The 72089-nt window shown below is 44.7% G+C and overlaps 2 protein-coding genes across 3 annotated transcripts; one reads left to right on the top strand and one right to left on the bottom strand.

Annotated features, from left to right (window-relative positions):
• The first annotated feature begins 14051 nt into the window (after positions 1–14051).
• PARP11 (poly(ADP-ribose) polymerase family member 11) lies at positions 14052–62759 on the top strand. The gene is made up of 9 exons (XM_040345176.1): positions 14052–14509; positions 17917–18028; positions 23263–23400; positions 30430–30550; positions 33354–33429; positions 41143–41215; positions 44201–44331; positions 52586–52737; positions 62418–62759. The coding sequence occupies exons 2-9, from the start codon at positions 18017–18019 to the stop codon at positions 62729–62731; spliced, it is 1017 nt and encodes a 338-aa protein (XP_040201110.1). The 5' UTR covers positions 14052–14509; positions 17917–18016; the 3' UTR covers positions 62732–62759.
• Positions 58195–61809, bottom strand: LOC120932642 (protein ALP1-like). Of its 2 annotated transcripts, XM_040345175.1 has the most exons (3): positions 61774–61809; positions 60749–60850; positions 58195–59173 (listed from the first exon to the last, which is right to left on the bottom strand). In XM_040345175.1, the coding sequence occupies exons 1-3, from the start codon at positions 61785–61787 to the stop codon at positions 58294–58296; spliced, it is 996 nt and encodes a 331-aa protein (XP_040201109.1). In that variant the 5' UTR covers positions 61788–61809; the 3' UTR covers positions 58195–58293. The 2 variants fall into 2 exon arrangements, with proteins under 2 accessions (XP_040201109.1, XP_040201108.1); XM_040345174.1 differs by lacking the exon at positions 61774–61809 and having other exon boundaries at positions 60749–61427.
• Positions 62760–72089: the final 9330 nt, after the last annotated feature.

Here is a 72089-nt window from a genome sequence, read left to right as displayed (position 1 = left end):
TGTGCACTTCAAAGCTCAAACACATGGTACCGATCACTTATTGGTTCATTCACAAACGGAAGGTAAATTTATATATATATAAAGGCCCCTTCCCTCACTCCTTTTAAAACTTCCGCAGCAGCAGCCTTTGGCACCTGGCACACCCTGTGCGCACGCCTATGCCCCCCTCTGTCAGATTCTGGAAAAGCCTAGTGAATGCCAGTTTTCCCCTATATAAAGTCACTTATTCGGGCCGGAGATGTCCACATAAATTTGAGAAGGTATGGACTAAACCTCATCCCCCATTTGGGGTTATAGTATAAGTCATGTTCTTTATGTTATATGTTGTGCCCTGTTGCGGTATGTTGCCGCAACAGAGGAACTGCCACTGAATTGGCAAATGTTTGGCCCCTGCGTGGGCTAGCTTTGTATGCTCATGAAAACTTCAATAAAAAAGATTTAGCAAAAGATAAAATAAAAAATACAGTGTCAAATTAACAAGGGACACCAACACCAACCAACCTCCTTGAGGTTAAGAAATAAAAGATAATAATGTGGTAACTTGACACACCAAAAAAAAAAAAAAAAAAATATGGAGATCACTAGAAAATAATAAAAAAAAATCCAAAAAATAGGAGATCTTGATTAAAAAAAAATAAAAAAAATAATAAAACACTACAAAAAATAATTCTAAACATTATTATGGAGATCTGGCTTTAAAAACCAAAAAGACTATTCATGAGATCCCGAGAAATAATAAAGAAACAAGTTTGTCAGAACTCTGTGTGAATATCAGCAGCAAAACAACTTCATTATTGTTGCATTTTAACCACTTCCCGACCTCCTCATGTACATTTACGTCGGCAGAATGGCACGGACAGGCACAATCACGTACCTGTACGTCCTCTGCTAGACGTGGGTGTGGGGTCCGATCGGGACCCCCCCCGGTACATGCGGAGGTCGGGTCCGCTCGGGGAGCGATCCGGGACGACGGCGCGGCTATTTGTTTATAGCCGCTCCGTCGCGATCGCTCCGTAGCTGAAGAAGGGGGAGAGCCGTGTGTAAACACGGCTTCCCCGTGCTTCACTGTGTCGGCGCATCGATCGCGTCATTCCCTTTATAGGGAAGACACGATCAATGACGTCATTCCTACAGCCACACCCCCCTACACTAGTAAACACACACAAAGTAAACTCCTACAGCGCCCCCTGTGGTTAACTCCCAAACTGCAACTGTCATTTTCACAATAAAGAATGCAATTTAAATGCATTTTTTGCTGTGAAAATGACAATTGTCCCAAAAATGTGTCAAAATTGTCCGAAGTGTCCGCCATAATGTCGCAGTTACGAAAAAAATCGCTGATCGCCGCCATTAGTAGTAAAAAAAATAAAAAAAATAAAAATGCAAAAAAACTATCCCCTATTTTGTAAACGCTATAAATTTTGCGCAAACCAACCGATAAACGATTATTGCGATTTTTTTTACCAAAAATAGGTAGAAGAATACGTATCGGCCTAAACTGAGGAAAAAAAAAAAAATTATATATGTTTTTGGGGGATATTTATTACAGCAAAAAGTTAAAAATATTGCATTTTTTTCAAAATTGTTGCTCTATTTTTGTTTATAGCGCAAAAAATAAAAACCGCAGAGGTGATCAAATACCACCAAAAGAAAGCTCTATTTGTGGGGAAAAAAGGACGCCAATTTTTTTGGGGAGCCACGTCGCACGACCGCGCAATTGTCTGTTAAAGCGACGCAGTCCCGAACTGTAAAAACCCCTTGGGTCTTTAGGCAGCAATATGGTCCGGGGCTTAAGTGGATAAAGAATAAAAGAATGATCATTAAATCATTAAATGATGCAATAATTTGCAGCGTGACAAATGTGCTATCTCCATTACCAACGCTAGTTTTACCAGAACGAGCACTCCCGTCTCATACTTGATTCTGAGCATGCGTGTTTTTTTGCGCGTTGAAATTGCATACAGACAAACGTTTTTTTCCGCTAGGAATTTTTCCCGTCAGTTTTTCTGTTGGAAAAAGTCAGATGGAGCATACACACGGTCGGGATTCCCGACAAAAAGCTCTCATCTGACTTTTTCCGACGAGAAAATTGCTTGTGTGTACAGGGCATTACAGGTTTTTTTCTAAGACTGCCCTGTATTTGGCTCCATCCATCTTCCTATCAACTCTGACCAGCTTTCCTGTCCCTGCTAAAGAAAAGCATCCCCCCAACATGATGCTTCCACCACCAGGTGTGTTCAGGGTGATGTGCAGTTTTAGCTTTCCACCAGACCTTTAGGCTAAAAAGTTAATTTGTGGTCTCATCTGACCAGAGCACATTTTCCTTGTTTCCTGTGTCCCCCACATGGCTTCTCGCAAACTGCAAACAGGAATTCTTATAGCTTTCTTTCAACAATGGCTTTCTTATTACCACTCTTCCATAAAGTGCTCCATGAGATGTTCAAAGATTGGGATATTTTTTTAGAACCTAACCCTGCTGTTTATTTACTAAGGTTCTCTAACAAACCTCTGAGGGCTTCACAGAACAGCTGTATTTATACTGAGATGAAATTACACACAGGTGGGCTCTATTTACTGATTATGTGACTTCTGACGGCAATTGGTTCCAGTAGATTTTAGTTAGGGGTATCAGAGTAAAAGGGGCTGAATACAAATGCACGCCACACTTCTCAGATATTTATGTTATTTGCCTCTTTGTGTTGGTCTATCACACACAATTTCAATAAAACACATTTATATTTTTGGTTGTAACATGACAAGATGTGCAAAATTTCTAAGGGTATGAATACTTTTTGAAAGCACTGTAGATTGTCTTTTAGGATTTATTATAATTGCAGGCACTTATATAGCACCATCAGTTTATGCAGTGCTTTAGATATACCGGTATATATACATTATGCATTCACATCAACCTTAACTCACATTTGTATATACTAGGGCCAATTTAGACAGGAGCCAATTAACTTACCAGCATGTCTCTGGAGTTTGGGAGGAAACTTGGGTACACAGAGGAAACCCATGCGGGCACAGGTAGAACATGCAAACTCCATGGAGGTAGTACTGTGGTTGGTAATTGAACTGACAGCCCTAGTCCTGCTAGGCAGAATTGCTAACCACTGAGCTACCTGCCTATTTCTTTCACACTATTTTATATTTCCTGTGCTACCCATCCTTTTTTTTTTATTTTTATGTTTTTTTCTCCCTCTTTTCTTTTGTAATGAATCTTCTTCAGGCGCCTGCTGTCACTACTGGAAAATAACGTGGCCACCCCAGGCTACGTCATTCTTACACAGTGTTTTGTGAATGGGAAACTACAAGTACCGATAGTCTTTGCAGCTGTATGCTTGTAGTTTGAATTGACTACCTGGTGCTGTTGAGTGCTCTGGTAGTTCATTTATTTGTTCTGTCAGTGTTTATCTGCTTGCCTGTATGAGGTACGAGCAGACAGACACACTGACATTTCTGCAGGAGTCCTGCATGGCACCCGCAATGTTTTACAGGCTCCATGTTTTCCTGCAAAAAGATGTGCATTTTTTTTATTTTTATAGAAGGTAAACTTGTTCTTAAAGTCTAAGGGGCCTATGTATAAAATGTTTGCTAATCGCATGTGAAAATCATCTACACAGCTCCAACTAAACTTGCAGTATTCTGTGTAATGCAATTATCTCCTATGATCGCAATTTTTTTCCTACCACTAAATGGTGTTTATGATCATAGGAGATAATTGTATTACACAGAATACTGCATACTTCGTTGGAGCTGTGTAAGGCCAGGTTCACACCTAAGCGAATTGAGTGCGGCTTAAACTGCATCTAATTCGCAGGACATTTCAAAATACATTGTTTTCAATGAGGCTGGTTCACATATGTGCGATGCATCCGCACTGCGCATTGCCTCCAAACCGTGTGCGGTTTTTATGTCTTGCGGTGCGGCTCAGGTGCGAATTCAGTCCCATTATCTTCTATGGGTACACATCTAATTCGCAGATGTGTTCTGTTCTCTTCAGGAATTTCTCTCATTCAGCTCAATACACTTCTCCCCCACTCTCCTCTCACCTGTAACTTCTCCCAGGTCTCCAAATTCGCATCTAAAACATTGCTAATCTGCAGAACACTTCTCTTATCTCTCTGCAGAGATAAGAGAGCTGAAATTCGCACCGCACTAGTGTGATTCAGGCCTTAATGTTTATCACATTTGTTCAGCAAACGTTTTATTCTTTGTTTCCTTAAAGCGGGAGTTCACCCGAAAAACAATTTTTAACATTAGATTGAGGCTCATTTTGTCAAGGGGAATCGGGTGTTTTTTTTTAAATCGAAGCAGTACTTACCGTTTTAGAGATAGATCTTCTCTGCCGCTTCCGGGTATGGTCTTCGGGACTGGGCATTCCTATTTGATTGACAGGCTTCCGACAGGCTTATGACGGTCGCATACATCGCGTCATGAGTAGCCGAAAGAAGCCAAACGTCGGTGCGACTCTATACGGCGCCTGCGCACCGCCCATTTGAATTGGCCCGCCTTGCGCCGGAGGCTGCCAGCGTAGTTTTCATCGCAAGTGCTTTGTGAATCAGGCACTTGCGATGAAAACTTGCGGCGGTGTAACCTATCTACGATACGTTACGCCGCCGCAGTTCTATGTGAATCTAGCCCCCAAATACTTATTTTACTCACTGAACTGCAACTTAATTTATAGCATTTCTTTTATGTATTTTTGGTTGATATCCTGTCTCTATCATTTAAAATACACATATGATAAGAATTATAGACCCTTCACTTCTTTGTATGTGGGCAAAATTACAAAAATTACAAAATCTGCAAGGTATCACATAACTATTTTCCCCACTGTACAGTATACGCAATTTTTTTGCCTTGCATTTCTATTTTGAACTGAATGGGTTGTTTTTAGGGTAAGGTTTCACATATACTTTACGGTAAATCCAGCCCTGCGTCAGCCCCTGTTCCCAGAAGAATTCATAATCTACTGTTCTTATCTTAGTCTTACACAAAGTAGGATCCATTTACCTACCGCTACGGTTTTGGGTTACAGGTAAAAACTGGAGCACTAAGAGGAAAAGCAAACTAGCATAGGAAAGCCATAGTCCATGCTGAAACTTGAATGCAGGACCGAGAGAAAAGAGTGGCGTTTTCTGCCTCGCCACTTACCCATTGTGCTGTGTGAGTGTAGTGTTGCATGATTAACAGCACTTATCATACGTAACGTAGAAGGTAAGACGGGGTGATTGTCAGCAGGGCAAGGTTTAATAACAAGTGATTCCACTATGGACTGCAGGAGATTAGTGTTTACACTGTAACATGATTAAAAAAGAAGGAAAGCTCAGCTGGAACAATTCATCTATTAAGGGCTCTTTCACACGTCAGTTCAGTTTTTTTTTCATCAGTTGATCCGTTTTTCCAACAGTTTTTCGTCCGTTTTTTGTCAGTTTTTCATCAGTTTTTCCATCAGTTTTTCCATCCGTTTTTTCATCCGTTTTTTTTTTGGGGGGGCTTTTTGCATACAGTGCCTGCCGCCGAGAATGTGTTTTTAGCACGACGGCATCGCGCTGATTCTCGGCGACAGGGTGCCGACATCTCGCACTCGCTGGAATAGTAAAAGCACATTCCAGCAAGCACGTCATAGAAGCGACGGGAGATCCGACTTGGATTCCCACCAATTCTACACATGTAAAAGAAGAAAAAAACAGTGCAGCGCTAGTGAATGATATTGTGCTCATATAAATTAATAATAAACAAAAAAAGTCATTCTGGAATAAACTGAAAATTTAGCCAGAATAGGAAAAAACATAAAAATGCAGATGGATATATGAAGAAAAAGTCTTAAAAAGCCACGAAACAAAGTTCATATGACTCTATCCAGTAATTTTCCTTGTGAAAGAGAAGTGGATTGTGCAGACAATGTGAAAGACTCTTGATTGATGTGAGGTAAGCTGTCACCAATACACCCGTGAGGAAGGATAAGATTGCCTGCTTACCAGATGAAAAGACTGTTTTGCATCAGTCTAATAGGGCCTGTGGGAAGTCTGGTCTCCCAATACCTTAGCCGTCAAGATAACCACGGTATAGCTCAGCATACAATCCGAAGAGTCATAAACCAAAAAAAAAGAGAAGAAGGACCTCTCATAGCGTATAACGTTTAAAAATAGAAGAGGGTTTAATAAAAATTGCACTTACAATTAGGCAATATAAATACAGCATGGATAGCAAAACGTCTCCGATCTCTTGTTCCGATGCTTCTCGCTACTCGGTCAGGAAAACACAGCCGGCGTTCAGGACGGAACGCGATGACGTCACGGCACCCGGGTGCCGTGACGTCATCGCGTTCCGTCCTGAACGCCGGCTGTGTTTTCCTGACCGAGTAGCGAGAAGCATCGGAACAAGAGATCGGAGACGTTTTGCTATCCATGCTGTATTTATATTGCCTAATTGTAAGTGCAATTTTTATTAAACCCTCTTCTATTTTTAAACGTTATACGCTATGAGAGGTCCTTCTTCTCTTTTTTTTTGGTTTATGACTCTTCGGATTGTATGCTGAGCTATACCGTGGTTATCTTGACGGCTAAGGTATTGGGAGACCAGACTTCCCACAGGCCCTATTAGACTGATGCAAAACAGTCTTTTCATCTGGTAAGCAGGCAATCTTATCCTTCCTCACGGGTGTATTGGTGACAGCTTACCTCACATCAATCAAGAGTCTTTCACATTGTCTGCACAATCCACTTCTCTTTCACAAGGAAAATTACTGGATAGAGTCATATGAACTTTGTTTCGTGGCTTTTTAAGACTTTTTCTTCATATATCCATCTGCATTTTTATGTTTTTTCCTATTCTGGCTAAATTTTCAGTTTATTCCAGAATGACTTTTTTTGTTTATTATTAATTTATATGAGCACAATATCATTCACTAGCGCTGCACTGTTTTTTTCTTCTTTTTTATGTTACCAAGTTGTTGTACACAATTTAGTGCTAGCAGCTATTTACATTTATAATTCAATATTTAATTTAGCGCAGCGTCAACCTTTTGGTTTTTGTTTAATTCTACACATGTGCCCAACGAGTGTTTGAGTTTGGGGACAAAAACGGGAGACTTCTGGCGTGGCTTGCCAGGGGGCAGAACCCCACTACGCACATAGGAAGGGTGAGGGATGAGGACGGATGTTTACTGACCACCCCAGAGGACATTAACTCTAGGTTTCTCCGATTTTATCAGGATCTCTATTCCTCTAAGGCAGGGATATGCAATTAGCGGACCTCCAGCTGTTTCAAAACTACAAGTCCCATCATGCCTCTGCCTCTGGGTGCCTTGCTTGTGGCTGTCAGAGTCTTGCTATGCCTCATGGGAATTGTAGTTCTGCAACAGCTGGAGGTCCGCTAATTGCATATCCCTGCTCTAAGGTATCCTATGCCCCAGATGAGCTTTCTGACTATCTTGATAGGATCCCTTTCCCCACGCTTGACATAGATAAGAGTAGTGACCTGGATAAAGATATCACTTTGGAGGAGGTACAGACGGCCATGGGCTGCATGCAGGCGGGTAAGGCACCGGGATTGGATGGGTTGCCCACGGAATTGTACTCAGAGCATCAGGAGTTATTGGCCCCTAGGCTGACTTCACTCTTTGCACAGTTCTTAACTCAAGGGGCCCTACCGAGCTCCATGTCTGAAGCGGTGGTGGTTCTGGTACCTAAACCGGGTAAAGACCCGGAGGAATGTGGATCTTATAGACCCATCTCTCTGATTAAGGCGGACGCTAAAATCTTGGCAAAGATTTTGGCCCTGCGACTGGTCACGGTGCTGGAAGACCTGGTACATCAGGATCAAACAGGGTTCATGCCGGGGAAAGGCACAGATATCAATATCAGGAGACTGTTCCTCAACTTGGACACTCCCCATGACAATAGTGGTGAGCGGGTCATAGCCTCCCTAGATGCCGAGAAGGCTTTTGACTCGGTGGAGTGGGGTTATCTCTGGGAGGTACTGAGGCGCTTCGGGTTTGGGCCCAAGTTCTTGAAATGGCTGTCTATGCTATATGCATCCCCCAAAGCTAGAATACGCACGAATAGCGCATTGTCGGAGCTCTTTCCCCTACAGAGGGGCACCAGACAGGGCTGCCCCTTGTCGCCCAGCTTGTTTGCTCTGGCATTGGAGCCCCTGGCGATCCTAATTAGGGAGTTGGAGGAGGTCTGTGGTCTTCGGATTGGCCCCTTGGAAGAGAGGATCTCTCTCTACGCAGACGATGCCCTACTTTACCTACAGGATGCGAATTACTCCCCCTTCTGCCCACTTTGGGGAAATCCTTCTCTTCCTCACTTCAGGACTATCCCAGACCCTCAGCTGTGGGCGGGATACGGGATTAAGACTCTGCAAGACGTGATACGCTCAGGTTCACTGATGTCATTCCAGGAGTTAACTGTCAAGTATGGACTTCCGGGGCAAATGCTGTTTAGGGTCTATCAGCTGAGGCACGCTGCTAGGGCGCAGTTCCCACAGACTATCACTCTTAAGGCTGACCCCATTGAGGAGCTACTAGCTCAGGAATCTCTTAAAAAGATGATGTCCACGCTCTATATGGCCCTGTTGGAGGTGGACTCTCCCAAGATGAGTGCCCTCTGGGACAGGTGGCACGCTGATATCCCTGATCTTGACAAAGAGGATTGGGAGGAGTGCTTTGAGGACGGGGCTAGGATACTGATCTCGTCTAGGGACAGGCTGGTCCATACCAAATTTATGCATCGTATCCACTACACGCCTCAGAGGCTGCATCGAATATACCCTGACAGGTTCCCGGGCTGTCCGGGCTGTCCTCGCTGTCGGTCCCCGGAGGGCTCATTTCTTCATATGTTCTGGACCTGTCCGCTGCTGGTGACCTTCTGGAGGGGGGTGTTTGAATGTGTCAATATCCGTCTCTCTCTAACCATCCCGGTGTCACCTGAGCTGGCCCTACTAGGGATTCATGACGATGACCAGCGTCCTCGCAACACTAAGATACTTGTCTCCATGCTTATGTTTTATGCTAAAAAAGAGATTCTTAAGAAGTGGTCCTCTCCCCAGCCTCCCACGGTGGAGGCTTGGGACTCTTCTGTGAATGCGCTGATACCAATGTATAAGCTGACTTATATCAATAGGGGCTGTCCCCAAATATTCGATAGAGTCTGGCTCCCATGGACACAACAGTTCTAGTGTATATTTTATATGATATGGGTGCCTCTCGGCAGATGTGGGACATGTATGTTGGGGGGGGTGGATTGCTGCTACCGCCTGCTACTAGACTGTGGTAAATACTAAATGCCTACTTACTTTAGTGACAATGTATGTACTATTCTATCTGAGCTATGTACACATATTATTTGTATTCTGATGTCTTCTCAATAAAGACCAACCTGTTTGTTAAAAAGTGTGAAAGTGGTCTAAAAAAACAAAAAGCCCCCCCAAAAAAAGAAAAGAAAAGAAAACAAGCATCTGGAAACGCATCAAAAACACACATGCACTTAGAACTACTGACACGCAGCGACTCCTTGTCTAAACCGGTCTCCAGTCTGTACAAGGACCTATTTTCTGGCATGGTCGTGTTGATGGGGGCTTGCAGGCTGACCCCTGGTTTGGATAGAGACGATTGGGATGATATCTGGGGGGCACCATTTCAATGTCTAATTTCTACCAGAGATCGTCTGATCTTATATACATTTTTACATAGAATTTATCTTACTCCAGCTAGGATGTTCAGGAGCCACCACTCTATCTGTTGGAGGTGTTCGGCACCCCTTGCAAACTTCATGCACATTTTTGGGCATTGTCCTCATATTAAGCCCTATAGCAAAATGTATTCGGTCAGTCACATCCCTTTTAGTCCCCCATACGGTTGAGGTGTGCCTGTTGAGCTTGGTTGAACCCTTGGCTACCACTATGGCTATACAAACTCTCCTCACCCTCCTGCTGTTTTACGCCCAACAAAATGATTATCTTGTAATGGAAGAGGCCTACTGCCCCAACACTGGCTTCTTGGAAGTCCTTGATCAACAAGGCAATTTCTTTTTACAGGGCAACTTATTTGAGTAGGAGGGTTGAGGTCAAATTTTACAAGGTGTGGGGAGGTGGGATGCAGTGCTGGTGCAAGGATTTTTGACACCCTAGGCAAAACCTAATTTTGCCGCACCCCCCATTGGCTCCACCCCTTTGTCCTGCCCATGTATACCCCACATTTTAAATAAAGCGCCCATGAAATGCAGCCTCACCAGCGCTCATCAATGCAGCCTCACCAGCCCCCATCAATGCAGCCTCACCAGTGGTCATCAAATTCAGCCTACCAGCGCCCATCAATGCAGCCTCAACAGCGCCCATCAATGCAGCCTCAACAGCGCCCATCAATGCAGCCTCAACAGCGCCCATCAATGCAGCCTCAACAGCGCCCATCAATGAATGTTTGCTTGCTTCCATACATTCAGGAGTTGGGACACAGACACAGTCCTCCGCCGCCACGGCGCCTCTGACACTATGTACAAATGGAGCGACGGCTGCCTGCTGATGCAGAGACTTAGTTGCTTGTTGCAAAGTGAAGAGCGTAGGAACACCAGTGGCCGGGCGTCCTTAGGCAGCAGTGCGCCCTAGGCGGCTGCCTAGTTTGCCTAGTGGTAGCACCAGCCCTGGTTGGATGGCATCCACAGACACGGTTTCTGATTAGAACCATAGGCAACTTGGCGGGTGGTCCTCGTTAAAGCTACATGAAAATGAGGATTGAGTTCCTAAAGGTGGTAGGTGATTTTGAAATAAATACATTATAAAGCTGTAATCTACTAAAGGGTTAAGGGTCCCTATTTCTCCAGATGAGGAGGAGGGTGGGGGGTTTGGAAATTTAATATATGCATCATCTCCTCTGGTGGGCGGGGGCACCATTGCCCCAGCGGAGCATGTATCTGTCTCCTTAGGGGGCTCAAAATCCGTGCATACCTTTATTTTCTTCCTTCATTTTTTTTTTTTGTATGGGCAAAGGTTGACTGAGTTGGGGGTTTGATTTTTGGGAATTGGTTACAACCTAATGTGACCTGATTGTTAGTGTTGCTGTGTTGTGCGGCTTAATGTTGTATGCCTGTATTATAATCTTCAATAAAAAAAAATGTACAACAAAAAAAATACATACACATGCAGAAATTCATCCGGAAAAGATATGGAGTGTTTTTGTTGTGTGAACTAACCCTAAAAAAAATTCTAAGGGCCCTTTCACACGGGGCAGATCAGTAATGATCCACCTCCGTGTGTCCGTCAGCTCAGCAGGGATTGCTCCGTATATCCCCGCTGAGCCGGCGACTGACAGGGCGGTCCCTGCACACTGTGCAGGGACCGCCCTGTCTTTTCTCCGCGCACCCCAATGGGGGATCGGATGAACACGGACCGTATGTCCGTGTTCATCCGATCCGCAGACGGAAGAAAAAATTGGATTTTCTTCCGTGCGCAAAATCGGATCATTGCGGAGGCGGGTGATTACGGGTGTCAGTGGATGTTTATCCGCTGACACCCGCAATCACATAGGGACCAATGTATGTCCCTTTTTCATCCACAAACGGATGGATGAAAAAGCGGACATACGGTCCGCACAGGGCCAGTTCATTCCAGATTATTTTCTGCATGTGTGTTTTTTGGTGTGTTCCACATGCAGTCCAGTGCATCCCCCCCCCCCTTTTTTTTTCTTAACCTTAAAGGAGTTGTAAATAAAAAAAAAATGTATACTGAAATGACTGTTTATAGGGTATAGAGACATCGGGCCAGATTCACAGAAGAGATACGACGGCGTATCTCCTGATACGCCGTCGTATCTCTGTGATCCGCCAGTCCTAACTATGCGGCTGATTCATAGAATCAGTTACGCATAGATAGCCAAAAGATCCGACAGGTGTAATTGACTTACACTGTCGGATCTTAAGGCCGGCCGCTAGGTGGCGAGGCCATTGCGGTCGGCGTAGAATATGCAAATGACTAGTTACGGCGATTCCCGAACGTCCGCGCTGCCCGTCAATCTAACTTTACGTCGTTTCCGTCGAGTTACGCTACGCAAAATTAGGGATGAGCCCTAGGTGTTCTAAGCCATGTTAAGTATGGCCGTCGTTCCCGCGTCGACATTTAAAAAATCACGTCGTTTGCGTAAGTCGTCCGTGAATGGCGCTGGACGCCATTTACGTTAACGTCTAAACAAATGACGTCCATGCGACGTCATTTAGCGCAATGCACGTCGGGTAATTTTCCCGACAGAGCATGCGCAGTACGTTCGGCGTGGGAACGCGCCTAATTTAAATGGTGCCCGCCCCATTTGAATTAGGCGGGCTTGCGCCGATCGGATTTACGTTATACCGCCGCAAGTTTACAGGTAAGAGTTTTGAGAATCAGGCACTTACGCTGTAAACCTGCGGCGGTGTAACGTAAATGGGATACGTTACGCCGCCATGGAGTAACGTAATTCTATGTGAATCTGGCCCAGAATAGTTAACTGATTCCTTTTAAAAACGATTAAAAATAGATAAAAATCAATCATATAATGTACCTGTAGTTTCTAGTTTCGTTTTTGCATGTTGTTTCCTGCCTCTCTGCTGTACAGAGCATACAGAGCCAATACAGGGCAGTGATGGTTTGGAAAACTAAACTGATTTGTGCTGAGGGGTTTTAGACACACAGTAATCACACCTCCTTGATTAGTGACCACAGAAAGAAAGCTCCCAGCACTGTGGTTATCAGGAAACAGACAACCAGGAAGTGTGGAGATCAGAGAAGAATTACAGCAACTTGAGAGCAAAAACGAACAATGAGGACATGAAAACAGCACTGCATTAAGGTAAAGGAAGCTATTAAGATAAAAAAAAATTCCTTTACAAACCCTTTAAGCCTGATGCTACGGTATGCGGGAACCAGCGTGATTACAACAATGGTTTCCCTATCGCTCCTCTCCCACAGGCAGTTTACACTGCCTTGTGCGAACCGCTGCGGATGGCATTAACAAGTGACACCCCCAGTTTTGTTCACAGATCGCAGTGCAAACTGTGAACCCGCACAGGAATCGGACCCCATAGGTAAGAACATCCAATTCTAGTGTGGGGGAAAACAAGTCCCTGCACTATTTTCTGTGCGAGTCTACAACTGTATGGCTGAACTCGCATTGCTCAGAGATCGCATGTGATCGGCACCTGCAGTGCGGGTCCGAATTACAGCAATGTGAACCGAGGCTAAGGACCAGTTCACACCAGATTCAGTTCCGTGTGCTTTTTTCAACACTAAAAATGCATGCACTGTGTTTTCCATGTATTCCAATAGCTCTATTGCAGGTTGCAGATCGCATATTCCTGGTGCATTTTGCAATATATGCTTTTCATCAAAAACAAGAAAAAGCCGTGCCACTTTTTCTTGTTTTTATTGCCATTTTGTGTATCGCACGCCAGCTGCTGCCTGTAGTGCATGGTTTGGGAGGGCTATTAGCGCGGTTTTCTGTTTTTCTATATGCTTTTCATCCATTGAATTCTATGGAACCAAAAACCAAAAAAAAGTCCCTGGCCCTTTCCATAAAGCGCACAGATGTGAACCACATCCATAGGAACCCATGTTACATGGACTGTAGTGTGTTTCTGCAAAACTGAAACCGCACTAGGAAATGCATAGGTGTGACCCAGGCCTATGAGATTACTACAAATCCACTCTTTACACGTGTCTACATACCACAGCCCCTCAGTAGAGAAACTGAAAGTCCCAAGAGGCATTGCAAGTCTCTGCACAGCCACAGGCATGACTCTCAGAGGCAGAGGCATGTTGGGACGTGTAGTAACAGCTGTCAAGCCATCGTCTGCAGGAAACATAACATGGGCTACAAGAAAATGGCCGCCACGCTCCAGTACTGAAGACAAGAAAACCAACGATAGTATTACGTTTGTTTATTAACGATTCAGGCCTAGAAAAAGGCTTGTTTGATCCAGTAAAATCCGAAATAAATAGTTAGAAGCAGATAGACCTTCCTTTTTTTTCTTTCTGTACCTACTTATACCGTCTAGCGGCTGTGCCAGGCCGAGGCGTAACTAGGCAACCCGGAGGAAGCCTGCCAGCCAGCCGTGGAACGCATACAGAGATCAGCTGATGTGGATGGGCGGGACTTCAGTAGAGAAAGCCCCTGTGATTCCGGGAGACGGGCTGTGTATTCGGGGTGAAGAGAGGGGACCCCCAGCATTTCCGGGAGAGCTGACACAGCTATGTGAGAGATATGACTGAGACGTGCCTTATGTGTGTGTTCCTGTATGGCAGGTCCTGGGCTCCTGAGTAGCCAGCGGTACATCAGCTGACCTCTGCCAGGGACATCCGGAGGAATGACAAGTTGGTGATCAGAAGATCCTTCTATCTCTGACCAGAATACAATATACATAAAGGACACAATGGCTCCACGGTACGAGACTCGCCACTATTGTGGCCAGCGCTAGCCACAGTATCCGGTGACAACAGAACCAGGCTGAGAATTTGGTGCACCTGACAAGAGGTAATTCCCCTCCCCCACCCTTTTGGCTCTTAGGGGGCCAGTAAAACAGGCAGCTGAGCCACAGTTTACCACCCCACGATCGCCCACCTAAAGTGTAGGAGGCCGCTCACCTGTGGTACCACCCGACGATCGCTCACCTAAAGTGTAGGAGGCCGCTCACCTGTGGTACCACCCCACGATCGCTCACCTAAAGTGTAGGAGGCCGCTCACCTGTGGTACCACCCCACGATCGCCCACCTAAAGTGTAGGAGGCCGCTCACCTGTGGTACCACCCCACGATCGCTCACCTAAAGTGTAGGAGGCCGCTCACCTGTGGTACCACCCCACGATCGCCCACCTAAAGTGTAGGAGGCCGCTCACCTGTGGTACCACCCCACGATCGCCCACCTAAAGTGTAGGAGGCCGCTCACCTGTGGTACCACCCCACGATCGCCCACCTAAAGTGTAGGAGGCCGCTCACCTGTGGTACCACCCCACGATCGCTCACCTAAAGTGTAGGAGGCCGCTCACCTGTGGTACCACCCCACGATCGCTCACCTAAAGTGTAGGAGGCCGCTCACTTGTGGTACCACCCCACAATCGCCCACCTAAAGTGTAGGAGGCCGCTCACCTGTGGTACCACCCCACGATCGCTCACCTAAAGTGTAGGAGGCCGCTCACTTGTGATGCTTTGTGTCGCAGCCACAGCAAAGGTGGCATATTAAGTTGGGAGCGGCCAGCTCAGGCTCTCAGTGGCTCACTGAGAGGCTGAACCAGGTGCCGATCCAGAGTTCTGGGCGGATCCCAACCTTATTGTCCCTATTTTTTCATAGCCTGGACTGGATCTGTGATGTTAGCTAACGGTTCAGCCCGCTGTCTGCTGAAAACGGGTCACGAGCGCAGAATGAACTGCACACATGTGATCCACAGACGTGCAGCCAAATGAGTTTTGTTTGTACTTCTTTAAGCGCTGGGGCTACTTCTGAACGTTTTCAAAGCCGCCGATCAGTGCAATTTGGATCTCCGATTTTATTGCCTTTTGTTTAACCGAAGTCAATTCAAGTCGCAATGAAATTGCAGCAAAGTAGCGCAGGAACCTTTTTCAAGTCGCAGCGATTTGAACAGTTTCATGACCGAAAATGGGGTGCGACTTCTCATGCAATTTTGAACAGTCGTGACAAATCGCATCACTCCACATGTTACAGCCGGGATGTACAATCTCCCTAAGCCCTGGTTCACACTGACTGGGGGCATGAAATTGTGCAATTTCATTCACCCCCGCATGTCAGTCCCGACTTCGGGGCGATTTCAGAGACATTTGTACGGGTTTCTGCACAGATGTCACTGGAAATCGCATCTGAAATCGCCAAAAGTAGTACAGCGTCGCACCGATTCGGACGCTGCAATTGCTGCTGATTTGGCATGCAATTGCACACAAAACCGCATCAATGTGAACCAGGGCTTAACGCTTTAACTATGTAGAACAAGGGCTTGGCTGATTGGATAGTTTGAGTAGGTTTGTGTGCTCTCCTGGTGCTTGTGTGGCTTTCCTCTGGGTAATCCTTTTTATTATGAATTGCAGTAACATGCACTTCCTTACTGTCCTTCCATTTTGCTATAATGGTGACAGGTAGCAAAGCAGTCCTTTAATCAGGACATGAATTGTATGAGTAGAGCAGATCCAGTGTCAGGAGCGCACACATTTACTTGAACCCCCAGATACAAAGTATCACATTGTTATGAGTGGCTCAGTCAATGAAAAGAATACAAAGTATCGCTGCTTTAGGCCCCTTTCAGTTTTTTAGGTCGACCTGAACGGACGCTCTGTGCACCGCTATGGAGCGACGGATGTCAGCGCTGACATGCCTGCGTGTGATGGATGGAAACCCTATTTTCCTTCCGTCTGGTGGATCAAATCGGATGAAAACTGACTCTACGGTCCGTCTTCATCCGATTCCCCCATAGAGGAGAGCGGCACTCTGACAGGTCGGCCCCTGCACAGTAGGGGTGCAACGGATCAAAAAACTCACGGTTCGGATCGTTCCTCGGATCAGGAGTCACGGATCGGATAATTTTTCGGATCGGCAAATAAAATAAAAAAATCCCACTGTAATATACACATCTCCCCCCTATTCTGTGATTGGCCACAGCAAAATTTGCCTGTCCTGGAGGCAACTTTAAATGGTCACTAACGGAATTTTTTATTTTTTTACCTAAATAGCTTCCTTTACCTTACTGCAGTCCTTGTTTCATGTCCTCATTGCTAGTTTTTGCTCTAATCCTTTTCTATTCTGAACAATTCCTGGTTGTCTGTTTCCTTATGAAAAAAGTCATGGGAGCTTTCTCTCTGTGGTCACTAATCAAGGAGGTGTGATTACTGTGGGGTAGATTCAGATAGATTACACGGATCTAAAGATCCGCTAATCTATCTGATTTACGATCCGCCGGCGCAATTTTGAGAGGCTAGTGCAGTATTCAGAAAGCACTTACCTCGAAACTTGCGCCGGCGTAAATCCCCCGGCGGAATTCAAATTCCGCGGCTAGGGGGAGTGTAGTATTTAGATCAGGCTCGTGACTGCGCAGATTTAAATGCGCATGCGCCGTCCGCGAATTTTCCCGGCGTGCATTGCTCCCAATGACATCGCTAGGACGTCATTGGTTTCGGCGTGAACGTAAATTACGTCCATCCGTATTCGCGACCGACTTACGCAAACAACGTAAAAATTCAAAACTCGGCGCGGGAACGACGGCCATACTTAACATTGGATACGCCGCATATAGCAGGGGTAACTATCCGCCGGAAAAAGCTGAAAGCAAACGACGTAAAAAAAAAGCGACGGGCGGGCGTTCGTTTCTGAATCGGCGGATCTCCTCATTTGCATATTCGTCGCGTATACAAATGGAAGCGCCACCTAGCGGCCGGCGGGAGATTGCAGCCTAAGATCCGACGGTGTAAGTCACTTACACCTGTCGGATCTAAGGGAGATCTATGCGTAACTGATTCTTATGAATCAGTCGCATAGATCCGATCGTCGGATCTCAGAGATACGACGGCGTATCAGGAGATACGCCGTCGTATCTCTATTTGAATCTCCCCCTGTGTGTCTAAAACCCCTCAACACCAATCAGTTTCGTTTTCCAAACCATCACTGCCCTGTTTTAGCTCTGTGCAGCAGAGAAGCAGGAAACAACATGCAAAAACTAAACTGAAACTACAGGTACATTACATGAATGATTTTTATCTATTATTAATCGTTTTTAAAAGGAATCAGTTAACTATTATGTCTCTAAGTCGCCCTGTAAGTCGGGTTGCCCTGTGTGAACTGGCACTTAGGCACTGTATTATACAGATATGCACATAGAAATTATTTCATTCTTCTGAAAAGTTAGATTTTTTTTATTAATGTTTTTTTTTTTTTTTTTTACAGCCACATTTGTACTAATTGAATCTGCGTGGAGATTGCGGTCTGTCAGTGTGATATGGAAGTTTAAAGGAAGACTCTCACCTTTTTAGGAAAGTCGTAGAGTATGGCACAGGTGGTAAGTATAATAATATTTAATGATGGACATAATCTGGTATTTTGGAAGTAGAAATCATAGAGCTGATTCCCCTTTCTCTACATGCTATGGAGGTCAAGGGATTGCGATTCACCTTGAAAGTGTATCGCAGCAATTGAAGGATTAGATCCAGGATGAGTGACAACTGCATCTCTAAGCATGAATAGCAATGTCATCACCAAATGAATGTTCGGGGGCAATAGCATAATGAATCCAGGAACCATTTATTAAAGCGAAAATACTAAAGGCATCCTTGATGGGCGGTTCACACCAAAACACGATGCGGGAATGTACCTGCGATTTGCTGCAGGTACCAAACGCAGATAATGGACTCATGCGTTTTGTGGGCACCAAATTGCTTGATATTCAATTTGGTGTAACGCCTTTTTAAAAACCGTGCATGCACTACTTTCTCCGCATTACGGTGCAGTTTCAGCCTGTGCCAATGAATGGACACATCGGACACTTGACACATTTTTGGGACCATTGTCATTTTCAAAGCGAAAAGTGCTATAAAAATGCACTGATTACTGTGAAAATGACACTGACAGTGAAGGGGTTAACCTCTAGGGGGCGCCAAGGGGTTAGGTGTGTCCTAATGTGTGTTTCTTACTGAAGGGGGCGTGGCTGGACCTATGACAGGGAACAGACAATCTGTGACAAGCCACAGAGAAGAACGGGGAAGGTTTGTTTACACTCTCCTCTCCCTGTTCTTCAGCTCCTGTGACCCGATCGCGGGACACCGGCGGCGATCGGGTCCCGCGGTCATGGTTCTTCGGACCGGGTCGCAAGCACGCCACCAGCGGCGCGCTCGCGACCCACGGCTCGGTTTTTTAAAGGGGACGTACATGTACGCCCTTGTGCCCAGCCGTGCCATTCTGTTGACGTATATCGTCGTGCGGTGGTCCTTAAGTGGTTAAAAGAGAAGTAAAAGCTCTCTTTTTTTTTTTTTTTTGGAGTCATATTTTCCTCGGTGGATGCAGCATCGAACCAATGTTGCATCTGTTCCCCCGACGCTTCTGCACTGAGAACTGAGAGATCGAACACCTCCGATTGATCGGTTTTCACAGCTTGGTTTGCAGAGAGCTGCAAAATGTCAGTCACAGCTCTGCTATATTCCCTCCTCGCTCACTGGAGCACTGGGCTGTGGAGGGGGCGGCCAGCTCAGTCTCTCAGTGGCTTACTGAGAGGCTGAGCCGGGTGACGTCAGCAGAGAGCAGACTTCAGCATGCCCCCTACTGAAAATGGTTCACAGGAGTGCAAAACGAACTGCACTCCTGTGATCCATAGGAAAAGTACAGCCAAACAAGCTTTGGCTATACGTCTCTTTTAAGTAAGGCATATATGAATGAATATTGAGTAGTCTCTTATCCAGCTGGCAGGGAGATGGGTAGAAAAATTGTTGGATGTGAGTGACTGCATCCTTTTAGGCAGCCGCCTGTAAGCAGCTGTCAGTGATGGGGCAGTCTAGTGCTGCAAGAGCAAGTGGTAAAGTAATCATATGTGTTCATACTGCAGTCAATTGTTATGTTTTTGTATGTATTTGTTTAACACTTCTGCCTCTAGAGTGTCTCCAACACCATTTTGGAGGAGCCCTGTGTTCTGATAGGCCGCACGAGATCTCGAGAGATTTGGGCGACAATCTTTGTGTGGTTTCTTTGTATAGTAAAGCTCAGGCAAGTTTTTAGGCAGAAAAAGGTGTGAATGTAGATAGGGACAGAGACCCTGCTTGTGAGGGAGAGACAGGAGAAGCCAGGGAGAGTGTTCCGGCCTGTGAGGGATAGTTTAGGGGTCCTACGGAGTCCTGCAGTGGTAACCTTGGTCGGATGAAAGACTCCCAGCTGCTATGGGTAATGTGTTTGCAGCCTCTTCCAATAAGCATTGTGTGCTGGGGTATATAATGTACCATTAAGTGGGAAGTGCCTGTGATACTCAGAAAGCCACATCACTTAGAACAACAGTATCTGTATTGCATATCTGTGCCTCCATGCCTGAAGAAGAACCATTTGCCGTTTGATTGTAAAGACTGTTACTACTACCGCCTCTCGGTAATAAACGTTACCTTGTTCAAAGAACTTTACGTGTGTCTCCCTCAGTGAATAGCCGCACCCCTCACCCCGCTTACACGCCAGTGTTGGAAGTGTGTATGAATAGCCTGGGAATCCTTTGTCATGCATTACGTTTTATGTATTTTTTGGGGTTTCGATAGGGTGGGGAAGGGTTAGACCCCTTGTCAGGTTTTTATTGAAATAAAATACTAATATACATATATAAAACATTATGGCATGCGTGAAAATGATAGAAAATATTTTTTGCCCTAATGCATTCTCTGCATTAAGTTAAAAAAAAAACCTTTAAAATTTTTCCTTCCCCTTAATACTTACCTGAGCCCTATTTCAATCCAGCGCTGTGCTCCACTCTCTCTCCACAGGACAGAGAGGTAGTTGCAGGAGCCATGGAGGGCAGGGCCAAGCCGTGCTGTCTGTGTCTATGGACCCAGGGAGTGCGACTTTGGATCAAGCCTGCAGAAGTGCCCCCATAGGAAGCAGCTATCTATGGAGTCCCTCACTGAAGAGGAGGAGCCAGGAGCATTGGCAGGGGACCTATGAAAAGGAGATTCAGTGCTGCTCTGTTCAAAACTATTGCACAGAGCAGGGAAGTATGGCATGTTTATCATTTTTTAGAAAATGAGCTACCACGCCTGATGGGGTGTAAAAAAAAATGTGCATAACCCTTTTTTATAAAAACTCAACACACCATAACGCTCAGTATGTGCATTGTGCTGTGCTGCTGTGCATTGGGATCTATCGTACACTGCATTGGGGTGTGTTTCATACATAATACAATTTTTATCTTGAGCTCATAGTACTAACTGAACAGCAGGTTTATCGTGCTAGTGAACTGTGTTAGTTCACTAGTTGTCCCCAGTTCAACCTGTATGTGTGTTTGTCACTATCATTTGCTATATCCCTGTATATTGCATTTGCTAAGATGCCCTTCTAAAAATTAGTTTTAAAACTATCGACACTTCCAGATGACACCACCGATTGTGGTAGGGAGTTCCACATCCTTACTGCTCTGACCGTAAAACAACCCCCACAGTTTAAAATGGAGAAAAAGGAGAACGGAGCAGGACTTTGAATGAGACACACAGTCAGCAAGTGGGGAGCCAAAAAAAATTATATCTATTATATGTAAATCGTAATACAATCCATACAATTAAATACACAACATCACAGTAAAATTCATCTATATACAGGAGCATGATACTACATGGCAGTGGATAGGGGTATGTGCTATACCACATGCGAAACTACATATTGCATAAAATTCTCAATGACCGTGATCATGTCCAAACATCAATATGAATGAGCAGAAATACATAGTCGGCTGAACACTGCATGTACAATGGCTCGACGCGTTTCGTGGAGTATTGATATCCACTCTTCAAGAGCAGCAATGTTAGTCTGAAATAAGACATAGGGGGCCAGATTCAGAAACATTTTATGCCTGCGTATCTTAAAGGATGCGCCGTCGTATCTATGCACGGTATTCAGGGAACAAGATACGACTGAATTTTTGCTTAATACGACCGACGTAAGTCTCTTACGCCGTCGTATCTTAGGTGCATATTTACTCTGGCCGCTAGGGGCGCTTCCGTTGATTTACGCGTTGAATATGCAAATGACCTAGATACGCCGATTCACGAACATACTTGCGCCCAGCGTATTAACATACGCCATTTACGTAAGGCTTACGTCCAGCGTAAGGTTACCCCTGCTATATGAGGCGCAGCTAATGTTAAGGTATGGACGTCGGAACAAGTGTCAAATTTTACGTAAGTCGTACGTGAATAGGGCTGTGCGTAAGTTACGTTAACGTCGTAGGCAGTGTTCGACGTATCTTAGGCATTCTATCCGATGTGATTCTGCACATGCGTACTGGGATACGTCCACGGACGGCGCATGTGTCGTTCGTTCGGCCCCTCATTTGCATGGGGTCACGGCTCATTTTAATACAACACGCCCACCTACTTCCAAATTTGAATTAGGCGGGCTTACACCGGCCCATTTACGCTACGCCGCCGTAACTTAGGGAGCAATTGCTTTGTGAATACAGTACTTGCCTCTCTAAGTTACATTGGCGTATAGCATATGAGATGCGCTACGCCCGACTAAAGATGCGCTCAGGTACGTGAATCTGGGCCAAGGTGTCTAAGTCACTGCTTTAACGGGAAAGGAGTAGATGGACAACCACAAGGAGGACAAAAAAAAAGGGGGGATATCTAAAAGATAGCCTGATTTAAAAAAAGTACTCCGTCACTATGTGGGGGTGTGGTCAAAGGACTGGGAACTCCCCCGAAGGGTCATCTTGCCTGGGAGCTGTGGCAGAGCATGGCGCAACAGGTCCCCCAAGCACCCCCACAGGAGGAGACAATGTCCACGGTGGTGGCTGTGAGCAAACAGTAGCAGGTGATGACTAAAATAGAAATGCAAACCATTTTTGTTCTTCTGTTTTTTATTGTTTTTTATAAAAAAAAACATAAATACCTTCTTTTTTTTTTTTTTTTTATTTTTTTTTTAAGTGATCATATTAGTTCTCAGCTGCATAGAAGCTGGGGGGGGGGGGAGTGGCAGTACACCGAGCCTCCCAGTGAATGGCTGTGCAGCGGGGACGTGTCGGGACAAGTCTGATTATTGGAGTAGAGTACACCGAGTTCCCATAGCTAGAGAACTGACCACGGTGTGCTCTCCTGCTTAGTGTGATCATTTTTTAACAGGAAAGCAAGGGCAACGGCAGGAACACCAAGGATTTCACATGAAGCAATGCAAAGAGATCAGGATACTTCTCATACAAGTACATGGTACAGCAGACACATATCAGGACTATGAAATGTTGGGGTAACAAACCCTTTACGGTTGAACCGCTTCTCCTTCAGGTTCATTGAGTGGCCACGTGTCCTGAAATGGAATATTTTTGTTCCCTATGCTAGAGTCACCATTGATGTATTTGTATATCGTTCTCGGGAGCATTGGAAAGAACACAATAAGGATGAGGATCACATACTTTGTGTTCATTACCAGTATATCATCTATGCTCAGTTGTCATTCTACAGTATATATCAATTGAAGTGAAATTCATTTGTGAGTTACTGGAATGGTAGAAAGCTGTGTGTGTGTGTGTTGCTAACTGCCCAATTTTTATTGCTATTTCAGGTTGAACATGGCCTACCTACGCAAACGGTGGGGAAGCCCAGTACCAGTAAAAGTGACGCACAGGAGGAAATGGATGTTTCAGAAACACAATGGGGTTGGTTTTATCTGGCAGAATGTGGAAAATGGCATATGTTTGAGGTATGTATTACTGTTCGCATGCCCTGGTATTTAAAGCAGACCCTTATCTCCTGTTCACTCTGCCTTTACTTTTCTGAAATCCCAAGTGTTGTCCAGCCCCTACCTGCTGGACTATAGAACAACCCCCCCTCCCCTCATTTCAAAAACGTAAAGGGGAGGTGTAATGTTGTCCAGTTAGGGTTACCTGGTCAGGTCTGACAACATTGCTTGGAATCTTGGTGCAGCAGACTTGTCAGCTCACTAAAAGATATTATATGCATTAAAATTTGTTCTAAGTGTGTTAGTTTGAGCGCTAATACACAGCCCAACAATAATTCTCTTGCCTTTTGTGGCTGTGTGTGGTGAAGAGATGAGCTTGGGTGTGTTATTTGGATATATTGTATTTATTGGCGTATAAAATGCACCTTCACTTTAAGAGGGAAGTTTCAAGAAAAAAACGTGCATTTTAAATAAAGAACTGTGAAGCAAAATAAGGGTCAGTGCCCATCTGCTGCCTCACCATTGCCAGGAATGCAGCACCCACCATTGCCGGGAATGCAGCACTCGCTTTTGCCAGGAATGCAGACTCGCCATTGTCAACAGTGCAGCCTTGGAGGGGGCGGGACGAGCATCAAAAGATTACATACAGGAGAAACTCCTGTTTTCTCTGTGGTCTCTTTAACCACTTCCCGACCGCCGCATGTATATGTACGTCCACAGAATGGCACGTACAGGCAAATGGGCGTACATGTACATCCTTGCCTTCTAGCGGGTGGGGGGTCCGATCGGGACCCCCCCCCCCGCTACATGCGGCGGTCGGATTCCCGCGGGGCTATTCGTTTATAGCCGCTCCGTCGCGATCGCTCCCCGGAGCTGAAGAACGAGGAGAGCCGTATGTAAACACGGCTTCCCCGTGCTTCACTGTGGCGGCTGCATCGATCGAGTGATCTCTTTTTATAGGGAGACTCGATCGATGACGTCAGTCCTACAGCCATACCCTCCTACAGTTGTAAACACACACTAGGTGAACCCTAACTCCTACAGCGCCCCCTGTGGTTAACTCCCAAACTGCAACTGTCATTTTCACAATAAACAATGCAATTTAAATGCATTTTTTGCTGTGAAAATGACAATGGTCCCAAAAATGTGTCAAAATTGTCCGAAGTGTCCGCCATAATGTCGCAGTCACGAAAAAAATCGCTGATCGCCGCCATTGGTAGTAAAAAAAAAAAATTATTAATAAAAATGCAATAAAACTCTCCCCTATTTTGTAAACGCTATAAATTTTGCGCAAACCAATCGATAAACGCCTATTGCGTTTTTTTTTTTTAACCAAAAATAGGTAGAAGAATACGTATCGCCCTAAACTGAGGAAAAAAACAATTTTTATTTATGTTTTTGGGGGATATTAATTATAGCAAAAAGTAGAAAATATTGAATTTTTTTTTCAAAATTGTGGCTCTATTTTTGTTTATAGCGCAAAAAATAAAAACTGCAGAGGTGATCAAATACCACCAAAAGAAAGCTCTATTTGTGGGAGAAAAAAGGACGCCAATTTTGTTTGGGAGCCACGTCGCACGACCGCGCAATTGTCTGTTAAAGCGACGCAGTGCCGAATCGCAAAACCTGGCCTGGGCATTTAGCTGCCTAAAGGTCCGGGGCTCAAGTGGTTAATAGAAAGTTTCACCTCCTTTGATGGACAGAACAATCGTCCAATGGCAGCGCCAGAAATGGGACTTCCTATTACAGGGAAAGGGGGGGGGAGGATTTTGGGACTTTAGATGAGGCACATATGTGGTGTGTCTCCATCCCTATCGCATATTGATAAAAATGGGGGAAAGGTGGGACTTTAAATGAGGTTGTTTGACATTGTGAAGGTATGTTAGAAATATCTGTTTATTCATCATAAAAATATATATACAGAAGCAAGACAGTGTTAGAAACCACATTCATAATAAATATTTACATATATAGTCCACCCACACATCTATGTATTCGTGTGGTGTGGACAAGAAAGTGCATGAGTCTCTGTCAGGTCTAAGTAGAAAATCTATACAAAGACATGACAGTGTTGGAGACCACATTCACAATGGGTATTTACATATGTAGTCCTCCCACACATCTATGTGCTTGCGTGGTATGGACAAGAAAATGCATGAGTCTCTGTCAGGTCTGAAACAAATTCCATTACATAAATTCATGTGGGTAAATTTAACATATGGGCAGCACTAAAGAACTATTGAAACTAATAAAGGACATAAAACCATGATTGTTATAAAAAAATGAATCACAATTGATGAGTTTGTTGAAAACATGTATCAGCATCATAAAGGGCCCGACGCGTTTCGTGTTACGACACTCTTCAGGGGCAGATGCTTGAGTATATCTATGGAATGTGAGTAACAAAAATAAAATTTATCTGGCTGTATCTGAAAATATCAGGAAAAGGCCATTTGGACCTTCCTGAATACTTACATAGTTCCTATTACAGAGGCTGCCGTGTAAACAGGAAATACTCCTGTGTGTGTACAGCACTCGTCCCGCTTCTCCCTGTCTCCTCCAAGGCAGCCAGCGTGTATATCTTTTGTGGCCCGGGCGCTGGGAAATCGGGGGCCACAAAAGAGATAGAGAGAGATTATATATATATATATATATATATTATATGTCCAGATAACCAGGCGGGCTGTTCAAAACTGGAACGCAGGTTGGACCTTGGACATGCCTGCTCTTCAGGTTTTTGCATACACGAAGGAGGGTTGGTGTCTGGTTTGAAGGAAATGGAGTGTACAGGAGGCAGGGCAGTGGCTGGAAGCTGAGAGTTAACAGAGATGTAGTGGGGCTGCGTGTGCAGCAAGGGTGCAACAGAGTGTGTGGGCTGTCAGTATAGAAGGGTCAGCATATTGGATCCACGGGGTCCATATTTTAAAGAATTTCTCATGTTTATCTAAAAGAATACTGGAGAGCTTCTCGTTTAAGGAAAAAAATAATAATCAAATTGACGGCGGACTTTTGGAAAGGGTATGAACTGTTATCACCGCTAGTAGTACATAGGTAGCCAGTTTGAGCTGAGATTTGGTGAGGCCTGGAGGTTTCAGGTGTAGCAAGATATGCCACTGATCTCTTGGGAAGAGGCAGGTTAGTAATGATTGTAAATGTTTGAGGATCTTTTGTCCAGAACCAGAAGAGCGTAGGGCACATCCGCCCTATGTGGAGGATGTCTCCCTGAGCAGAGCAGCCCTTGAAGCAGGTGCCAGGAGCAAATGGGTGAAGATGTGTCAAACGGGATGGGGCCAGGTACCACCTCGTAGCAGTTTTAACCACTTAAGCCCCGGACCAATATGCAGCCTAAAGACCCAAGGTGTTTTTACAGTTCGGGACTGCGTCGCTTTAACAGACAATTGCGCGGTCGTGCGACGTGGCTCCCAAACAAAATTGGCGTCCTTTTTTCCCCACAAATAGAGCTTTCTTTTGGTGGTATTTGATCACATCTGCGGTTTTTAGTTTTTGCGCTATAAACAAAAATAGAGCGACAATTTTGAAAAAAAAGCAATATTTTTTACTTTTTGCTGTAATAAATATCCCCCAAAAACATATATAAAAACATTTTTTTTCCTCAGTTTAGGCCGATACGTATTCTTCTACCTATTTTTAGTAAAAAAAATCGCAATAAGCGTTTATCGATTGGTTTGCGCAAAATTTATAGTGTTTACAAAATAGGGGATAGTTTTATTGCATTTTTATTTTTTATTTTTTTTTTACTACTAATGGCGGCGATCAGCAATTTTTTTCGTGACTGCGACATTATGGCGGACACTTCGGACAATTTTGACACATTTTTGGGACCATTGTCATTTTCACAGCAAAAAATGCATTTAAATTGCATTCTTTATTGTGAAAATGACAGTTGCAGTTTGGGAGTTAACCACAGGTGGCGCTGTAGGAGTTAGGGTGCACCTAGTATGTGTTTACAACTGTTTGGGGGTGTGGCTGTAGGAATGACGTCATCGATCGTGTCTTCCCTATAAAGGGAATGACGCGATCGATGCGCCGCCATAGTGAAGGACGGGGAAGCCGTGTTTACACACGGCTCTCCTCGTTCTTCAGCTCCGGGGAGCGATCGCGACGGAGCGGCTATAAACAAATAGCCGCGCCGTGGTCCCGGATCGCTCCCCGAGCGGACCCGACCGCCGCATGTAGCGGGGGGGGTCCCGATCGGACCCCCCACCCGCTAATAGGCGAGGACGTACCCATACGCCCATGTGCCTGTACGTGCCATATTGTGGACGTATATGTACATGGGCTGGTCCTTAAGTGGTTAAAGGCTGATTCAGTCGGAAGGATAATAATGGAACAGGAAGTTGGTGTAGGGTGTCCCGGATTGCCTGGGACTGTCCCGCAATGGACATGTCTTTCCTGGGTCCCGGGCACCTTCATTCTGGGATAATACAGTGTCCCGGAATGAAGTAGAGGACACAGACACTCCCTACTAACTAGTAGCTACATTTCCGGAACTGGTTGCTAGGGCCGGCGCTGCCTGGCATCTTGCAACCAGTGACACTTTACTCTCAGACAGTGAGGCTGTGCGAGTCCTGCGCCTAGTGCAGCACTGCTGTCCCCACTCACCTCTGTACCTCCTCCTTCTCCGGCACCCAGCCGCAAGCAGCAGGGACTGGTGTGATCTTTACTCTCCAGATAGTGACGCCACTCCTTTCCTTCTACACACGTGGCTCATGCAGAGGGAGTGACCGCAGCACTGCATCTGGTGGCAGGCTATGGGCGGCAAGCGGCGCTGCATCTGGTGGCAGGCTATGGGTGGCAAGTGGCCCTGCATCTGGTGGCATGTGACTCATTCACCTGACAAAGAAGCCGCCGCCTAATTCCCCATCAACCCCGAGATTACATTTCCCCCCCTGCCCCCTTCATCTTTTTTGAGGGAAGGTGAGGGGGGGGGGGGGAGGTGTCCCTGAATGGCAGTTTGGAAATGTGGGCACCCTAAGTTGGTGTAGTCCAAATTTGTGACCAGCTTCCTTTTAGTGATGAGACGTAGCAGCTAGAAAATGTGGCAGAGGTTCAGCATGTCAAAAAGATGTCGAGCTTGGGTACGCTGATGTCCAGAAAAGAGACAGGAGACTGAATAAGGAAAAGAGAATAGTCTCAACTGCAGGGATATCAAGGAGAAGGTTGCCAAAGCAGTCATTGGTGTTGGTCAAGTACACTACCATACATGGGGGGGGGGGGGGGGGGGTTGCCTGAGCTGGCTGGTTGTGTACTGCATAATGTAACATCAAAATGAGATATAGAGAATAAAAGTAGCAAAACTGTTGCCCAACGTTGGATATGCAAGGGGAGGAGAGAAAGAGGGGGGGGGGGGATTATGATAATGATGATAATAATATTCATATGGTGGGGGGATAAAGTTTCTCCATTCATCTAGAGCACAGGTGGCAAACACAAGGCCCGCGGGCAGAATCCGTCCCTCCGGGCCATTTCATGTGGCCCTCGCACCTCTTCTGCAGCTGCAGGAGAGCTCCAGCCCTCCTCTGGTCCTCCTCCAGACCCTTACTTTCTGCTTTCAAGCAATGCATCCCAGCAGCAGCAGGTTAGGGGGGTGCACTGTGATGTAAGGGAGAGTGGGGGACTCAACTTCTGATGGTGGGGTGGCTCTTGACATCTAATGTAAAGGTGAGGGGGATGCGCTAAACATTGAATCTTACAGATACAGCCAGCCCTTTTGAGGGCAATCATAATGCTGATGCGGCCCACGATGAAATTGAGTTTGACACTCTTGATCTAGAGACAGTTGTAGATTCAGGCCTGACATAGAAATTCCTACAGTTGACTAAATGGCACAAATTCCCAGTTGATTATCTATGCTGGTGTTCTCTCTTTGATAGTCCCTCGGGCAGCAGTGACCGCGCGTTATGTTGCAGTTCACACAGGTTTCTGCTGTGTCTGGAGATTTCCTATGGAGGTATTGGTCCAGACCTGAGGCAGTTTTTCTGTCTCCGTCTCTGCAAGTCACTATTGTGAGTTCACAGCAGGCTGTTGCTAGGTTGGGGTTCCTCTTCTTTATGTACTGAAGCTACCTATATGGTATATTCTAGTAGCATCTGTAGTTAAAGCGGTGGTTCACCCTAAATAACAAGTTTCTACCATGAAATCCAGCATACTAGCATGAGCTACAGTATGCCTTTATTTATTTTTTTGGCGCCGTACTCAGTTTAATCCCGTAGTTACGTTTCAGACTCCCCGTGGGGAATGGGCGTTCCTATGCAGAGGGGAACATGATTGACGACCGGCTATGGCGCGTCACGCTTCCCGAAAATAGCCGGAGTAGGACTCGGCTCTTCACGGCGCTATACGGCGCCTGCGCACAGACTAGGAGCTGACTGCGCAGGCGCCGTGAAGAGCCAAGTCCTATTTCAGGTATTTTCGGGAAGCGTGACGTGCCATAGCTGGCCGTCAATCATGTTCCCCTCTGCATAGGAACGCCTACTCCTCGCGGGGAGTCTGAAACTTAACTACGGTATTAAACTGTGAGTACGGCGCAAAAAAATAAAATAAAGGCATACTGTAGCTCGCGCTAGTATGCTGGATGACATGGCAGAAAAAAAAAAAAATATTTGGGGTGAACCCCCGCTTTAAAGTGAAACTAAACCCATTGATTTAAGCAATTTACAAAATGGTGAATGCTATCTGTCACAGTTGCTTGTGCCTTTAACAAAACCGTCAAGCTATTAAATGGCCGGTGTCATAACTGATCGCATGTGCAGCACCATGGCAACTGTAGATCAAACAGAGACTAATATGGCAGCTTCCTTGGCTGTAAAGGATAGGAGGGTTTAGTTCCACTTTAATTGGTCATTTTGTGTGGCAAGTTATTTTGTCCTTATATTCTAGGCTTGCTTTATGTACACAAGTTGGCCACATGTGGGAGCCATTCTTTTTGTTTTTATACTATAGACCTGCTAGTTTTTAGAGAGACCACTGTGCTTCTATGGTTAACTTTATGTTCTCTTTAAATGCTCTTTCTTGTTTGATATATTTTAGTCAAGTCCATCTGAGTATTGCTCGATAACAAGTCAAGAGCTTGAACAGCGTTACCGCGAAAATCCACATAGCTCCGTAGAATTTTCAACGGTGAAGTTCAACTATCGTATAGATTTCACAGGTAAGCCATTGTATGAAGTGTTCTTGAAAAAAAATATGATTTACAGATGATTAAAATAAACACATAGGGCTGGATTCAGATACAATGGTGTATCTATCCGCCCGGCGTAACGTATCTCAGATACGTTACGCCGCCGTAATTTAGGGCGCAAGTTCTGTATTCAGAAACAACTTGCGCCCTTGGTTACGGTGGTGTAACGTATCTGTGTCGGCGTAAGCCCGCCTAATTCAAATGTGGATGATGTGGGCGTGTTTTATGTATATTAACTGTGACCCCACGTATTTGACTGTTTTTACGAACGGCGCATGTGCTGTTCATGAAAAAATCCCAGTGTGCATGCTCGTAATTCCGCCGCAAATCGTCATTGCTTTCGACATGAACGTAAATTACGTCCAGCCCTATTCGCGAACGACTTACGCAAACGACGTAAAATTTTCCGGCCATGCTTAACATGGGATACGCCTCATATAGCAGGGGTAACTATATGCCGAAAAAAGCCTAACGTATACGACGTAAAAAAATGCGCCGGCCGGACGTACGTTTCTGAATCGGCGTATCTAGCTCATTTGCATATTCCTTGCATAAATATATGGAAGCGCCACCTAGCGGCCAGCGTAAATATGCAGCCTAAGATACGACGGTGTAAGACACTTACGCCGGTCGGATCTTAGGGAAATCTATGCGTAACTGATTCTATGAATCAGGCGCATAGATACGACCCCGCACACTCAGAGATACGACGGCGTATCTGGAGATACGCCATCATATCTTCTCTGTGAATCTACCCCATACTTGTCAATAGTGGGACAAATGAACAGGCAGAAAGAGTAGGCATCTTTTACTTGCCTTCCCCCACACATCAGCAGTACAAAATCGGCAGCTTTTGAGGCTTTTATATGGATTTTGCAACTTTGATAAAATACGAGGTTGCATTTTCTGTTACAAAAACACTGCCTGTGTGTTATACGCAGGGGGCTGTGGAAGTTTTTTTTCCTGAAACTTCCATCTTAAAGTTAGGGTGCGTGTTATACGCCTGTGCGTGTTATACCCTGATAAATACGATTATATATATATATATATAATATACCGTATATAATACTTTTAAGTGTTCCTAAACCCAGGACCCTGCATTCTCCATATCTAGTCTCCTACAGTACACAGAACATGGAAATGCAACTATTTTAGTAAATATAAACTGCTAAATACCTTTTTCTTATCAGCAGTATATAGCAGTCTTGTGACTTCTATCAGTGTCCGGCTGAGCACTGGTTAAAGCTTGTATGAGGATTTTTCTGCTTTGACTGTCCTATGAGGCTACGGGAAAGGGGAATAGCCGCTCCAGATGGGAACCCAAACGAACATCCACCGTTGCAGACAACTCAGGTGCAGGCAATGCACTTCGCAAAGCAGGAACAAAGATTGTCTCTGGACAGCCGCACTCACTGAACAAATTGTAGCCTTTATTGAAAAAAGGACAGCACTACAAGTCACAGCAAAGTGAAGTAAAATAAAACCCAACTGCTGACGCGTTTCGCACTGACACTAGTGCTTAGTCATAGCACAGTGTCCTATGAGGCTGCAGGACCCCTGACCCTCTGTCTGGACAGTGCTGATTGTCCCTGTGCTGATCATACTTAACATTGGTTGCCCCTCATATAGCAGGGGCAACTTTACACGTCGCAAAAGCTACGGAAACGTCGTAAATTCACTGCGTCGACCGCGCGTACGTTCGGGAATCTCGCGTAAATAGCTAATTTGCATAGATGACGGTGAATACGACGTCGGCGACACCTAGCGGCGGGGAAAAAAATGCATCTAAGATCTGACAGCGTAAGAGCCTTGTGCCTGTCAGATCTAATGGATATCTATGCGTAACTGATTCTAAGAATGGGGAAAAGAAGAGGGTTGGGAGCTCGTGGAGGATGTTACAAAGAGGCAGAAAAACACCGTAAAACAAGTCATACAAATAATAGATTACGAGGCCGTTAAGTAGTGGATGTGTATGGATTATTTTTGGAGACTAAGGATATCATTTAATGTCACTATTCAAGTTCCTTTTGGAGAGACATCGCTTTCATCACGTACTGGATACACCATGAGGGGGAATCTCCCCAAAGGGTCACAGAAGCCAGTAAAAGCCAGTCCCTGTCTTCTTTGTGCCTTGAAAGATGGCAAAGTAAAGGGAACTGCGGTTTTAGTCTTACAAGAGCCCAGTAGAATAAAAGGGCATATCTAGTAGTCTTAGGCCCCGTACACACGAGAGGATCCATCCGCTGAAAAATCTCAGCGGATCGGTTTCAGCGGATAGATCCCCTGGTGTGTACGTTCCAGCGGATATTTATCCGCGGATATTTCCGATTTCCAGCAGATAAAAATTTGTAAGCATGCTAACTAATCTATCCGCTGGAATCGGCTCCAGCGGATCGATCCGGTGGTCTGTACAGACTCACCGGATCGATCCGCCCGAACCCGTCCCTCGCATGCGTCGTAATGATTCGACGCATGCGTGGATTTCCTTATATGACAGCGTCGCGCACGTTGCGACGGCGCGACACGTCACCGCGGTTGAATTCCGCGCAGATTTGGATCCGATGGTGAGTACATGCCAACGGATCCAAATCCGCCAGAGGATTTATCCACGGATACGGTCCGGCGGACCGTATCCGCGGATCAATCCTATCGTGTGTACCAGGCCTTAGAAACAGGATTCAGTTTGAGGTCTTGATATAAATGAAAGATTTGATTTAAAAGATATTTTAAAATAACCTTCTTGACCATTAAATACTTTTTTTCCCTGCTGCAGAAATGTGTCAGACCAATCTATGCAGTGGCACAAAACGGCCAGTAAAGAGAGCCCCGTTTTCAATCTCTGCATTCAGGTGATGATCACAGATATTGCATTTTCTCATGATCATGTTATACATATTTTATGTTATTTCTATATTTTATTATAGTTCTAAACTTGGATGTATGTACTTTGTATATTTTCAGTGGGTCACCTAAAATAGTTTTTTTTTTTGTGTGTGTCAGTGGTGGATGCTGGTATACTTAATTGCTATAGGGCATGTACAGGAGCATTGCTATAAAACGATTAATGACAAGGGGGGGTGTAATGGCGCTTGCAACAGGATCTAATTAAAACTAAATATCAATAACGATTTCCATAATGTGAATAAGTTGTCAGGAAAAATGTGCTCCATTGGTTCCTGTGTAAAATGTGTTCCACTCTGAATAAAATCAAATACCCACCCAACATTAACTGAGTAATGAGAGTGGATAAATGACGATAAAAAAGATAAATGTGCCAGAGACCCGCACGATATTAATAGCGAGTGATCTGGAATCGTTCAGATAAAATTAAAGCGGTTCTCCACCCTAAAGTGGAGTCCCGCTGATCGGAACCCTCCCCCCCTCCGGTGTCACATTTGACACCTTTCAGGGGGGAGGGGGGTGCAGATACCTGTCTAAAGACAGGTATTTGCACCCACTTCCGGCCCGGCATTCACGGGCAAAAGACGGGCATTCCGTCACTTCCCGTCACCCCCCCCCCCCCGGGCGTGACTCGCGCATGCGCCGTAGGGAACCGGGCAGTGAAGCCGCAGCGCTTCCCTTCCTGGTTCCCTCAGCGTGGATGGGGGGGGGGGGAGCAGCAGAGAGACGAGCGATCGCTCTTCCTCTGCTGCGATCGGCGCTGGACTCCAGGACAGGTAAGTGTCCTAATATTAAAAGTCAGCAGCTGCAGTATTTGTAGCTGCTGGCTTTTAATATGTTTTTCCCATGGCACATCCGCTTTAACAAGCAGTAGCTATCTTCATAAACATGTAACATATATAGTGCAAATATGCAAATGAGCTCAAACCAATCCAAAGTGCATAGTGCAATAAATGAATAATATCCATAAAAGTGAAAAAAAAACATCAAAAAGTGGAAGAAATATAAATAATACAATTCCAATCCATGCATAAAAGTGAAAAAAAAAAATTCAATCCATAAATGACTGCAGTGAAAAATGTCCCATATAATTCACCAAGAAATTAAAAAAAAAAAAAAACAAGAAATTATATATAGAAACGTGTCCAGTGCAATAACGTGAAGATGAAAAACAATCCAATCCAATAGTCAAGAACGCAATATCAAGCAAAGAATGAATGAATATAAAGTGCATCTGTGCTTCACTTCTATTAAGATTCCATGATGAGTGCTTCAGTGCAAAGTAAAAAACGCGCTTCCAAAATGACAGACTCCAAACCTTTCCACAGTGCAGTAGTGAAGATGGAAATAGTTAATACAAGCCCCTTACCTTGAAGCGGCTTGTATGTAAGCCTTATATGAATGAAGGATGTCCCACAGCCAGCCTGCCGTTCTTACACTGCATAAACAGAGACCTGATCCCAGCAATGGCACTCAAAAAGAACACAAGGAGGCTTCCATAGCGTAAGACCATTCACAATTTAATGAGTAAAAACAGTTAAAACGCTTACAGACAGAGCTGTATAAACAGCGTGTAGTACGATCGGGTCTCCGCTCTGCGGGCGCGAGCGGATCAAGTCACCAGCAATCCTCCTCTTCCTCACGCGTATCGTAACGAACACATGTTACTTAATCATAGGATCAACAGGGAACATTGCTATAAAACGCTGCATTTTCCATTCAAACACTGCGCCAATCAAACGCTTGCCTTTGAAGGCAAAGTGCAGCAAAAGGTTTCATTCCAACTGCTTTGCCTGTAAAATAACCGCATCCCAATAAGACTATTTCTCAAAAAATGAGTGCAAAGCAGGTCAAACAAACAAATCTTGAACCTTTCATCCACATTACACTATTGATGTTAATTCCAATCTGCTGACCTGTATCTGATAGGTGTTATAAATACGTGACAAATCTAGGGAATGCGAGTCTTAATTATGTTCCAGTATAGAGGACTTCACTGGTGAGCTTTTCCTCATCTCCATCCTTGCTGTAGGTGAGGTCAGTAAAGGTGCACTCTATTTAAAACTGAAAAGTAAACCATGAGATATTTACAGTATACATATCCTAGAAGCCCAGTCCACTGCTGAATACTTTGTTTTATTCAAGCAGATCTGTGCCACACAGTGTTCATTTTGGCAGCAAATTTCGATTTAGTTTTAGTCCTAGTCTTAGGACTAAAATGGCATTTTAGTTTTCTAGGTAGATTCAGAGACATTGGCCCAACTTTGCGGCGGCGTAGCTTAGCGTGTTTTGGCTACGCCACCGTAAGTTAGGGAGGCAAGTACTTATAGCCAGATTCAGAAAGAGTTAGGCCGGCGTATCCGTAGATACGCCGACCTAACTCAGAATCTGCGCCGACCTAGGTTTAAGTGTATTCTCAAGCAGAGATACGCTTAAACATATCTAAGATACGACGGCTTGCGCCGTCCTATCTTAGGTTGCAAAATTTCTGCTGGCCGCTAGGTGGCGCTTCCATTGCGGTCGGCGTAGAATATGCAAATCACTAGATACGCCTATTCACGAACGTACGCTCGGCCGCCGCAGTACATTTACGCCGTTTACGTAAGAGATAGGCCGCCTAAAGTTAAAGCTAGGCCCTAGGTGGCGTAGCCAATGTTAAGTATGGCCGCCGTTCCCGCGTCGAAATTCGAAATTTTTACGTTGTTTGCGCAAGTCGTCCGTGAATAGGGAATTACGTTGTTTACGTCCACGTCAAAATCAATAGGCCCGTGCGGCGTACTTAGCCGCAATGCACACTGGGAAATGTAGGCGCCCGGCGCATGCGCAGTTTAAAAAAAATGTCAAAAACGTCAGGTCAAGCCCCATTAACATAAAACACCCTTAGCTAAATTTGAATTAGGCGCCCGCCTGGTTTACGCTATGCCGCTGTAACTTAGCAGGCAAGTACTTTGAGAATCATGTACTTGCCTCGCTAACTTACGGCGGCGTAGTGTAAACAAGCTACGCTACGCCGCCGCAAAGTTAGGCCAAGCTATGTGAATCTAGCTATTGATTCTCAAAGTACTTGCCTGCTAAGTTACCGTGGCGTAGCCTAAAGCGGACGTTTATTTTTTAACTGCGCATGTCGGGCGCCTACATTTCCCAGTGTGCATTGCGGCTAAGTACGCCGCACGGGCCTATTGATTTCGACGTGGACATAAGTGACGTAATTCCCTATTCACGGACGACTTGCGCAAACGACGTAAAAATTTCGAATTTCGACGCGGGAACGGCGGCCATACTTAACATTGGCTACGCCACCTAGGGCCTAGCTTTAACTTTAGGCGGCCTATCTCTTACGTAAACGGCGTAAATGTACTGCGGCGGCCAGGCATACGTTCGTGAATAGACGTATCTAGTGATTTGCATATTCTACGCCGACCGCAATGGAAGCGCCACCTAGCGGCCAGCAGAAATATTGCAACCTTAGATAGGACGGCGCAAGCCGTTGTATCTTAGATATGTTTAAGCGTATCTCTGTTTGAGAATACACTTAAACATAGGTCAGCGCAGATTCTGAGTTAGGTCGGCGTATCTACTGATACGCCGGCCTAACTCTCTCTGAATCTACCTACTAGTCTTCTTCTGCAGTCGTATTTAGTCGCCTAAATCTCCAGGACATTTAAGTCGACTAAAACTCATTTTAGTCATCTACAATCTAATGAGTGTAATTCAATTGTAATGCAGTATTTTTAGCATTTCTCTACAATTTCCAAACTCATTATATACTGCTGCAGTGAAAAATCAAATATGTTATTTGTGGTATTGAGGTATGAACATACACTACAGACCAGTGTTCATTTTGAAGTCAAATTTCAATTTAGTTTGTCTTTTGACTAAAATGCCATTTTAGTTTTAGTCATCTCAATAGTTTTTGTCGTATTTTAGTAGACTAAAATTGTATTAAGTTAGTCAACTGAAATGTTTTAGTCGACGAAATTAACACTGTTGCCACACCAGTCCACCCCACTCTTTTGTTGATAATCTGGCAATACAGGAACACATCTGCTTGTGATGCTGAAACACCAAATGCACATTTATTGCTGTCTTTCACATACAGAAAGGCTCATAGACTGTAAGTTTCTCGTAGCCACCAAGCAGAGTTAGACCTGTTTTATAACCATTAAATCAATGGAGATGCAGGAAGTAGAGATAGAGGAAGTCATACAGTGCTTGTTTCCAGAATTGCATTACTAGTGACTCTTTACAGAGCGGTGTGAGAACTTAGTTTAAAGAGAAACTTTACTCTGGTCCTGCTTTTTCCTCCACCCATTTTCTCAGAAAATGCCTCAGAAAACATACTCGTCTGCCCAGTGGATCCACCATTGCCCTGCTATTATCCCCTGATCAGGTGTCCCATGCCACCATCTCGGTGCACTTAGTCATTAGGAGTTTGGGTGACATTTCTGGGTTCAGGCAGCCAGATTCTCAATGATGCATGGCAGCTTCACCCACCCACCGCTCGGTTAAAGTCCTCCAGCAGCCTCCTGGGATATATGAGGGGGATATCCCAGGAAGCTGCAGTAGTGTTGAAAAAAAGACCAACTCATATATGACGGCATGTGGTTGCCACCATCCCATAATACTTGAAAATATTCAAATAAACCTCATGAAGTGGGATTATGTGGGCAACACACGAAAAAGCTTCAAAATATATAAAAAGTTATATCAATTTATTACAAAAAATAGATTATACACATACAAAAATATATCAAAAAATCACATGAATATACAAGGTACAAATCATAAACGATGTAAGTACTGTCCGGCATACAGTACCATCACCAAGGTTTGGGAGGTAAGTTGTAGCTGAAAGCCAACGCGTTTCGAATGCTACGCATTCTTCATCATGGCATGAACAAGTATTACATCTGTTGTTTAAAAATTCGTGCCTAAGGGTGTAAGCCAAGAGCCCCCCGAATATCCTGGGACATGGATGTCTCTTATTGCAGGTTGTACCATACAAATAATCCCTGTTTTGTATCACTCATAGAGTGGATAGAACCAATTGGTTCAATTAAGTGGCGTTGGAAATCCACCAGCAATTAAGGGTCATGTATCCAAATTCCAGGTGAATCCTAAGAAGGGTTCCTGGTTATCCCCAGGCAGGTTCCCTTTGGGGGTAGAAAGTATCTCCTTACTCTCCTAAGTTGGGAGAGAGAATATTACACCCTTAGGCACGAATTTCTAAACAACAGATGTAATATTTGTTTATGCCATGATGAAGAATGCGTAGCATTCGAAACGCGTCGGCTTTCAGCTACAACTTGCCTCCCAAACCTTGGTGATGGTACCGTATGCTGGACAGTACATCGTTTATGATTTGTACCTTGTATATTCATGTGATTTTTTTTTTTTTTTTATATATTTTTGTATGTGTATAATCTATTTTTTGTAATAAATTGATATAACTTTTTATATATTTTGAAGCTTTTTCGTGTGTTGCCCACGTAATCGCACTTCATGAGGTTTATTCGAATATTTTCAAGCTGCAGTAGTGTAGGACACATCATTCTCGACAAAAAAATAATTAAAATAAATAACAGAAAGATCCCGAAACGAAAACACATTTGTTTAAATAAGGAAGGGGGGTGCCCCGAGGCCAAAAGTCAATTTTTCAGGGTGAATGTCCGCTTTTATTTTAAAATGAGTGAATATTTATGATGTTAGAAAAGCTGCAGTTTTCGCTAAATACGTTAGCAGCTTACTAACTTTGTTCAATTGCTGCACAAAATTACTTTCTATGTCTATATTCCTCATGCCAATGCCAGATAATATAAAGGATTTCAAATATTAGCCTTTGTATTCTGTATGATCACTTTTCATCTTTCCCATGATGATACCAAGAAGGACTGAACTAATAAAGGTGACAATCAAATCAACTTTCTGTGCTGTGCTTCATGCCATTTCTGATGACGCATTGGTGAGGACAGGGAGAGACAAAGGATGGCTGTCACTAAATCCCAGAGATCTTAAATTGGGGATAAAACTCCATTCTGGGTTAAAATGTAAACCATAAATAAAAAGCAATTTTTGCTGCATGCAGTACTTCATACTGCATCTTCTCTCTTGTCCCCTGTAGTACCCTTTATTTTCCACAAGATGTCCTCAGTTTTCTGAATCTTACACTAAATGGAATTCAAATACAGTACAGAGAAGATTATAAATGGTTCATTGTGATCAGATTCTAAAACAGGTTTGCCAGTTCACCACTAGGTCCTAAAAATGTCTTTCTCTGTCCATTTAGCCCACATGCACACTGGGCTTTTCATTGAAAAATGTGTGCTGCATTTTTAGTGCCATTAATTGTTAATGGCCAAGCAAGAAGTGTGGTTTTTGCGAATACAAAAAAGGGGCAATAGACAAGGGAAAATGCACTGTGAAGTTCAAGGCTCAAGAAAGTGCTAAAGCGCCTTTGCTGCGTGTAAATAATATTAATGGGCTGCCCTCTGCACACAGTGTGAAAGCATGCATGTGCGCAATGCCCAACGTTGTGCCTATAGTAGTGTTCATAAGGAGCTCACTGTCAAGGGGCATAAAAAAGATCAATGTGCTTCACTAAATCATGATTGATTTAAAATGTACCAGAAAAATGGGCTAAGGCATTTGGACCAGAGTCACTGGGTAAGATTTACTAAAACTGGTGCACCCAGAATCTGGTGAAGCTGTGCATAGTAACCAATGGGCTCCTAGGGCCAGATCCACTGCCCGGCAGCGCAACGTAACTTTTTAGATTTAAGTTACACTGCCGCAAATTTCCTAAGTTAGGTACCAATCCACAAAACATTTACCTGGAAATTTGCGGTGGTGTAACTCAAATCCGTCCGGCGCAAGGCGGGCCAATTCAAATGGGGCGAGTCCCATTTAAATTAGGCGCGCTCCCGCGCCGGACGTACTGCGCATGCTCCCGACGCTTTTTTCCCGACGTGCATTGCACGACGTGACATCATTTTTTGAACGGCGCATAGTGTATTTCCGTATTCCCGTATGGCTTGCGCAAACGACGTAAAATTAAAAAATTCGACGCGGGAAGGACGGCCATACTTTACACAGCAGTACGCCTGCTGTGTAAAAGTAGGGCTGCCTCACAAAAGTGTAACTAAGCGACGGAAACTAACGTAGCGGCGACGTAGCGAAAGTGAAAAAGCTTTGAGGATCGACGTAACTCCTCATTTGCATACCCGACGCTGGATTTCGACGAGAAATGCCCCCAGCGGCGGCCGCGGTACTGCATCCTAAGATCCGGCAGTGTAAAACAATCACACCTGCCGGATCTTAGGAATATCTATGCGTAACTGATTCTGTGAATCAGTCGCATAGATAGAAACAGGGATACGACGGCGTATCAGTAGATATACGCCGGCGTATCCCTTTTGTGGATCTGGCCCCCTAGGTTTTATTGTCAAGGCTTAATTTAATGAGCTGAGGTTAGAAACTGGTTACTATGGACAGCTGCACCAGATTCTGTGTGCACCAGTTTTAGTAAATCTCCCCCACTGTGTTCTGGAAGACGCACCATTAGAGTTAAGAATGAACTTACTGTTGACTATAGGTGACAAATTCTCTTTAACTAACATACAATTGGTACTTACGTGTTTTTTTTTTTTTTTTTGTCACAACAGTTATATCTGTGACAATGGATCGATCCCGTTGCCATCCCACTGGGAGCATGTGAACAGCACCCAGCCTTATCAGGTAGATACTACAGTTCTCTCCATTTACAGTGGCTGCAGTTTTGTAAACAAGCATGTAATGTTATAGTGGTTTCTAAGAGAAAAAAAAGCTAGAAGTGCATGGTAAAATAAAATAAGAAATGTAGGGAAATTTAAGTTCATAACTTAAAAATAGGAAAAAGTCCAAAAACATTTATCTGAAGGATAATGGATTACTTGAAGTGAGTTTCTTGTAGAAGGGTAAGCTGTACACTAACTGCAGCAACCACAGCCGCAATCTTAGAACAAGATCCAGACTCTAAATAGTATCTAAATGGCAAAAAAATAATTTAATCACAAAAGATATACCGTATTTATTCGAGTATAACGCGCACCCCTAATTTTCAATTAAAAATCGGTATAAAATCATTGTAATTGCCAAAAATCATTTATGTCCAGCCATGCCCCCTGTATGTCCAGCCATGCCCCCTGTATGTCCAGCCATGCCCCCTGTATGTCCAGCCATGCCCCCTGTATGTCCAGCCATGCCCCTTGTATGTCCAGCCATGCCCCTTGTATGTCCAGCCATGCCCCTTGTATGTCCAGCCATGCCCCTTGTATGTCCAGCCATGCCCCTTGTATGTCCAGCCATGCCCCCTGTATGTCCAGCCATGCCCCCTGTATGTCCAGCCATGCCCCCTGTATGTCCAGCCATGCCCCCTGTATGTCCAGCCATGCCCCTTGTATGTCCAGCCATGCCCCCGTATGTCCAGCCATGTGCCCTTACCTTTAAAAAGGAGTTCTCTAAGCTAAAACTTGTAACCCCCGCTGTGCCCGGGCTGTAAAACTATACAAAATAAACTTTCACTTACCTGCCTACGATCCCCCGTTGTTCCGATATCGCCGTCCCGTTCTCCGGTCCCGGTCTCTTCCACTTCCTGGGGGTCGGTGACTCACAGTGCGCTCAGCCTATCAGCGGCCGCGACGGGACATTGCTGCGGCCGCTGATAGGCTGAGCGTGCGGCGCGCGGGAACATTACAGACAGCGTTCGTTAGAACAGCTGTTTTCCCTGCCACGCATAGACACTCCCCCTTGCTCGCGATTGGACAGATCCGTCCAAGGGGGAGTGTCTACGCGCGGCAGGGAAAACAGCTATTCAAACGAAAGCTGTCTAATGTTCCCCCGTGCCGCGTGATTAACGTTGTAGCGGCGTTGGTGGCTTCGGTGGCGGCGGCGGTAGCAGCGGCGTGTGCGGCGGCGGTAGCGGCGGGGGGGACAAAGTCCTCGAGTATAACGCGCACCCAAACTTTGATCTTTTTTTTTGGTATAAAATTTTGCGCGTTATACTCGAATAAATACGGTATATATTCACTTACATCAGTGCCGGCCCAAGACATTGTGCTGCCTGGTACCAAGAATGAAATTCTGCCCCCCCCCCCAAAAAAACATTACGCCCACCAAAATGCCCCCACTACATTATTTTAAAGTGGACCTATCATGGCTCTATACATGTATATAGGGGTATAAAGAGGACCTGTTATGGCTCTATTCATGCAATTAACCCCACAGTGGAGCGGAGAGCGGAACGTGAGGAGCGGTCGGGCGGCAATTAGCCCCACAGTGGAGTGGAGAGCGGAGCTGGTGGAATGGGATGGTGTGCGGGTGGCAATTTGCTGCCCCCCTGAAAGTGCTGCCTGGTACAATGGTACCATCGGGTCCCATGGTAGGGCAGGCCCTGACTTGCATATATGTAATCAAAAATCATCTGGATGAATTTTGCTCCATGTATGGGCATTCTGGTTGTACAGAAGTCAACCTACCAATTGACTTTTGTAGAATCAGCCTGTTACATAAATGCCATTCGCTCAGTGCTGCTAGCTATAGTTGGTAGTGCTGATCAGTGTATCCCCACTGTCAGAATACAAATGGCTTAATGGGAGTGATATTTTAATTTTACACAGCACACACTGAGTGCAGTCTGAAAATCCACAGGCATGTCTGTCACTCTACTGCATAATGAGATGTGATGATTCCGCTCTGTCATTACTGAGGCTGGATTTTGCTTTTAGTCAGCCCATACATGATTGATTTTTATTATTTTTTTTCCAAGCAGCGGGTTGAATAAAAAAATGTGAGCTAATTCCTCCACACATTTTGAGGCAGATGGGAGAATCCCTCTCCCTGATCTATTGTATTTTGACAGTGGGAAGATTTCCCTGCCGTCGGAATACTGTACACTGATCAGCACTGCCAACTATAGCTGACAGCATTGATAAACTGGCATATAACCAGCAGGCTGGTTGTACAGAAGTCAGTCGATTGGGCACCCTGGTTGTACAAATGTCGCTCTTGCATGAATCAAAATTTGTCTGGTCCCTGTTGAACCGGCTTAAAGGGGTGGTTCCCCTAAAAATATACTTTTAACATTGCATTTCCCACATTAATGACAATTAGAATCGGCTGGTTTTATTAAAAGAAAACGTCCGTAAGTACCGTTTGCTATAGGCGTTCTCACCGCCACTTCCGGGTACGATGGTGGGGATGGGCGTTCCTAATTGATGGACAGGCATCCGACCAACGCATACATCGCGTCACGAGATGCCGAAAAAAAGCCGAACGTCGGTGCGGCTCTATACGGCGCATGCGCACCGACGTTCGGCATCTCGTGACGCAATGTATGCGTTGGTCGGATGCCTGTCCATCAATTAGGAACGCCCATCCCCACCATCGTACCCGGAAGTGGCGGTGAGAACGCCTACAGCAAACGGTACTTACGGACGTTTTTTTTTTAAAATAAAACCAGCCGATTCTAATTGTCATTAATGTGGGAAATGCAATGTTAAAAGTTTATTTTTAGGGGAACCACCCCTTTAATATGTAGGTGGATATATATCTTTTTGTGATTTTAAAATGTTTAATGCTACCGACATCGCACTGCTCTCTGCCTTTTCTGTTTTAACGATTTCAAAACTACACTTTTGTGCTTGAGTTACTAGCCAAATAAATGCATATGGTTTCTTTTTTCAGCTCATCCCCCTAATCAAGGTATGCAATGAATATAAGGAAGTAGCCAACCTGTTTGGACAGTCGATGGACCAGAACCGCATCACAAAGATTCTACGATTGCAGAATCTGGATCTGTGGGAATTTTACTGCAGGTAAGCTGCATTACAGTGCTGCAAAATATGTGACTTGCATTATCCATGTGCCCTTTCAGCTAAGCTGTCCTTTTTATTTCCTCCTCCTTCCACAATATTAAAGATCTGCCCTTCTTTATATTTCAGGGCTTATAAATATATTTTTAAAATGTTTCTTTGCTTGCACCTTCCTTAATTCTCACCTCACATTTCAGCCTACTCCTGTAGCTTCCTGGGGTACCTATGTCACATATCCCAGGAGGCAGTAGTCCCGGGGAGGGTAACTTTGTGAGACCTTTCTCTTACATTATGGCAATCAGAATGTTTGTAGCTATCTCTGTGAACCATAGAACACCTCCTCTTTGGAGAGGGGGAGTTGTTCTTTAGTCCTAACACACTTCCTATACTAGGATGACAATGCTGCTCCTCCATAGATACTTAATGGTGAGTGAGTGTGTCTCACTAGGGAAGGAAATGTGTTACTGGCAGGATCATCAGGTGAAAAAAAGATAACAAATCTTGAAAAATTAAAATTGTAAGATACCAGTAAACCGCAATATATTACATTTTTGTCCAGAGCTTAAATACACTTAAGATTGGGGCTGTAGTGCAGCAAAATTCAGCAGCATGAATCTATGCCAGGGATCACAGGGATGTGCAATTGTACAGGCTTTCTCGCTGCAACCAATCGAGTGACGGGCACCATGGGCTGCCCACAATTGGTTTGCATGAAACCAGACATGCAGTTAGGGATAAGTGAGCAGCTCATGAGTCAAATAGTAAAACCAAAGCTTTCCAATGGGAAGCTTAAAGTGGTGACTTTTTATTCACATGGGGCTAAATTCAGCAACAAGATACGGCGGCGTATCCCTAGATACGCCGCCGTAATTTCAAATATGCGCCGTCGTATCTTTACGCCGATTCTCAAAGGCAGATACGTTTAAAAAATAGGCTTCCTCCGCCGACATAACTTGAATACGCCGGCGTATAATTGTGTGCAATTTTACGCTGGCCGCTAGGTGGCGCTTCCGTTGTTTTCGGCGTAGAATATGCAAATGACCTAGATACGCCGATTCACAAATTTACGTACGCCCGGCGCTATTTGTTTACGTTAGGCTTTTTCGGCGTAAGGTTACTCTTGCTATTAGGAGGCAAACTTGCGTTGTTAAGTATGGCCGTCCTTCCCGCGTCGAAATTTGAATTTTTTACGTCGTTTGCGTAAGTCGTTCGAATAGGGCTGGATGTAATTTACATTCACGTTGAAACCAATACGTCCTTGCAGTGTACTTTGGAGCAATGCACACTGGTATTTGTACACGGACGGCGCATGCGCCGTTCGTAAGAAATGTCAATCACGTCGGGTCACCAAGAATTTACATAAAACATGCCCCCTCATCCGCATTTGAATTACGCGCGCTTACGCCGGACCCATTTACGCTACGCTGCCGTAACTTAGAAGGCAAGTGCATAAATACGATACGCTGCCGTAACATTGCGCGCCACTACCTGAATCTAGCCCATGGTTTATTGACGGACACGCTTGATGATAATAAGTAAAACTTTTTTCATGGCTGCCTACAGGAGAAATAGACACCAGGCACATAGAAAACCGAATGGATGTCTCCTTCCTTCTACTATATTTTTTATTAAATTGGAAGATTTTTTTTTCCTACTATCAGCAGCTACTGGTAGATTCAGGCCGGATATTGGAAATCCTGAAAGTGTTTTTCCAGTTGGCCAATGAGTGCAGTTTTCCCCTGTTCATTAAAGTGGAACTTTACCTATACCAACTTGATAAAAAATAATGTCCTTCAGCAAGGAACATACATTCCACATTAATTATTATGCTGCCAAAATTGTGTGTTGTAAATTGCCTCCAGCATTGTTCCTATTTATTCCTGCTGGAGCCCCTGAATAGCAGTAAGGCCCCTTTCACACTTATACGACTTGTCCCACGATTTGTGATGGCAAAGTAGCATGACAAGTGGTTTCCCATGATTTCCAATGACAACCATTTATATTGGTACGACTTCAAGTCGTTTCCGACTTCAAAGTATTCCCTGCACTACTTTCGTCCCGATTTGATGCCACTTGCACAGGCATTCCCTGAAAACGCAGCCGCGAATCGTGGTAAAATCGTGCAACTTTGAAGTCGCGGTAGTGGGAAAGGGGCCTAAATCATAAAGTGGAACTAAACCCATTGATTTACCAGTTTAAAAAAGACCGTTGCATTCCTGGAATGCCGGGATTGCTAACGGTCACATTTGCTGGTGTCCTCAACTACACTGTCAAACCATCAAATGGTGAGTGTCATAACTGATCACATGTGCAGCACCATGGCAGTTGCAGATTAAACAGAAACCGCTTTCTTGGCTGTAAAGAATAGGTGGGTTTAATTCCCAAAGCTCCACAGGAAGTCTCCCAGTGTATCACCAGAGTGGCCCAGGTACCAGTCCCACTGGATCCTCAGGTATACTTGCTTGGGTGATCTATAGAATGCGCCCTAAAAAGTCGCCCACCGTTGCGCCTATAGAGGAGTGGATGATGCCTAGCTGCTGTTTAGAAGATAATAAGTGAACAAAAAGAATGTAAGATGATGAAACTCTCTAAGGAGTGTCAACAAATTAAAACAGCGCTATCAAATAACTGTGCATATTTGACTATATAAAATACATTACTACAACCCATATGTAATGATATACAGTGATAATAAACAAAATATATCCAGTTTAAGAAATAAACACTAAACTGTGACTGTAATAATAAACACCCGTGATTGACTTAAACGTGAAGTGAACGCACTGAAAGTGCAAGAGACAGTCTTTAAAAATAATTTAGAACGTGGCCAAACAAAGCAAAGTTCATGTGTATAAGGATCCTGCGATCTTCAAATTTTTTCAAAAACTTCCACCACACCCGACAGTGCTCAGTGACTCCTCCCCCATCAAATGGACACTCACCGGATAGGTATGCCTCACACTCTCGTGTTTTGGCACAAAAAACCTTATCAGATGTAGTTGTTCCCGTCAATAAAGATGTAATCCAAATATGACATCCAATCAGTTCCACATATATGTCAGAGAGAGACAAAAGAAGTGCAAATAGTGTGATACCATCAAAGGTTTAATAGCACACCAAAATAAAACTTCAAACAGTGCACTCACAAACAAAATCTTGTAAAACAGCAAAATGTCACATCAAGAAACTCCTTCAAACGTCAAAATGGTGAGAAGCGGTCACGGCGGACCCCCGATCAGTACCATGAATAAGTTTTTATAACGAAACATGTCGGGGTATTGCCATACAGTCTAATTTTACTAGTGAGTGCTGCGTTTTTGGATGCAGAGTGCGTTTGAAGTTTTTTATTTAAGTGGATGTGCAGCTGCATCTGACAGAAGTCCATGGCACCGTGAGTAGGAGAATTGGTTTGACTTTTTCTTGCTGATCGGGGGTCCGCCGTGACCGCTTCTCACCATTTTGACGTTTGAAGGAGTTTCTTGATGTGATATTCTGCTGTTTTACAAGATTTTGTTTGTGAGTGCACTGTTTGAAGTTTTATTTTGGTGTGCTATTAAACCTTTGATGGTATCACACTATTTGCACTTCTTTTGTCTCTCTCTGACATATATGTGGAACTGATTGGATGTCATATTTGGATTACATCTTTATTGACGGGAACAACTACATCTGATAAGGTTTTTTGTGCCAAAACACGAGAGTGTGAGGCATACCTATCCGGTGAGTGTCCATTTGATGGGGGAGGAGTCACTGAGCACTGTCGGGTGTGGTGGAAGTTTTTGAAAAAATTTGAAGATCGCAGGATCCTTATACACATGAACTTTGCTTTGTTTGGCCACGTTCTAAATTATTTTTAAAGACTGTCTCTTGCACTTTCAGTGCGTTCACTTCACGTTTAAGTCAATCACGGGTGTTTATTATTACAGTCACAGTTTAGTGTTTATTTCTTAAACTGGATATATTTTGTTTATTATCACTGTATATCATTACATATGGGTTGTAGTAATGTATTTTATATAGTCAAATATGCACAGTTATTTGATAGCGCTGTTTTAATTTGTTGACACTCCTTAGAGAGTTTCATCATCTTACATTCTTTTTGTATACTTGCTTGGGGCCATTGACGCTGGAAAATATACAAAAGGAAAGTACTACAAAGAAGCAGTACAATCAAGGCAATGAATGTATAAAAGCCGCAAGGTCCTCTTCGGCTACGCTTCACTTCTTCAGGCTCAAAGCATGATGGGACATGTAGTATCAGGATTGGTAAAGGAAGGAAACAGGAAGTTGGAGAACTTTGAAATCCATCCAGGAGAAGGAGTGAAATCACATAAACTTGCTTTTTATAGCTAAATAAGGAAGTGGATAGACAAATGAACGAACCAGGAAATGAAGCATAGCCGAAGAGGACCTTTGCGGCTTTGCTGTTTTTATACATTCATCGCCTTGATTTTACTGCTTCATTGTAAGTGCGATTCTTTTTATTAAATACATTTTTACCTAAGAACATACTGCACTATGGAAGTTTTTCTTCCCTCTGTCTCCAAGTACCATGGTTTTGGGGAGAACGATTTCCCTATGCTGGGCGAGACTGCTGTTTAGTAGTCACCGCCATCTGGTAAGCAGGCCATCTATTGAATCTGGTTGTGGACTAGCACCTCTCCCTTGCAGCTTTCATCTCTTCACACGGATTGTTTTTTTTTTTATTTTGTTAAGTTTACAGATCCTATCACCTATGGGACTTTGCTTTTAGTTTTCACTTTTTCATTTATCAACCTATTTCTCACAGGAATGTTTTATGGTTGTATTTTTATCTATGGACTAAAACATTGTTGGGACTTTGTCACCTTTTATTCATTTAATTTTATACATATGCTTTACTTTACTTTTCATTTGGCATTTGATCATTTCTTGATTAGCTCTGCATCTACTTTGGATATTTTTGTAGTTTTAAGTTTGATACTGGACTTTAAGGTGCTGGCAGCTTTTCTCATATTATTTTATTAATTTATTTTTTTCACTTATCACTTATTTTCTAGCGCAACTTCAGCAGTCTGGCTTTGCTTTTTAGTTTATTTATTATTTTTAGTTTATTTGTAGGCCAGAGAATGCACTGAAGCGCTCAATAAGGTTCAGAGCCGCCGCTAGGGAGGGACCTGTGTCTTCCAAATACAGAAGCATATCATCCGCGTAGAGGCTAAGAGTTTCATCCAGAGGTCACAAACTAAGACCACTGATCTCAGAGTGTTCTCTAATGGAAATCGCTAAGGGCATAGAACAATGGGCATCCCTGACGCGTCCCTATGTGCAGAGTAAAGGAGTCAGAGATCCTAAAATTTTATCTGAACTCTAACCACTGGGGCTTGGTATAATAGTTAAATCCAAGTTATGAACTTGGGTCCAAATCCATAGTGGATTAGAGTAAGGATTACTTTATTCAGTCTGAGAGCTAGGACTTTTGGCTGGGATTTTAATGTCAAGCTGCAATAGAGATATCGGGCGATAGGATTCAGGGAGGGAGGGGTTCTTGCCAGGTTTATTCCAGTTTATTTGAATGTACTAAAGTGCTCAATAAGGTTTAGAGCCGCGCTAGGAAGTGACCCGCATCTTTCAAATACAGAACTATTGACAGAAGCCAGTCAATAGTTTTGAATCCAAGTTATGAACTTGGGTCTGAATCCATAATTAAGAAGACATTCCCATAGATATGGCCATTCAACGGAATCGAATGCTTTGGCGGCATCCAAACTAACCACCACTCTAGACCTTACCGAATCATGTGTAGGTTGTAGATTCATAAAGAGATGTCTCAAGTTGAAGGCGGTATTCTTATTGGGCATGAATCCTATCTGATCGGGGTGAATTAGAGTAAGAATTACTTTATTCAATCTGAGAGCTAGGACTTTGGCTAGGATTTTGATGTCAAGCTGCAAAAGAGATATAGGGCGATAAGATTCAGGGAGGGATGGGTCCTTGCCAGGTTTGGATATTAAGACTATTGAGGCTTCTTTCATGGAGTCGGGGAGGTCAGATAAATTTAATATATGCTGAAACTATTTTTGGAGTTGTGGCACCAGTACGGTTCTAAATTGGAAGTACAGTTCTAGGGGGAGCCCATCTGTACCATGGACCTTGCCTGTAGCCAGGTGAGCAATGGCCTCATCAATGTCATCAACTGTAATAAGGGCTTCCAGTTGTTTAAATTGAGATTGGGTCAACAAGGGAGATTTGTATAGGGTGTAGGAAGGAAAGCGGTTTGTCATGAAAGTATTGAGTATTGAAGGAATATAAATTTCAGAAATTCATGAAATTCCTTGGCTACTAGGTCAGGGTTAGTTATAGGGAGCCCCAAGGGGTCCACAAGAGACACCACCACCGGAGGCTTGTGATCCAAGTGTGCAAGATATGGCAGTAGTTTTCCTGCTCACTCGCCATGTTCAAAGTTGCGCTGTTTGGAAAAGACAATGCCTTGTTTAGGCTCTGTCAAAAAGTAGGTGATTGATCAGTTGATTGAATTTTCATTGCGGAAACATTGTTTGGAGACCGGTCTAGTAGGAAAGTCTGTTCTAAGAATTTTAGATGTTTCTCAGCTTGGGTGAGAGCCAATTTGGAGGACCACTTGTATCTGGAGATGTGGGTGGATAGTATAATTTTGGTGTGCAGTTTAAAAGATTCCCAACCTGCTGAGTGAGTCTGAACCCTATTTGCGCTGAAAAAAAGATGACCACTCACTTTTCAGTGAGTCCTTGTCAGGAAGAGTGGACAGCCAAAAAGGGTTTAGGTGCCACGCTCAAGAGGAGTGGGAAGTCTGCAAATCTATTGTCAGCCAGTATGGGGAATGGTCTGATGGCACCCGAGTGCCAAATCCCACATCCACCATCTTCGGCTGTAAGGAGGGGATACAAAAATGTACTCCATGCGAGACATAGTGGTGTGGAATGAGGATAGTGTGAGTAACTAAGGGAGGAAGGATATTTGTGCCTCCAAGTATCCACCAGGGAAAATTCCCCCCTCATGCGGCCGAACCTCATCATGGTGGAAGGCAAGGTACTAGACTACCAGTTTGTCCAGAGCAGGGTCCACAACCATGCTAAAGTCCCCAAGCCAAATGGTCGGGATCATTGGATATTGTGCCATAAAGGTGAAACCATCATGTAGCACCCAATAATTAGAAATTCAAACCCACTGATCATGGAATGCAAAAATATGTACTTGCCCAAACGGAACACAGAAACATGTTCTATATTACATGAGCCCAAATGGGGACGAACACTAGCTGAAAAGCCAATTCTGGCACAGGGTGTTCTAGTGTCAGGTGGAAGCTCTCCAAAGGATAAGGCCCAACATTTAAAGTACAAACAAGCTTGGGGGTCATAAACGTTCCTTGTGAAAAAATCTCTGGGGGCTCCTTGCATCATATAATATGTAGATGAGGGGGAAATTTTGCAAGGAGGGAAATTGTGGCACCTTTCTGTTCTGTCAGGGTCAAGGGAGTGTGGAACTTAAAGGGGAAGTGGTAACAGGGGGAGGGCCTAGGCCCTCTGCACCCTCAGGCAGGCCAACAAAGCGGAGGTTGCAGCACCTCAGACGATTTTCCATGTCATCTTGCTTTTGGGTAAGGGCATGGAGCTGGTGTTGCAACTGCTCAGTGGAGACCTGTAAAGGAGGGATGTCTTGCTCTACCTGACTTATGCGGCACTCGGTCTCTATCACCCTCTCACAGACCTTCTGAAGGTTTTGTCTCCGCAGGGAGATGTCCACCTTTTACTTCTATTTTGGAGGTATGTGTGGTTCGGCAGTGTGTGTGTAATCGCCTCCAGGACCCGGTTCGTGTCTCCTTTGGCCTTGTCAGGCTCGGCAGGGGCCGCTTTGTAATTTTCCTTGCCGAGTTCCCTTTCCTCGTGGCGATATTTGTCCAGCTTACTGACTGCTTCAGATGTCCTTTAAGGTGGCGACATCACGATCTGTAGTATGTAGAGGGTCTCAGGAGATGGATAAGTGGCTAAAACATACAAGCTATCCCCAGGATTTCGGTAATTGGGTTTCCCTGCACTTTTTACTGAAAATATGGAATTGAATAACAGTAGCTCAAATATTGTATGATGTACGAAAATTGCTGAACAGAACTAAGTGAAATGTACATTATAACGTGTGCAGAATAAATTGGAAAAAAATGTGGAAAAATTGGGAAAAAAAAGCTCTGCCAGTGAAAGGGTTAATGAACCATATCAGTGACTGTTTGTTGCATTCTCTGTAGGAAGAAAGCTCAAATGAAAAAGAAGAAAGGAGTGTCTGTAATTGCGGAGGAGATGCTCTTTCACGGTACAAGCAATGAATATGTCGGTGCAATATGCATTCATAATTTTGACTGGCGATTGAATGGTATACATGGCACCGTTTATGGAAAAGGTAAGACCTGTTCATGTGTGGCAGCCTTCTGCTTTTCCAGCCTTAGATTTTTAAAGTGGCTCCTTGAAAGTTGTGCAGTTTAGTACAGTTTGGTCCTCTTGGATGCTGCCACCTCCCTGCCCTTCTATATTGCTCTCTCTTTTTTTGTTTTGTTTTGTTTTTATTAAAGAGCCTTGGGCAAAGAACATGTATGTATTAATTCAATGTACACTTTCAAAAAGGTGTCAAATGTGAATGGAGTTTGTAGTGTCATGGTTGATCGATTCCCCCCCCCCCCCCCCAAAACCTTGTCCAAAGCATGCCTCATCAACACCCCCCCCCCCCCTCTTTGTTGCATCAGAAATGTGAGGCCCCGTACACACGTCCGAGAAACTCGACGAGCAAAACACATCGTTTTGCTCGTCAAGTTCCTTGTGAAGCCGCAGAGGATCTCGGCGAGCCAAGTTTCCCTTATTGACTAACGAGGAAATGGAGAACATGTTCTCTATTTGGCCCGACGAGATCCTCGTCGGTTTCCTCAGCCAAAAGTGTACACACGACCGGGTTTCTCGGCAGAATACGGCTCCGATCGAGTTTCTGGCTGAATTCTGCCGAGAAACTCGGTCGTGTGTACGGGGCCTCAGAGTGCTAATATGACAAGCATTTCTCCAAACTGCAAGTGAGTTCTTTGTGTGTTTGAGAATGCTCTAACCTGCACCAATGCTAGACTTCCATAAATAGAAAAGTGTCAGTGGGAAGCACTTATGCCGCATACACACGGTCGGAAATTCCTACAGAAAAAGTCAGATGGGGGCTGTTCATCGGATATTCTGACCGTGTGTATGCCCCATCGGACTTTTTCTGTCGGAATTTCCGACGCACTTGGATAGAGAGCAGGTTCTCGATTTTTCCGTCGGAAATTCCGACTGAGCTTTTCCCGGTTAAAACATTTCCGACCGTGTGTACGCGGCATTAGGATTTGTCCCAGACCAGAGCATTCCCCAAATTGCTAAATTGTTTGCAGGGTTGCCTGCAGCGAAGGACCAATATCCTTAAAACCAAGCACAACGTAATCTGAATATATTCCAATGGTCTGAACAATCTGGCTCACTCGCAGTTTTCGTATAGAGGGCTTAAATCTAATGGATATCGCAAGTGATATGACCGCAGTGTAGGAGTAGGAAGAGACATCCCTGGCTTGTCCCCCTGAAAAGGGGAAATGGTTCAAAGATCCAGTCATTTGCCAATACAGGGCCTGATACGGCATCATTCCACTGAGTAGAAAAGTAGCCGCATCCAAAGCTATTATCTCTCTCATGCCTATGTGATCATGAGAGTCTTGGAGATTCATAAACAGCCATTTAGTGTTGAAGGCTGTGTTTTTACAGGGCATAAAGCCTATTTGGTCTGGATGAATTGATGCTAGAATAACCTGGTTCAAGCATATGGCCAGTGCCTAAGATTTTGATATCTACTTGTTCTAGTAAAATTTGGTCTATAAGACTCTGGCAACCCAGGGTCTTTAACAGGTTTGGGAAATAATATAATGAGCGCTTCCCACATGGAGGCGGGTAGTGCTGAAGAGTCAAATATATTATTTTTAAAGGTCTGGCAGCGCAGGTATAAGCTTGCCAACCTGGAAGAAGTCAACACTGACCTATTAGTGTGGTGACATCACTGGGCTTGTGATCCATTAAGATCTACGAGTTCCTCTGCCACGGTGGGAGATGGGAATTGTAGTCTGTTCATTGATAGATCCATATAAATGAATGATGTGACAATTTCAAAACAAATCATAACCCCAAGATTTGGGATTGAAAAATAAAGTGTGGATGAAGTTCCACTTGAACAGCAATAAAATCTTTACAGCGATTCTAACACTTCTCTACAGATGCTAAAACTACAAAAATATGGCTATACGTATACAGTACTTCTTTTTTTTTTTTTTTTTTTTTTAATACCTTTTTCACAGATTTTCATTCTTTGATGCATCCCAGTACTGATCTGCTGCAGCTGTTTTTGTCTGCATGCACTCCAGCAATGGCTACATGGCATTTCTGATGGTGGATTTACTAGGCGCAGGGCCGTCTTTAAGGCAGGGCAAAAGGGGCAACTGGGCCCTGTCATTGTTGTGGGGCCCAAAGCAGCTGCCTCATACTTGCCAACTATCCCAGTCTAAATTTCCTTGTCCCTTTAACGTTTTAGTCCTGATATCTCAGTGTGAAGTGCTGCTACTAATGCTGCCCAGCTCTGCCTTATTGCTGGGTACAGATGACTCCCCTGCAGACCCTGTGTTTACATGTAAATAACCACCATTCATACGTAAATAACTGGAACATTCCTATGTAAATAGCGGCAGCATTCATATATGTAAATAGCTGAGGCAGGTGGCTTTCATATGTATATCATGCCCCTCTGCAGTGAAGAGATGATATGCTGTAACCTCTAGCAACCAATCCAGTGAGCAGTATTACTGTACAGTAATCTCTAGCAACCAATCGGCAAGAAGAAATCATGTGCTGTAACCTCTAGCAACTAATCAGTGACCTGTAATGTGTGCTATAACCTCTAGCATCCAGCTAATAAGTGTTAATGATATTCTGTAACCTCTGGCAAACAATTGCAATCACTGCCTGATCTGATATAGTAAAATGATCTAAAATGTTTTGCCCAGGGTCTACTCAACATTAAAGACGGTCCTGACTAGGCGACAGCAGTGCATCATAGTTGCAAAATGTTTCTTGAAACGTCCACTTGTAGTTTCCATCAGAAGCCCATGTAACAGTGAGGCAACACAAGCGCACAACTGGGAGACAGAGACAAAGTGTTGTCACCCTATAGCAGAAAGTGCCTGGGGTGGGGGGGGGGGGTGGGAAGGACCTTTAGGACAAGATCACCGGTTATTAATGAAAGCTGCAGTCTTAAAAATATTGGCCCGGATTCAGAGAGCAATTGCGCCTGCGTAACCATAGTTACGCAGCGCAATTGCTGACTTGCTCCGGCGTTACGAATGCTCCTGATTCAGGAACATCGTAACGCCGACTGCAGCCTAAAATCTGCGTGGCATAAGGCTCTTATGCCACGCAGATTTTAGGCTTCATTCTTGCGTTGACCGCTAGGGGGCGCTCCCATTGTGCTCAGTGTATAGTATGCAAATTGCATACTAACACCGATTCACAATGTTGCGCGAGCCCTGCGTACGCAAGGTACGGAGTTTCCGTACGGCGTCTTTAGCGTAAGGCTGCCCCTTCTAATAGTAGGGGCAGCCAATGCTAAAGTATACCCGCCATTTCCCGCGTCATGAAATTTGAATTTCACGTTGTTTGCGTAAGTGATACGTGAATGGCACTGGACGCCATTCACGTTCACTTTGAAGCAAATGACGTCCTTGCGACGTCATTTGCCGCAATGCACGTCGGGAAAGTTTCCAGACGGCGCATGCGCTTTACGATCGGCGCGGGAACGCGCCTAATTTAAATGATTCCCGCCCCCTGCGGGATCATTTAAATTGCGCGCGCTTATGCCGGGCAATTTTGCCGGCGCGCCCTTGCAATTTACGGAGCTACTGCTCCATGAATCGAGGGCAGCGGCGCAAATTTGCGGGGGCGCAGGGCAAAATCGTTGCCCTGTGCCTCCGTAATTTATGCGCAATTCTCTTTGAATCCGGGCCATTGAAATGACATTAAAGCGGACCTTCAGTCTCCCAAGCATGACCTTCACCCCTCCTCCCGTCCTCTGCAGAAATATATGTGTTTTTTTTTTCTCCCTTTTGTTTACCTCTGTTTGTTAAGAGAATGTCCATCCTGCCTTCCCATGCCGTCACTCGCCTTATGGTGAATGACGCGCACACTGCCCGCTGTGCCTCCCTGTACGTCGCATATCCCAGGAGGTATAGCCTTTCATTGAGGAAAGGAGGAGGGGGTGGGCCTGTCAGCGCGTCATCAGGAGGCTGAATCCAGAAAAGCCACCAGCCTAGTGATGATGTCACAGAGAAATATGGCAGTGCAGGACCGAGCGCTGCCGGAGGAGAGGACGCTCTCAGCTGGACAGCGGTGGATCCACTGGGTGGGTGAGTATCAAACGTTGGCAGAGCTCACCACCAGGTAGGTTAGGCCCCATTCACACCTAGGCGTTTTTACGCCTGAAACGCACTGCTCACGAACGCGGGAGGGCAGATTTAACATTGTTTCCTATGGTGCCTGTTCACACCTGAACGCCTGAACGCCTGTCGCGCGAAGCTCAAACTAGTCCCGGACCTTTTTTTGTCGCGCGAAGCGCGCGACATAGGCGTTTCCGCGCGTTTTTTTTTACCATAGAAAGTAATGGGAAACGCGCGAATTGAGCGTATCGCGCGACAGCAAGCGTTTTTATGCGCGTTTTTACGCGCGTTTTGACGCCCATACAGCTCCAAAACAAAACAGGAAATGACATATTTTTTTACAGGAACTTGTGAAATCACCATTTTACTTTACTTACAATAAAGAAAAGTCACATTTTTCTCAATGGAGGCCGAATTTGATCGAACCCTTTCGATGCTGGAGCCTGAAAATTTCATCAGGATGGTGAAGGAGCACCCCTGTCTTTATGACAGCAGGGCACCGGGCTACAAAATGAGGACCACCCGTTGGGACGCTTGGTGTTCTATTGGGAGCCAAATCTATGAGAACTGGGCACGGATAAATAAGTCCCATGATAGCAAAGGTAAACTCTATCAAAAAACATAACAGAAATACAAAATGCCACTAATGAAATAATGGAATGATTGTTTGTCGTTACAGTAGGCATTTATTACCGTACCAATATGCTGTTAAGTTTAAAAATGTGTCTTTACAAATATGACTATTGTGCGGTCATGCGACATGGCTTATAAACATAAATTGCGTTCTCTTCTTCCCACAAATAGAGCTTATTAATGGTGATATTTGATCCCCTCTGTGATTTTTAATAATCCAAAAATTTAGTGACATTTTTCAAAAAAAATATTATTTTACACATCTTTAATCTAAAAAAATTAAAAAATTCAATCGACCTAGCGACTACAGCGTCAGGTGGGGACGGGGGCTACACAGGACCTACACTCTGCCTGCAGTGATCAGTAAATATATGTTCACTGCATTCATTGATACTGTGACAAGGGGATGGGGGAGTGGATTGGAGATCCAAAAGGGGATTGTGCCTACGTGTACTGGTGTCAGTGTCATCACTTCCCTCTTCCTGTGTTTACACAGGAGGAGAAAGTGACACGCAGGGGGACACATATAGAGCCACTTAACCCCCGGATGTACCCTGGGGGTCCTGATCGGACCCCCAACCCACGTCTAGGCGGTCACTTACAGGCCCTTTATTAGACCACAGAATAAATACATAAACTAAGTTTACAATAGATAGAATGTCACTAATATAAAATGGCACACAATATCATAGGGCTATTGAACCCAATGATAAAACTGTATCAAAATAAAATTAGAATGAGACTTCTTAAAACATGAATCATTTTTTATTTTTTTTCCACAAAACAGCATAGTAAAGAATATATTTCACAAAATAAGCGTGTCAAAAGCTGAAAAGTTCAATAAATTAAATGGAATTGAGCTGCCAAGGGACCTGCCCTTCAGGAGAGACAAAGTATGCCGCATACTGTTCACGGACATGTGTCCCCTGTGTGTTCCCACGTACACCAGTCCAATGAGCTCTTTCCGGAGTCTCATGGACTGGCTCCTCGTAATCTAGACCATCGCGCTGCCTGACAAAATTGTGCAAGGCACACGCCGCTTCTACAGCACTAATGGCATTTTGCATGTTGAGCACAATCGGTGTGTGGAGAACCCTCCACTTGTTCGCCAAAATTCCAAAAGCACACTCAACTACGCGGCGTGCTCTGCTAAGCCGGTAGTTGAATATGCGTTTGTCTTCGTTCAGATTATGTCCTGAATAAGGCCGAAGTAGGTGTGTGTTCAGAGCAAAAGCCTCATCACCCACAAAGACACTTGGTAGGGGAGGGCCGTTTGTGCCCGGGAGTGGACTATTTTGTGGAAGGTCCAGACCATCTGTTCGAAGTAATTGCCCAAAAGAGGAGTTCCCAAAAATCGCAGAGTCTGCACTACTTCCATAGGAACCAATGTCAATGTAGGTAAAGCAATAATTGGCATCAGCCACAGCCATTAAGACGAATGAAAAGTATTTCTTATAATTGAAATACTGGCTCCCACTAGCCATGGGCTTAACAATTCTGATGTGTTTCCCATCGATCGCTCCCAGACAATTCGGAAAGTTACAGCGTTCCCAGAATACTTGGGAAATTTTTTCCCAGTCCTCTGCTGCCGGTTTTTTAAACACAATGGGTTTCAGGACTTCCCAAATGGCACTGCAGGTGTCCCGAATTATATAACTGGCAGTAGATCTTCCAATACGAAACGAGTAATGCAGACTTGCAATCGATTGTCCAGTTGATAGATACCTACAAAGAAAATAATATATATTATTTTATTTTATTTTTTACAGTGAAAATTCTAAAACTCAGATGGAAGAGTATAAGGGACGCCTACGCTCGCCAGCTGAAGGCACAGCGGGAGCAGCGCCGAAGTGGGAGTGGAGCATGTTCGGTGAGAGAATACGTTCATGCAAAGGAATTGGAGTTTCTGAGACCGGTGCTGGATTTGGGGAGGTAAACCATTATCTGTACTTTGCTCGGTAAACCAAATGTTTTAAAATTATTTTTGAATACATGATTTCTTTTTTCAGTACTGAAAGCTGCTGGGACGAGGCTGCCACAGCTGTAGTAGACAGAGAGAGCGTGGCAGAGAGAGGGGACAGAGAGAGCGTGGCAGAGAGAGGGGACAGAGAGAGCGTGGCATCGGGGGATCAAGCGATGGCTACTCTGGAGCCGGAACCGCAGCACTCCGAGGCATCAAATGCTAATGCAACAAGACCACTTGCAGAGCAGCCACCAGTTAACATTGCGCATATTGGACCTCCGCGTGCTCTGCGTAGGAGGGCTCCTGCTCCGGATCCAGCCCTGGATCGTATGTTGGACATTATGACCAACATGTCTGACCGGATGAGCAATAGATCGTATGGGCAAAATGTAGCAAAATGTCTGGGGGAACTAATCGACAAAGTTCCCCCAAATCTGCAAGCGGTGGTGCTGTCCTGTACGGCTAGATACATCTCGACATTTATACCCCCGACAGAAGCTGACGATTTATCCGAACCACCACCACCCTATGGCCCATATGCCAATAAACGGACCGAGCATGTCCCAACACCACCCACGACCCATTTCTCCCCACCACCCGTTACCCTTTGGACAGGACCACAGCTTTCCGACCAACCTCCTCGACCAACACCACCACCGACTTCTGCGCACCATCCTTTCACCACCACTCTATCTCATTTACCTCCTGTGCCAACACCTTCCACTCACACTTCTCTGAATCCTTTTCCTTATACACAACCTTCTTCTTACCACCCTCATTCTCCTTTTCCTCATCTCTCAACACCACCTGTCACATACAGTACTCTGCCTCCTACAACACTTTCTTCTTACCACCCACCACCTTCTACTTACCCTGCGTTAACGACTACACCTACATCACATTACCCACATCGACCGAGACAATCGACTTTCAGGAATGCCCCAACACGAACACCACCACCACCACAAGCAACACCACCTTCCAATTGGTCAGGGGAAGACAGCACCACCTCCACTTGGCCCCCTTTTGCCCACGCACTGTCGGTCGCCATGTCACCGCACGGGGAAGAGGACTCCTCCCCAAATTTACAGCAATTGTAAATAAGGATTATGTATAAAACATTTTTGTATATTTTGTGTATTTGTGCACTTTGTGTATATTTTCCTAATAAAAAAAAAAAGACCCAATGTTTTGGTTGATTAAAATATTAAAATAATTTTGTTCCTACAGAATTTTTGTTTGGTTTTTATTACACATATATATATATATATATATATATATATATATATATATATATAATAGAGTGTATTACATTCAAAGCGCTAAATAAAAATTACCTCAGTGTTATGATAAGTCGCTCCACAGGGGGGATACAGTTGCGGAAGTAGGTGTCCATCCTCTGCAATCTGTTGATCAACAATTCCAGCAACTCATCAAAGCTGTAAAGGAAAATGAAATGTAAAATTGGCAATGGATTGGTACTAGGGTTGCCACCTTTCCGGGATTCGCCAGAACAGTTCGGGTTTGGAATCATGTGTCTGGGTTTCAGACTGCCTGACACTCTGACAGATTTTTCTGACCAGAATATGGATTTCCGGCAGGGTTAATGGCTGCAGGGGATGAAAACTTACAACCCAGCAGCCACAGATATACCAGGATGAGATGTGCTATCTGCCAAGGGGTGAGTGAGCTCACCCTCCATCGCTGTCTAACAGAAGCACCCACCCCCTTTCTCTATCCTGCCTCTTGGTGAGTACACTAGGAAAAATCAGAGTTCTCACATTGGAGTCCTCTCCGTACATCAGAGATCTCGGTTTCCCCCTTAGATCATGGTTCACAGAGCATCCCTTATGTCTGAGTATCTTGAGGTCTCGCTTCAATCAGATTATGTTGGTTAACCCATACAGTGAAAGGGAAATCTGGGAGTTGAGATGCAAAAGGGTGACTGTGATGTAAAGGGGGACTCTGTGCACTGTAATGTAAAGGGGGATTCTGTGCACTGTAATGTAAAGGGGGACTCTGTGCACTGTAATGTAAAGGGGGACTCTGTGCACTGTAATGTAAAGGGGGACTCTGTGCACTGTAATGTAAAGGGGGAACTTTGTGGACTCTAATGTAAAGGGGGAACTCTGTGGACTCTAATGTAAAGGGGGAACTCTGTGGACTGCAATGGAAAGGGGACTATTTTTATTATATTCATATGATTAGAAATGTAAAATACTAACAAAATATATGTATAGTTCATAGTATTAAAAAAAATAGTTGTGCACCGCAGAAGTGTACATGTTTGACTTGAAGAAAAGGTGGCAACCCAAATGGTACAATGTAAAAAATAAATGATTCCAGATCATTTTTTACTAACCTTTTTATGGACATTCTGGTGTAGTCCAGAAATTTGTCTTCATGGTCACGGAGGTCTTGGTACATCACCCAAAATTGCCCTCTTTCTTCCCGATCAGCAATGACGGGGTGTATCCAAAATCTGCGTTGCCTCTTCCTTTTTCTCTGCCTCTCGTTTACAAGATATTGGCTAGCAGTGGCTGCTGCCATGAACAAAGCCATCTCGTCATCACTCATTTTCACAATGGAGTCAGAAGCACAAGGATGACCCGGAAGAGGAATTATCACCCAGGAAGAGGAAAAAAAAACCTTTCACATAGCAACAAATGATGACAGAGGTGATCTATTTTACTATTGGTCAAAAAAAAAAAAAAAAACGCTGGACGTCGCTCTGCTCAAACGCGCGCAAACGCGCACAAACGCGCGCAAACGCGCACCAAAACGCGCGAAAAAAACGCGCGTAAAAACGCCTGGTAACGCCAACGCCTAGGTGTGAATGCAGCCTTAGCTTAAAGGGGGGGGGGGGAATAGGGATGCTGGAGGGTAAAGTTCAGCTTTTAACATGCTAAAGTTTATATGAGATTGGACTTGTATCTATTTTTTGGGGCAGTTTGATCCTGAATGTAATTGAAATTTTGATCTGGTTTTTGCTTTCTTGTTCTGCAGGTACATACTTTGCAAAGCAAGCCTCGTTATCAAGCCAATACTGTAAAAATAGCAGCAAGCACAGCATGACGCTGGGACTGCACGGCGTGAACCCTTTCTTTTGCAGCTCATTTACAAACAAATCCATGTTCCTGGCCAGGGTCATAGTTGGAGATTACACCACAGGAAACAAGACCTACATCCGGCCGCCCTCAAAGGATGGGAGTCTCGTCAACTTGTATGACAGCTGCGTGGACAATCCTTTTTCTCCGCTCCTTTATGTCATTTTTGACAGCAATCAGATCTACCCAGAGTACATCATACAGTTTGACTGACTTTATTTATTAAATTTTTTATTTATAAGACCACATTTTTTTTTCTCCTACCCCCCCCCCTCTTTTTTTTTTTTTTCTTTAGTGAAGTACAAAATTTTCTATGGCTTGGTCTTGGTCAATCAAAAGCAGAAGAGGATGTTTAAAGGAATGCAGTGAAACAATGGATTTCGTCTCTTTGGTGATGCTTGGCGTAGTACCTGAATGGGGGGGGGGGGGCTTAACTCTTTTTTTTTTTTTTTTTTTTTTTTTTTTTTTTTTCATGGAGAAAATGGAGTGGTATTTTGTTTAGAGAGCAGGGGCAGAAATGCACTCTCGCTTTTGCACAGTGATATTGTAGCAGGTAACCTGTCATGCAGACGGCTTGTAGTTCTCAATGGACTATGAGAGCTTGGAGTCCATTTACACTTCCTCCAGCTTTCTAACTGAAACCCCCCCACAGAGGAACAGGCAAAAAGCTGGAGGGAGAGTGCAGGAGCCTGACATTGTACCTGAGAACCATGGAGCCCGAAATTGTACATTTGTGTCATTCTGGCAAGCCTGCATGAGGCCAAACATAGCCAGTGAGCATAGGCAGGTTCCCCTCCATGACGGTGAGGGTGAACACACACCCCATTGTATTGTGGGATAGGGCAGGGACTGTGCCTAAGCTCACTACACGGAACTGGGGGGGGGGGGAATGCAGGGGCCTCTGGAAGGACTGGATTACATTTATTTTAAAACAAGAGCTTTATGTTGATGGCTTGTTGTCCTGTGTTTTCTGCTTATTTAACCACAGGTTTCCTCAAGGCCTCATGCACATGGGCAGAAAAAAATGCTGCTGTTTAAGGGCATCTCGTTTTTTTGTTGTTTTGTTTTATGCCTCTGAAAGCAGCTCTAGGTTATCCAATGTGCAGATTGTGTCATTTACAGGCGTATTCAGGGGCATAAAAAAGTGCCCCAAACCTGAGTTCAGAGAGGAGTCTTCCAGCATAATTTACCCCCTTATGTGCCTAAACATGCACTTGTGCGTGTACATTTATACGAGCGGTTAGAATAAATGAATGCAATGTCCTTCAGACTTTAGGGGGCCAAATGTTCATGTCAGTGGAAGGAATGGTGTCGGTGGGAAGAATGGTGCCCCATCATTGGTGTCAGTGGGAAAAATGGTGCCCCATCATTGGTGTCAGTGGGAAGAATGGTGCCCCATCATTGGTGTCAGAAGGAAGAATGGTGCCCGGTCATTGGTGTCAGTAGGAAGAATAGTGCCCCATAGTTGGTGTCTGTACAAAGAATAGTACCCCATAGTTGGTGTCTGTACAAAGAATAGTACCCCATAGTTGGTGTCTGTACAAGGAATAGTGCCCCATAGTTGGTGTCGGTACAAGGAATAGTGCCCCGTAGTTGGTGTCGGTACAAGGAATAGTGCCTCATAGTTGGTGTCTGTACAAAGAATAGTGCCCCATAGTTGGTGTCTGTACAAGGAATAGTGCCCCATAGTTGGTGTCGGTACAAGGAATAGTGCCCCGTAGTTGGTGTCGGTACAAGGAATAGTGCCTCATAGTTGGTGTCTGTACAAAGAATAGTGCCCCATAGTTGGTGTCTGTACAAGGAATAGTGCCCCGTAGTTGGTGTCGGTACAAGGAATAGTGCCCCATCGTTTGTGTCAGTGGGAGGAATAGTGCCCCATCATTGGTGTCAGTAGGAAGAATAGTGCCCCGTACTTGGTGTCAGTGGGAGGAAAAAGTCTCTCATCAGTGAGAGGAACAGTGCCCCAAGGGCCAGATAAAGGCAATCAAAGGGCCACGGTTTGGAGACCACTGTTCTAACTAAAAGAATCGATTTACACTCCTATGCATCTAAATGCATTATATGCATACGCACATATAGGTGCATAGAAATGCACCATTAAAAGCATGTATGTATGTATGTGTGTGTGTATATGTATGTATGTATGTATGTATGTATGTATGTATGTGTATATATATATATATATATGTGTGTGTGTGTGTGTGTGTGTGTGTGTGTATGTATGTATGTATGTATGTATGTGTATATATATGTGTGTGTGTGTGTGTGTGTGTGTATGTATGTATGTATGTATGTGTGTGTGTGTGTGTGTGTGTGTATATATATATATATATATAATAATGTCCGTGTGCATAAGGCCTTGAAGGAGATGTAAACCCTGCCTGGATGACATTGAGTTTCTTAAGGCAGTGTATCAGAAACAACCGCCATGTTTTTTGTTTTAGAAAATACTGTTTTTCCATTTGTTCATCTTTTTTGTATCTCAGCCCTACCATCCTCTACATTGCAGCCTTTTGTATCCACTTCCTGTCTACCTGCTTGTGCTCCTGCCAGTCATTGCTCAGACTGGCTTCCCAATAGTAAATACACTTTGAGAAATCGCATGGATTGGGGGAACAGCTCCACTTCCTGTTTAGCCCTGGCACCAGGGTTCCTCAGATTGGGAAAAGGTTCTGATATAATATTTTTGCAGTCTGGGTCCATATACATAGATCATTGCTCATTCTGGGAATTTCTGGCCAGATTGGTATAACCTAATGTCTGTGGGCACCTTTAGTTCGGCACTATTACCCCCTCTCCACTTTGGTTGCTTGTGTACCCTTTTAACGTTTAAAAATGAATGCTACACCATTTGGGCACCAAATGCCCAGTGGCTGGTGACCCACATGCAGCATAGGTGGCCCTTTCTGTACTTTGCAGTGAAATTATGGCCTGGCTTTGGTACAACTTCTGTGTATATCTTAAAGCCTAACTCCGCAAGATACTTGCCTCCACCTTCCAGCACTGGCTGCGGTCATCTTTTCCTTGGGCTACTTCCGGTTGCCGGGTTTTCAGCCTTTTTATTTGTCGGCAGGGGATCATGTGGTTCCACGCATGCATACAGGAGTCGGTCCTTCTGATCGGATTTTCCTTTGGGAATTGTGTGATGGCAGGCTGTTGTCGAAAAATCCGTCCATTTTTGTTTGTTCCATCGGGCAATTGTTGTCGGATTTTCCGCCAACAAATGTTGGATAGCATGCTTTAAAATTTTCCACCAACAAATGTGTGTTGTCGGATTATCTGATCGTGTGTACAGAAGTCCTTCGGACTCAGAAGCAATGCTAACCATAACAAAACATTAGCAGTTGCCCAAAGGGTGGCGCTTAAGAGCAGAAAACACGTAGTTTCGTGTTTGTTGACCGACAATTCTTTGCCGTTTGTATGCAAGACAAGTTCATGGCCAACGCCCTTCGGACAAAAGTCCTACACTTTGTCCGCGGAAAATCCGATCGTGTGTACCAGGCTTAACACAGCCACAGTGTCCGCATACTGAGCTGCACATTCGATAGAAGACTGCAAACAGGCAAGTAAGTGGGTCTAATTACAGAAGAGACATCACATGTCTCTTCTGCAATAAAGAACAGCCTGCTAGCAATTATTTTTAAATTCTAGACTTGGTTCCTTTTTTAGACAACTAGAGAGGAAGTGTAGGTTTCGGTAGTGGCTTTTCAGAAAGTGCCTTTGTCCCCAGCCTCACCATTGCCCAACCAAAGCATATTCAAAAGATCTAATTCCGCGTACACATGACTGTTCTTCATGACGAGAAAAATTCAATTTTTTAAATTGGTCGCGAAAAACGGTCATGTGTAGGCTCCAGAGCATTTTTCTCGATGAGAAAAATGGGCGTTAAAAATTTAGAACCTGCTCTATTTTTTTCACGTCGTCGTTTTTAACGTTGTGAAAAACGGTCGTGTGTACGCTTTAATGAGGGGGGGGAACGCGCATACGCAGAAGCAAGTTATGAGACTGGGAAATTAGCATAAGCAGCCCAAAGGGTGGCGCCATTTGAATGGAACTTCCCCTTTATAGTGCCGTTGTACGTCACCGAGCATTTTTTATCACGAACGTGTGTATGCAAGGCAGGCTTGAGAGGAATCGCGTCAAGAAAAACGTTGATTTTTTTCCATGACATGAATAACGGTCGTGTGTACGCGGCATAAGTCCGACATAGAGAGCTTTCATCCATGTAGCAGTTATCAAGAGAACCTGTTCCCAGTGTGGTGTTAGAGCAGGGGTGCCCAAACTTTTGAAGAGCAAGGGCCACTTAAGCATGTTGGTAACCAGTCACGGGCTACAATATGCGGAGCGTGGCGGATGACAGGTCCGTGTCCACTCTGCACTTTGCCATAGATGTCTATTATATCCTGCAAGTGTGGTGTACTTTCTGAAAGTGCACCAAATCTGCAGGTAATAACAGAAGTCTGATTCATTGAAGGTAACCTGCAGGGGTACTTCTCTGCACCTGCGTATCAGTTTAAAAGCAGCCTAGTAATCACTGCAGAACCTACGCTCCGGCGTATAGCGCGCACTCCTAATGTATACCCGTTTTTCCTGTAAAAAAAAGATTTCAATACTTATAGTTTTGGTGTCTTGCCCGGCGTCCTTGTCCGTCTGCGGCCTCGGTGGTGTCCTCCCAACTTCTCCCGCGCTGTCTCCGAGTCAAATCCCCGCTTCCCGCGCTCAGTTTGAACGCCTCCGCCGACATATACCGAGCGCAGTACACTCGGGTATATTCAGATATTCGGATGCATAAACGTCACAGAGCGAAGCCGAGCCTGGCCGAATATACCTGAGTGTACTGCGCTCGGTATATGTCGGCGGAGGCGTTCAAACAGCGTGGGAAGCAGGTATCGGCGTATATCGCGCACCCACGATTTTCCCCTTATTTTAAGGGGAAAAAAGTGCACGTATTCGCTGATAAATACGGTATATATACACTGATTTTAGAAATAAGCTTACTTTTAATTCAAGTCTTCCATTCAGGTATCATCGGCTGTTGATGTCCCAGGCAGAGTGCATTTGGTATTACTCTGCCTGTGAAAGGAGCCGGCGCTATACAGGAAGCATCGACTTATGCAGCTCTGCTCGGCAGCCGCTTGCTTCCTCTACCACTGTATTCATTCACAAAACTGATGCTCTGGGATAGGGGTTAACGATCGACATTCTGGTCTGGGATCCGCCATCCCAGAGCAGGAGGCCGCGGGCCACATCAGAGGGCTCTGCGGGCCACATGTGGCCCCCGGGCCACTGGTTGGGCACCCCTGTGTTAGAGTATTTGTAGTGCCCATCAACAGTGCATAAAAGACTGTCACAAAGAGTGATGGTCAGTAAAAGGGGCTTTGTTCACTTTTCCCCCAGCATGTACCAAAGAACCATTAGAACATTCAGATGCCCTCCATTTGTTAGCCCTCCTTTGTACAATCATTTAGTAGGGTGCAGACCTATGATGCCAAAAAAACCTTTATTTCATAAGGACATCGGTAACATTTGTTGAGGAAAAAAACAATCCCCTCTGGGTGATCTATGTACATTGCAGGGATTTTAACAAGCTTGCCATTTCTTCAAGAAATAGCTGTTTGTGTCTATGTGCTATGCAAGCCTGTATGGTTTTATAATTACCAATCCGCTGCTGCACCTGCAAGGCTCTAATGAGGAAAGTTAATCAAAAAGAAGAAAAAAAAAGAAACAGTGTCCTCGAGCTAGAGAAGACGAAAAATACGCCACAATATATATGTATGTTATGAGGGAACTGATGTAGGTAGATTCACAAAGAGTTAGGCCGGGTTATCTACAGATAAGCCGACCTAACTCTGAATCTAAGCCGGCCTATGTTTAAGTGTATTCTCAAACAGAGATACACTTAAACATACCTAAGATAGAATGGCGCAAGCCAGCCTATCTTAGGTTGCAATGTTTCTTTTGGCCGCTAGATGGCGCTTACATTGCGGCCGGCCTAGATTATGTAAATGAGGGGATACGCCGATTCCCGACGATTTACAAGCGTACGCCGGGCCTACACGGTCGAGTTACGTCGTTTCCGTACACGATAGGCCGCCTAAAGTTATTCCACCTATGAGGTGGAATAACAATGTTATGTATGGCCGTCGTTCCCGCCGCGAGGTTTGAATTTTTTACGTTGTTTCCGCAAGTCGTCCGCAAATCGGGATTTACGTCGTTTACGTACGCGTCAAAATCGATAGGCCCGTACGGCCTACTTAGCCGCAATGCGCACTGGGAAATGTAGTCGCCCGGCGCATGCGCAGTGTAAAAAACGTAAAAAAAACGTGAGGTCAAGCCTCATTTCAATACTGCACGCCCCCCTCCCAGTCATTTGAATTAGGCGCGCTTATGCCCGCTCATTATAGGGTACGCCGCCGAAAATTTGAAGGTAAGTGGTTTGAGAATCACTTCTAACCTAAATAGTTTACGGCGGTGTAGCCTAAAAAAAAAGTAGGCTAGGCCGTCCTAATTTTAGGTGCCCCTACGTGAATCTACCCAATGGTGCGTACATATATGAAAGAAGAAAAAATGTATAAAAACCCACATATAACAAACGTGGATCCAGAGTGAATTATAGCACATATATGAAGCGTCAAGCGTCACTGGAAAACTCCCAGGGAGAGGTGTCCATATCATTACATATAGCCTTCATCTAGCTTGCAGCATGGCACCTTTTACCCTCCCCTGTTGGCAATTAGATCCACATAGGAAAGTTCATGTAACTGTTAATTGCCCAGTATGGGAGCCATCCGTTTTGTTCAGAAAAAAATTCCATATAACGCTCAAATTGATGGAGTAATACTTAGCCATCCATGTGGGTCTTTAAAAAGTCAAGGCTGTTCTTGTAGAACGTGATGGTCTATAGGTCCATATCCAGAGGAACAATGGGCCCTTAAATAAATGGAGGAAATAAGGAGGAGGTATCCAAAAGGATGTCATTGTGGGAGCAAGGCTGGACGCCTGACCAGTTTTTCGGGCCACGCCGGCTGCTTCAGAGGCAAATGTCACCCATGGTGAAGCTTGATATATGTGCCATAATTCACTCTGGTTCCACATTGCTTATATGTGGGTTGGTCTCACAACATATTTGTCATCAAAGGACACCTTCACGGACTTTGAATGATATCTAGCCACATCTACACCCTTTTTATAGGTGGGTTGGTCTCACTCTACATTCCACTAGACTAGAGGATCTCTTAAAGCGGAGTTCCACCCAAAAATGTTACTTCCGCTTTTCGGAAACCCTCCCCCCCTCCGGTGTCACATTTGGCACCTTTCAGGGGGAAGGGGGTGCAGATACCTGTCTAAGACAAATATTTGCACCCACTTCCGGGAATACACTAGTGCGGCAGCCACGCCCCTAACCATAGTTGCGCAGCGCAATTGCTTACTTGCCCCGGCGTAACGAGTTCTCCTGATTCAGAGAGCTCGTTATGCCGACTGCAGCCTAAGATATGCGTGGCATAAGGCTCTTATGCCCTCATATCTTAGGCTGCATTCTTACGTTGGCCGCTAGGTGGCGTTCCAGTTGTGGTCAGCGTATAGTATGCAAATTGCATACTAACGCCGATTGACAACTTTACGCGAGCCCTGCGTACGCAGTTTACGTCGTTTGCGTACGTCGGGTTTCGCGTAAGGCTGCACATGCTAAAAGCAGGGGCAGCCAATGCTAAGGATACCCGTCCTTCCCGCGTCGCGAGGTTTGAAATTTACGTAGTTTGCGTAAGTGAATCGTGAATGGCGCTGGACGCCATTCACGTTCACTTTGAAGCAAATGACGTCCTTGCGACGTCATTTACCGCAATGCACGTCGGGAAAGTTTCCCGACGGAGCATACGCTCGGTGTGGGAACGCGCCTAATTTAAATGATTCCCGCCCCCTACGGGATCATTTACATTGGGTGCCCTTACGCAGGGCATTTTTGAAGAGCGCCCACGCAAATTACGTGGCTACTGCTTCATGAATGAAGCGTAGCGCAAATAATTTGCGTAGGCGCAGGGTAAAAAGGGTACACTGCGCCTCCGTAAGGAGCGCGCAGCTGTACCTGAATCTACCCCACTGTTCCCAGGAGAGAGCGGGGACCAGTGACGCTGCGCTGCACTGCTTGCGCATGCGCAGTAGTGAACCGGGCAGTGAAGCCGCAATGCTTCACTTCCCGATTCCCTCACCGAGGATGGCAGCGGGTGCAGCCGAGGGACGAGCGATTGCTCGTCCTCGGCTGCCGACATCGCGGGCACGCTGGACAGGTAATATTTTAAAAGTCAGCAACTGCAATATTTGTAGCTGCTGGCTTTTAAAAAAAAAAAAATTTGGCAGAACCTCCGCTTTAATGAACATGGGCCAGATTCTCAGCAGAGTTACGAGTGTATCTCAGGAAACACCGTCGTATCTCTGTTTTTTGGCCCGGGTATCTATGCGAGTGATTCCTAGAATAATTTTCGCATAGATACGGCCAAGATCCGAAGGTGTAAGTGACTTACACTGTCGGATCTTAAATGTAATTTGCCGCCGGCCGCTAGGTGGCGTTTACGTTCAGGTCTCATTTGTTTATGCAAATGAGCCCGATACGCCGTTTCCCGAACGAATTTGCGTCGCGTAGCCGTCGTTTGCGTAAGCGTAAGGTTACCCCTGCTATATGAGGGGTAACCTTACGCCAGTCTGCTGTATGCCATGTTAAGTATGGCGTCGGGTCCGTGTCGTCTTTTCCCGTCGGGTACGTCGTTTTCCTAAGTCGTTCTTGAATACGACTTTACGTCAATGACGCACACGTCGGCGTCATTGACGTTTTCCGTCGAGAACTGGAGCATGCGCACTGGGCTATTTTAAGCCCGGCGCATGCGCAGTTCAATCGGCACGGGGGCGTGCTTAATTTAAATACAAGCCGCCCCCTTTGAATTACGAGGGGTCTTTTACACTACGCCGCCGCAAACTACGGAGCAAGTGCTTGAGGAATACGGCACTTGCTCCAGTAAGTTGCGGCGGCGTAGTGTAAATGGCTTACGCTACGCCCGCCGCAAAAGTACGAGAATCTGGCCCCATGTATCTATCCATGAATTCTGAATAATATTCAGTTACATATAGTTATTTAATCTTCTTTTTCTTTAATTGTTACACGTGTCGGGCTAGTTTTGCTGGGTCTCTTTTATATATACACATCTATGCAGGGACACATTAGACATTTCCATATTGCGGATGAGCGTCGGTTTTGTTGTAATGTATTTTTTCTTTTTTAATGAGAAAACTTGCGAGGTCTGCATCTCTTTTGAGGTGATTTCCCTTTGAGAGTATCTGACCAAAAATGCAATTTTTGTTGCAGGGGGAAGTCAAAAATCTTGTATCTTAGTGCAGACTTCTGGGAAAATGTAGTGAGCCAATCACACAAGCAGGAAATTACATTTCTGGGGGGCGTTCTGTAAACCAGATGGTCTACAGAACGTCTTCAGGTAGCCATTTTACAGAAAATAACAGCGAGGCAGACGGAAAAGGAAAAGTCATTTATAATGACATTCAATTACAATATGACTTGAGTCAT

This window comes from Rana temporaria, chromosome 3 (assembly GCF_905171775.1).
Source record: "Rana temporaria chromosome 3, aRanTem1.1, whole genome shotgun sequence".
NCBI classification, from domain to species: Eukaryota; Metazoa; Chordata; class Amphibia; order Anura; family Ranidae; genus Rana; species Rana temporaria.
The sequence above is the reverse complement of the archived record's forward strand: the minus strand, read 5'-3'. Positions and strand labels throughout refer to the sequence as shown.

Coding starts and splice junctions, on each gene's coding strand:
- PARP11 (XM_040345176.1), top strand. Junction 41,216..44,200: donor ACAGCACCCAGCCTTATCAG/GTAGATACTACA, acceptor TTCTTTTTTCAG/CTCATCCCCCTAATCAAGGT. Junction 44,332..52,585: donor CTGTGGGAATTTTACTGCAG/GTAAGCTGCATT, acceptor CATTCTCTGTAG/GAAGAAAGCTCAAATGAAAA.
- LOC120932642 (XM_040345174.1), bottom strand. CDS start 60,945: ATGATTCCAAACCCGAACTGTTCTGGCGAATCCCGGAAAGGTGGCAAC. Junction 59,174..60,748: donor CGACTTATCATAACACTGAG/GTAATTTTTATT, acceptor TTTTCTTTGTAG/GTATCTATCAACTGGACAAT.